Source organism: Antechinus flavipes, chromosome 6 (genome assembly GCF_016432865.1).
Source record: "Antechinus flavipes isolate AdamAnt ecotype Samford, QLD, Australia chromosome 6, AdamAnt_v2, whole genome shotgun sequence".
NCBI classification, from domain to species: domain Eukaryota; kingdom Metazoa; phylum Chordata; class Mammalia; order Dasyuromorphia; family Dasyuridae; genus Antechinus; species Antechinus flavipes.
In genome coordinates this window covers 224500914-224573002 of record NC_067403.1, presented here as the reverse complement: position 1 = coordinate 224573002, position 72089 = coordinate 224500914, and the positions used below count along the sequence as shown (strand labels likewise).

Genomic DNA, 72089 nt, shown 5'->3' with positions numbered 1-72089 from the left:
TCCGGCCCCATCTCTACTATTACTGACTTTCCATATATGACTATGAGCTTTTTTTTTTTTTTTAACATTTCTTCTCATCTGTAAAATGGGAATATCATCAGCTTAAGCTTCTGAGTATGAGGGAAACTAATCACAGAGGTGCAGGTTAAACAAGTGCTTTTGAGCTCAAAAGGCACTGAGGATAGACAAGCTATTACTATTCTTCTATTTTTAAAAAGGGAGAAGATAATTACTATGTGGTACTTTTTCAAAAGGATAATTAGTCAACAAACATTTATTTTTACTTAGCGCCCACGGTGGTGTGTGCACACCACTATAGGGTGAGTCAGGCCATGTTCAAGTGTAATGTCTTTCTCACAGGGAAACTTTTAATTGGGATAGCAGCACAAAGGGATGCCATTCTTGAGATGAAAATAATCCCAGATGTAGTGGAAATATCCCTGAGCTTCAACTAGAAAATGAGAAAATATAGGTTTGAATCTGATCATTTCTGTTCAGACACTTACTAGCTATGTTGTTCAGTTGTGTCTGACTTTTTTGTGACTTCATTTGAGGTTTTTTCATCAAAGGTACCAGAGTGATTTGCCATTTTTGTCTCATTTTACAGATAAAGAAACCAAGAAAAACAGGGTAAAATGACCTGCCAGATGTCACATATCAAGTAAGTGTATGAGGATGGATTTGAATTTAGGAAGATATCTTCCAGACTCTAGGCCCTAAACTCTAGCCATTGCTCCACCTAGCTTTCCTACAAGCTATGCTATCACAATAAAATCATTCTTCAATTTTATGAAATAAAGAGACTTGGATAAATTCTAAGATCTTTTCTAGCTACCACTCAAGGATGGACTTCCCATTAATTGATAGCACATATATTTAACCATATGTTTAGAATTTTATGTAATATATTTTTATATATGAATTTTATATATTATTTTATATCCAAATCTAAATAAATATACTTACTATGTAAAACTGATTAGAATATTAAAGTCTCTCTAGTCCATTTTTAAATTTTATATATGGAGATATATTTTATTTTATAAACATTTATGTTATATTGATAAATGGAGATCCAGAAGTCAAGTTACTTGCCCCAAACTATAGTCAGTGAGTAAGTTACTTTCATACTTTTTTTTTAGCTCATTTTAAATGTTATCTTTATTCATGAAGTTTCTCCCCATACTACAGATCCGAGCAATGGCCTTGCTTAGTCACTCAGATTTCATGAAGCACTTTGTTTCACATCTTCTTGAATGGGTTTATCATGTATACTTGCTATATATACTTGCTAGTTGTGTGATTCTGGGCAACTGTTTTCACCTTAGTTTTCTCACTTGGAAAATGGAGAAAATAATAATCCCTACTTTGCATGGTTGCTGTGAGAATCCAAAGAAATAACATGGAAAGAGTTTTGCAAACATTAAAGAGCTATATAAATGGTAGCTAGATGCCAGTTATGCATTGTGTCTTCTGTTTCCCCTACAAGCTATCATGAAGCATACTTCCTTATTTTCTGTTGATAATGGAGAGAAAATGGGAATTTCCAGGCTTTCAATTTTTCTGCTTAAGGAAAAGAACACCTTTTTTGGTTTAATTTTTCAGTTAAGACCCTGTATTATTGATGGCCAGACAATTCAGTAGTGATATCTCTTTGCTTTCTTCCCTTACACAAATACATCCCCATAGAGAAGAACATATTCTTCTCTACATGCTCAGCACAGTTTTACCCTCTATTATGTGTGGAACTCAAAGAGTACCACACACCTATTGGAGGCCAGAATCTGGCCCAGAATGTTTCTATTTCTGTTCTCCTTTGGGAAGGAACAAAGCTTAGAAGCTTCTTTTGAACTGGAACTTCTCCCATGTGACCATGGGTGGCTAACCTGAGGGGCCTTGACTGCACTGATGGGAACCTAGCAAAAAGGAAGAAATCAATCGGAATTTAAACAAACAAACATCTGTTCATAAAAGGTGATGAATAACATGTTCCTGTCATTATTGAGCCAGACTCTTAATTACAGAAATGCCATGGTGTGGGCTTTCTCTGATCTCTAGCAAAGCTTAGTAAAAAGGGTAATAAAACAGTCCTAAAATACCCAATCAAGTAAGAGGAAGGGTGTCTCTGAATATGTCTTTTGGCTTGTCCTATACAGCATTTTAAAGTCATGGAGCCTTATTGCATAGTGTCTAAGCATACTGCCCAGAGCCTTTTTTATCTGAGAAATAATAATAATTTAAGTCAACCTCTCACAATTGTCTCTTGCTTGCTTGCTTTGCTAATCAGATTTCAAAGTACTCAGATCCAGGAAAGGGAAATCACTTTATATGCTCTTTTCCTATCACTCTATCACATTTAAATGGTAGTACCAAGTATGATGGGAGTCAATCTCATTTTCAGTTTTACAGGATCATAATGTTATGGGAACTTAGAGTTGGAAGGAAAGTTAGAAGTCATTTTTTTCTAATCCCTTCATTTTACAAATTATAAAACTGAGATCTAGAGAACAGAATGGAATAAGGCTAAGGTTACATAAGTGGTTACATTGTGCTGTATAGAATGCTGGAATTAGGAAAACTCATCTTTATAAGTTCAGGTTTGTTCGCAAATACTTATTAGCTGTATGACCCTGAACAAGTCACTTAATGCTATTTGCCTCAGTTTCCTCAACTATAAAATGGACTAGAGAAGGAAATGACAAACTACTCCAGTATCTTTGCCAAGAAAACCCAGAGTTAGACTTAACTGAAATGACTGAACAAAAATATATAGGTAGTAAGTAGCAGACAAAGGATTTGAATCTTATTCCTTTAACTCCAAGTCCTTGGTTTTTTCCATTCCTTTTGGAGAAGTGCCAAATGTGGAATGGTAACTTGAAAGTGGTAGACAAGTTTACATTCACACATATTCCTTCCTTCCTTCCTTCTTTCTTTCCTTTCTTCCCTTTCTTCCCTTTTTCCTTCCTTCCTTCCTTCCTTCTTCCTTCCTTCTTTCCTTCCTTCCTTCCTTCCTTCCTTCCTTCTTTCTTCCTTCCTTTCTTTCTTTTTTTCTTTCTTTCTTTCTTTCTTTCTTTCTTTCTTTCTGTCTGTCTGTCTGTCTTTCTTTCTTTCTTTCTTTCTTTCTTTCTTTCTTTCTTTCTTTCTTTCTTTCTTTCTTTCTCTTTATCTCTCTCTTCCTTTTTTCCTTTTCTCCTTCCTTTCTTTCTCTCTTTCCTTTCATTCATATACACTATTTACATGTACTGGGTATTTCCTATATACTTGTACTTAAAAACCTCTAAGAAGTAGGGAGTGTACATGTTGTTATCCCCATTTTACAGATGAAAATTTCTACTGTGGTTCTATTCTAAAGCCTTTTCACATGCAGCTGGAAGCCAGTTTAAATTCCTGGAGACAATGCTAGAAAATTACAACAGATTCTACCTAACTGGAAAATGGACTCAGTGTTAGACTGTTTGTCTATTATCTAAGGACTTTTATAGCAATGTTAGGAGAGACTCATGACCACATTGGCAAAGGCTAATGAATTTTTCAGGCATAGCTAATCTCAGAGAGTAAAGGTATAGAGGACTTGTATTGGTGAAGGGATAGCACACTGAGAAATTTACAGAATTTAGAAATAAGTATAGCCATGTTTATAGCATGTATAAAGTAACCTTATACAATTAAGCACTTGATTGTTTTCTGGTTTGTGTTGCTCCCTGAGAAGCCAATATAGTCTAAGGAATGATGTCAGATTTAAATAGAAAGAGGGTCCCCTAAATCCTCCATGCCATCTTCATATTGATTTGGAAAATAGCACATTAACATCATATATGTTGTATAATATGTTTACTTTGTTAAGTATTTTTCTGATTGCATTTCAATCTGGTTCAATTGCATGCAATTTTTTTTCTGAGCCTATATTTTATATGATCATAATCAGAAATCCAGGACCTTCGAGGCCTTCCATCTAGTCAAACCTCTTCGTTATATAGATGAGGGCATTAAGCGTCAGACTTTTAAAAATACTTCATCAAGACATGTTTCTGGGCAGGCATGTATTTAGCATCTCTGGTCTAGGGATTATGAGCTAAGATAAGTGTCAGGGAGATGTGGGTTCAAATCCAGCCTCTGACACTATCATTGTGATCTTGATTGTAAAGGTCTGAAACTCTTAAGTTCATGCACTGAGGTTGGACAACAGAGCATTTAAGGCTAACTACCAATTGGACAATATTAGCATGTGCTTGGAAAATGGCCCTTCCCACTATTCTGTGCTGGCTCGATAATTGGTGTATACAGAGAATTGTAGGAGGGATTAGGGGTTGGAGTAAGACTAGCCAGAGTCACTTTTGGGCAGGAAATGAAGAGCAGAGGTTGTGGAAATTCTGCTTCCATGCAATTCACTTCTACCTCTAAAGACCAAGAATAAAAACCCAAGGACTTTTGCTTATCCTGACTCAGGCTGATTCTAAGGTATCCAGGGTGTTAACACAGTCATCACACTTGGTGAAGGCTCAGACTGCTGAAGTGACTTCTTTAGTTCACAGAGTTAGTCTCAGAACATCCAAGTTGTCTGAGTTGGAGTTTCACAAAAAGATATCCTGTCTGTTGAAGAGGATCCTCTTGATAGCTTGATATAGCTGTCGAATATTACAGGGATCATGTTTCATTTAAATTTTTGTGGGATATTAATTACAGGGGTGATATTTCCTGAGGAATAGCAAGGTTTTGTTTGTTATTGTCTATCAGAACCTCACAAAAATGCAGATCATCTATAGGAATCATTAAGACTTATCTTAGTATAGTCTCATTAGCTTCTTTTGTGGAGAAGAACAATTTACTTCAGTAAGCTCTTCTCTTAAAGGGCCAACCATGTAGAAAATATAATCTTCAATAGTAGGAAAAATACAAAATAAAATAGTTCCTGTTCTTATGGAACTTGCATTTTAGTATATAGATAACTATGATACACAATAAAGCAGGATAATGACATGAGGGCTATGAGGTATAGTTGATAAAGTATTCATGTTCAGTTAAATCTGGCTTACAGTCATGCTTCTGACATATTCAGAATATATTACCCTAAGCAAGGCCTTGAACCTCCCAGAGACCCAGGTGACTCTTAGTGACTATCAGCTACAAGTGCAGGTGCTCTGGTAGAGGATGATTTCTCATGAAATTTTCTACACCAATGAGATCACAGATCCAATAAAACACACATGCACACAATTAATGGGAAATAAGTAAAACAAAAGTCTGTACATGGTCCAATGGTGGTGAAACATCAGTATAGTTATGGTGGCAGTGTCATGATGTGGTATGAAGGTAATCATAGGGATTTAACAAAGAGGAGAGCATTTTAACTTAATTTTGAATACTGGGGAGTATTTAAACAGGCAGAAATGGAAAATAGAAAGTGTGGAGAACAACTGCCAGTCACGTGTATCCTTCAAAAGGCTGAGTCTTTTGGTGACTGTTACCGATTGAGCAAAGGGGGAAGGGAACAAGCAATCTGTAAGCGTATACTTTGTGGCTCTGTGCTAAGAGCTTTACAATTGTTATTTCATTTGATACTTACAATAATTTTGGAAAGCAGGTGCTATTATTATTTCCACTTTACAGATGAGGTACAAGGCAAATAGAAGTAAAGGGACTTTCACTGTCTCACTCAGCTAGTTAGTCTGAGGCTGGACTTGAATTTAGACCTTCTTGACTCCAGGTTCAGGACTTTACTGTGCTACTGCTGCTGCCCAGTGAAGTTCAAATTTCTTAGCCTGATATTTTAGAATGTCCATTGTTTCACTGCATCGAACCTTTCTAGCTTTTCTGTATTTTACTTCCCTCTATTTTGTGGTCAAATTGACCCTGAGCATGGTTTTATCTCTCAGCTCCATGTCTCTACTCAATACTATTGCAATGCCCCAAGAATCCCAGCTCTGTTTTTGATTTTCTGAATTTCTATCAATCTTTTCAACCACCTTTTCCATCAAGGAGAGTGAATTGAATGTTCATAGGATCTGAGTTCAAATCCCATTTCATTCATCGATACCTGGGGCAATCATTCAATTGTTCTGGATCTCAGTTTATCAACTGTAAAATTTGGGAGTTGAACCAAATGACCTCTGAAGTCTGAGCAATGGGCGATACATTAGGATTGAAGTTGAGAAAATCTGACTTCAAATCCTTTCTCAAAATTTTATTGGTTGTTACCTGGGCAAAATATTTAAATTCCATTTCAGTTTTCTCATCTGTAAAATGGCGATGATAATAATAACACATACTTCCCTGTGTTGTTGTAAGGATAAAATGAGATAATATTCGCAAATTTACAAATTTATTATTATTATTTTGAAGATCTTATGAAACTGTCTTTTATCCTCCCATCAGTAATATCCTTTATAACTAGACAAACATTTTGTTTTGTAATTCTATAATGATCAGATCATGTATTATTTTGTATTAGGATTATTTTCTATGTATTAGGATATTTTCTATGTATTTTCCATACTCCTGTCTTAGACTATAAATTCTTTCAATTTACCTTATACAATTTGTATCTTTTTTCAGTGTTGACCATACTACTTTGTACACTGGAGGTACCTAATATGTGTGTATGTGTGTAGGGGGGTTGAATTGTTAAATTCTCCCTTTATCCCAAGAGGAGCAGGATGAAAAGGGACTCTGGTCAGGTTGGCTTTCTAATTTCAGGGTGATGTCTAGCCAACACTTAACTAATTCATCTATTTCTGTAACTGCTGCAAAATCCTGAACTCACCTTCCAAATGAATGTGAAATAAATAGTCCTGGTGAATGCATGACTTCATTTAAAAATCCAAATGGATACCAGTGGTTGGAGTGAGGTTAACAACTTAAAACCCAGGGCCTCTTTATTTTGAAAAACATCAAACCTTCCTTGAAGTTTGCTAACGTTTTCCTTTTCTGTGACCCCCATGGCTAGCAGCCGAGATGGTATCTGAAATTAGACCTATACAGTTCCCAGAAATGAGGCCTTCTATGTTTTCCCTGGCAAGCAGAGGTTATGGCTCACTTGGCCAAATGCTGGGAAGTGTCTCAAGATTGATTGACTCAAAACATTTTCTTGGTTTCATAAAATGCAAATCAGGTCGGTCAGTGAAAGTAAGGATTCCTGGGCCTGTGTTTAACTCTCCAGTTTAGGAAAGCATTGGAGAAAAAAAAAAGCCAAAGTGAACAAAATAAGAACAATATTTAATTACTACCAAATTAGACCTAGTTCAGCTGTGATGATAAAAGTTTGGTGTTAAAAGTAGGTCACATTTATGAAGAGTTGGCAGAACATCGTAGTCAATGAGAAAGCCAGGAGACCAAATTGGGCGAATGGAAAGAGCCCTGGTCTGGGAATGAAGGGACCTAGTTTTGAGTCCAGACTCTGTCCCCTACTAGCTAAGTATCATTGTTCAGATGATTTGGTGACTGTGGTCTAGGAAATGCACTTTGAGAATTCCTCCATTATTCTCTGCTTCTCTAGTTTCACTCACTCATGCCCTCCAGCCTGCACCCCAGAGTCATCAATGTCACTGTCACTGTTGCAATATTTAGATGCCCATGGCTCCTTGCTGCATCTGGATCTCTGAACAATATAGGAAATAATGCTGACTTTCTTTTATGTACTCATTCTGAATGACTAGTTCCTTAGTCTTTTTTCTTAAGTGAATCTGTTATTCGTTACTTATGTGACTTTAGAAAAATAATACGCTCTCTGGGCTTGTTTTTTCTTAAAAAATGAAAAAGTGAGCCTGATGTTTCCTAAGGACCAATCTAGCTTTAAATGTATGACCCAATGGCAAAACAAGACATATACATGGAAAATATTTAGATTAGAATTTAGTATAGAACTAATTAATTGGAGAATATTTATTAAGTGCTTATTATATACCAGGCAGTGTGCTAAGTTTGGGAGAGAGAGAGTTATGTAGTCACTCCCTGACCTCAAGGAACTTATAATCTAATAAGAAAGATGATATGTACAAGATATAGACAGAGATGGCACAGTGGATAGAACATCAGGCCTGGAGTCAGGAAGACCTGAGTTCAAATGTGATTTAAGACACTCACTAAAAATGTGAACTTGTGCAAGCCATTTGTCCCTATTTGCCTCAGTTTCCTCATCTGTAAAATAATCTGGAGAAAGAAATGACAAACTTTCACAATATTTTTGCCAAGAAAGTCCCAACCAGGGTCACAAAGAGTAGGACACAACTGAAAAGTGACTGAGTAGTACATACATAAGTAAATACCAAATCTATATAGAGTACCTGAAAGATAATTTTAGAAAGAAAGTGAGGGTGAGGAAATCTTCCTGCAAAAGCTGGTGTCTAAGCTGTATTACCTGAAGGAATACAGAGAAATAAAGAAATAGAAGTGAGGAGAAGCAATAAGTTTTACCCATGAGGTTCAGTGAGTCCAAGGAATGTGGTATGGGACGTACAATAAAGAGCCCAATATAGTATGATCATAGTATTTGGAGGGCAGTAAAGTGAAAGAAGAATGGAACAGTTGGAAGGGGCCAGGTTGTAAAGAACTTTAAATGCCAAAGAACTCTATAATTGATCCTGGAAGTAAAAGGGAACCAGTAGAGTTTATTGAGTGGGTGTGGTGTGTTGGGAAGTCATGATCAGAATTGCACTTCAGGAAAATTACTTTGGTGACTAGCTGAAACAATACTCAGAGTGAGGAAAGACTTAAGGCACAGCAAGGATCCAGGAGGTTGTTGCCACAATCTCAGAGCCACTGCTCCTAAGGAGATTTGAATTTATGGTTCAGGAAAAGAAAAACTTCATCAAAATGAGACCAGGTTCAGTGTACCCTGGCTTACCTTAAGGAAAAAGATCATCCTTCTTACTAGATTTCTTCAAGAAGAGGCAAAATCATTCCATGTTGGGGCTGCTGGACAGGCTTGAGATGGGAAGCTCTAAGTTCAAACACAGCTTCAGGCATTTATTATCTATGTGATCTTGGGTGTCACTTCACCACAGTATGCCTCAATTTCCTCTTCTGTAAAAACAGGATGATAATAGCAAGTATCTTACAGATTATTGTGAGATATTAAAGGACTTATCTGTCACACAATAGGTGCTAAATAAATGCTACCTATTCTTCTTCCCCAATATCTAAGTGGCTAACAAGTAAAAGACTGAACAATTATCTCTGTGGTGTCTATATACTTTAGGTCTTTATTTGTCTGGACTTGTGATTTCATCTCTGTAGGAAATTCCAAATGTGGAAACTCCCTCCATCAAATCAAATGGTTATTATTTGGCAACTTAGAGTCTTAGAAATGTGCCTCAAGCACGGATTTTCCTAGGGTACTGAGAATTTGAATATCTTGCTCAGCTTCACACAGAGGTGTGACTTGAACTCAGAATGTATTGCCTCCCAGGAAAATTTTGGCCAGATATGGTCATGCTATCATTTGTCTCTCAACAACCCAGATGACAATGGAGATCAAATTGCTCACTCCTTTTCCTTTAACTCAAACTTCAAGGTCTTACTTAGGTCTGAAGGTCTGGCTGTATGCAGGTGACATCTATACACTCTTCTTGATGGGCTTTATAATCATATCATGGCTGTTCTGCTGCCCCCAGAGATAGCTGGGCTTCCAAATCTAATATTCCCTATGAGGGAAATAGTGCAAATATTTGTAATGTGTTGTATATTCATTTTGAATATTTTTTATTTTATATAATAAAATAAAGTGTTCAAGTTTATATACTTAATAATAAAAAGGAACTATTAAAAGAATTCCCCAGAACAAAGCTCCTGAAATTATAATCCAACCAGGAAAGGAAATGGTGTTATTATATTTAGTGGAATCTTAAAATGCGTTATAAGAAAAAAAATTATCCTTGATCTGAATCATGGAAAGTAATCTCATTAAGATTCTGATGATGAGACCACTCTGATGGAGTATTGTGTTCAGTTCTAAGTATCTTATTTTTAGGAGGGACATTGATGAACTAGTGAAAAGTTAGGGGAGGGCAATCTAGGTGACAAAGGGTGTGAAAATCATGTTATGAAATTGATGGGAGCAGGAAGAAGAAATATTTAGCCTAAAAATATCAAGAGAAGTGTTGGAACCTAACAACGGTCTTCAAGTATTTTAAAAGGCTATTAAATTAGAAGATGGAAAAAAAAATGTTCTGCAAGGCCCCACAGGGCAGAACAGTGATGTCATGAATGGAAGTTTCCAATAGTGAAATCTCAGCTTGATACAAGGAAATACTTGCTAACAAGCACAACTATCTAAAAGTAGAATGGACGCCCCTGGGTTGGATCTCAATATGGGGAGGTCTTCAAGCCAAAAGCTGGGTAGTCATTTGTCAAGGACCTTGAAGATAGCATTCAAATTCAGGTAAGATTGGTTGAAATATCTTTTGAGGCCATTTCCAATCACTGATTTTCATCATGCATCATTTTTGTCTTTAAATATCTTATATTTAAATTATTAATTAAAATATTAAATATTATATATAAATAATAGAAGGTAGAAGTGAGACCAATGAGTTAAATTTACAAGGAAGCAAATTTGGGCCGAGCATCAGGAAATTCTTTCCATCCATCAGAGATATTCAACAACGTATGTTCTTTCATATAAAATAATGACCTCCCTGCCATTGAAGTATTCAAAGAAAAACTGGCCATGTTTGGCTTTTGAAGAAAAAACTTCTTTAGTGAGAATTTGGGTTTAATCCCTCCAAGATTTTAGGGGCTTCAGGTTATAATTCTGACATTATAAATTTTTAACTATTATCATTTTACAGTAGACTCACACATTTCCGAGTTGGAAGGGACCTGGAATGGCCCCTTCTAACTAGTAACTATATGTATCAACCCATACCCAGAAAAGATTTTCTACAAAATACAAAGTTATCCAGATTGAAGACCTCCAGAAAGAATAACCTGGTGAATCTGAGGTAATCCATTCTATTTTCAGATAGCTTAAATCATTAGGAGGTTTTTCTCTGGTGTCAAGTATTAATTTGACTGTTGACAACTTCTAAGCATCTCCCATAGTTCTGCCTTTTGGAATTTAATACCCCATCCACATAACAACTCTGCAGATACTAAAGAACAGCTAGCCATGTCTTCAATTATACTTTACAGAATAAACATTTCCAGTTCCTTTCCTTTCCTTTCCTTTTCATCCATTTTCATGTCATGGACTTGAGGCCCTTCATTATGCTGGTTGAATTTCTCTGGAATTTCACTAATTTATTAATGTCCTTGCTAAACTATGGCATCCACAACTGAACACATATGTGACAACTCCTGATTTCTACCATAGCCACGAGTTTTACTTAGTTGGCTAGTTGTCATTTGCCAACCAAATGAAAAAAGTCATGATACTAATGCCAATTTTTTTTGCCCTTTTCAAATGCCAGCTTCAAAAGTTTAATCCAATAATGGTCCAACTACTTTCAGTGAAAGAGTTCTTTTCCAACTTCTACTGTTCAGGGAGGACTAGCACCTCCAATGTGAAGGCTTGTCAAGAACTTTTCAGGACTGCTTTTCTACTTTAGTTGTGCACTTGTCACCCAACTATCACCTAAAGATCATTTAGTGACTATTCCTGGAAAAAAACTTGATGGTAAGTTATACAGAATCAAGGAAATTTTGAAAGTTAAAGCTGAAAATCTTCATTAAAGATATAACCCTTTTGTAGAGATTAGTGAGTATTTCCTTATTGGAGATCCTCAGGTCCCAATTGGAGTCTTTTTAGCCTCCAGATTCTAGCCATTTCCTGTGCCCTTAATATGATGTGGGTGTTGTATTGTAGGGGAACCCACTGATAAAAACAAATGAAAATAAACAAAAGAAAACACCTGCATATGTTCCAGATTTCCTAGCCAAGGAATGCATCTTTCATAGCAGTTGGCATAAAACATGGGTCACACATCTCAGAAATGTCAGTTTATTTATAGAAGTTAAGATTTGTGCTTTCTCCTTTGACAGCAAAAGTATGAATTTAAATAGAAAGAAGGTGTATTTATAAGTAACCCTTTCGAATCTCAGAAACAAAATTTTCAAAGCATAGAGGAGAATTACATGAGACTCTTTTGAAGGTTCTTTGAAGTACAAATCCGTTGATCAACACAAACCTTCTAAAGATGAATCACCCTTCTCTTCCCCAGGGCGCCATCTCCAAGTTTTCTTGATTTGTAAAAACAACCAATATCTGTCTTTTGAGAGGAATAATGGCATGAGGAAGATGAGGGAGGAAGGGATGGAGAGGAAGAATGGTGCTTTATTCTTTTGCTATTCTGTGAATTGGGCTATACTATGGCATGACATTATTTCCATGAAGAAGACTGAAAATTAGCCACGATGATTTTTAGATGTTAATAGCTGTATGTATATCAGTTTACATTTGTAACGAGAAGATAATCTTGTCAGTGAGACCTGCCACATTAAGTCACGGAAAGTTACATAACAGTACAATAAGCTGGGGTGATGAGAGGCTGCAGATGGAAAATGGTAGACGCTCCTGAGCCTTGCACCTGTGAGAGAAGCATTCAGTTTATTTCTCTATCTTTCTAGCTGAAGCAATGTCATAAGTCTATATATTCCAAGTGCACATGATAGTTATATTCCTCCATTCTCTAGGTTAGTGGGATAGCTGCCTTTACACTTTTTTTTTTTTGAGGGACTACATTGACAGGTCATTACTTTTTCAAGAGTTGGAGAGCTAATAAAGTTAAGCTCATGAACTCCCTCAGTGCTGATGCTCTTTTAAAGATACTGATGAGTCAGAAGGGGGCCTGCTTAGGTGAAACAACACATTATTCTTTAATATCTCATGTACTTAATTCTTGGGGGGGCGAGGAGGGTTGGGAGAGGTGATTGATGGATAGGAGTTTTACAGAGGAGCTGGAAAGCTGTGTAAAAATCTGAGGCAAAATCACAGCATGCTAGATATCTTAAGATGGTTGAGATCACCCAGCCCCAATCTTTTGGTGTGGTTGAGATGGGGGAAGAAGTGTCAATCAACAAATAAGTACCAACTATGTGTTAGGGATAGAAAATAAAAAAAAAAAACAAACAAATTGAAATAGTCCCTTCCCTTAAGGAGTTATAGGGGGCAATTATACACACACACACACACACACACACACACACACACACGTATATCTACATAAGACTAGACATTAATTAGTAGGGGAGAACAACTAGTAGCTGGGAGAGAGTGGCACAAAAGTCTCATGCCTGAGCTAAGTGATTCTAAAAGGCAGATTTGAGGATGGAGATGGATTCTAGAAAGGGACAATGACCAATAAAAATGCACAAAAACAAGACATAGAATGCCACTTGCGGGGAACAGAAAGAAGGCCAGATTGGCTGGGCCATCAAATGGCTGAAGGGGGAAATTATATAGAACAGCTAGAAGGTTCAATTAGAGGTATGTTGGGAAGTTTTTTGGATACCAAACAGGATTTTGTATTTGATTGTAGAAATAACAGGGAACAACTAAAGTATAATGAATAGAAGAGTGATATGGTCAGACGTACAATTTATAAAAAAAATATCCAACACTTAGACAGCTTTGTAGAAGATAAATTGGTAAGAGAGTAAGATATGAGACAGGTAGACCAAGGAGGCAGCTACTACAATTATCCGGGGAAGAATTGGTAAGAGACTGAACTAATATAATAGGTCTAAATAGAGAATAGGGGATGGTTGGGAGAGAGCCATACTCCAAAACCTTGGGATACATCCATCATCCAAATCATCACACTTCTAGCCATCCATGCACACTGAGAAATGTATTTTACTACATTGTGAAAAATCTCAAGGTACATACTATTTACAGAGAGGAAAATCACTTTTCTGTAGCTGCCTATCACCCTGAATTATTTGCTTGTTTGCTTCTTTGTATTCTGATCTACAAAATTTTTGAACAGACTTATTCACTTGGATACTTCCTCCATCTCCCTACTCTTCCCTAACTTGTTAATTTTCATAAGTTTTTTTTCTTTTTTTTTCTTCTTTGCTTCTTTTCTTCCTCCTCCTTCCCTCCCTCCTTCTTTCCCTCCTTCTCTCCCTCCCTCCTTCCCTCCCTTCCTTCCTTCCTCCCTTTCTTTCTCTTCTTCTGTTACTTTTCTTCTTTTCTTCCTTTCTTCTTTTTTTCCTCCTTCTCTATCTCACTTCCCCCTCCCTTCTTCCTTTTCTCCTTTCTTTCTCAAACATATATAAGCAGCTAGGTGGAATAGCAAATATAATACTGAACTTTGACTTAGGAAAATCTTAATCCTGTCTCAGATAACTTTCTAGTTGTGTGATCCTGGGTCAGTCATTTAACTTCTCTCATTTTCTTTGGACATCTATAAAATGGGAACAATAACTCCTGCCTTACAGGGAAGTTGAAGGAGTTGAATGAAATCATACATGTAAAGCACTTTTCAAACTTTGAAGCATTATAAAAATGTTGGTTATTATTATTACAGATCATTGCCAGGTATACCAGAAGGGTGAAGACAGATTTCCCTTCAATGACCTTAAAATCTGGCTGCTCTTTCTTAGTTAGCTCATATACTCCTACTTCTTCAATGATCAGTTCTTCACAGACAACACTCTAGTCTGTGTATAAGCCCAATCAGGGATTTGCACAAAACTGAATTTGAACCCAAATTCAGCTACTTAATAAAAAGTGTTCTTGGTTAATTTTTTCCTTCTCCAGAGTTCAGCTCCTTCATCTTTAAAATAGAGGATTGTTCTTTAAGCTAATTTTGAGAGGCCTCTTCTTTACAATAATTTTTAAGTACTAGACTATAGATAATATTTATGAAAAATAGAGCATTTTCACCACTTCCCAATATTTAAGTGAAATTTCTTTACCTTGTGATTCATTAGTTTGTCATCAAGATTTTTTTCCCTCTCTTCAACTTTCCTGGTGCAAATTCATCTTTTTCATAGTTGTTGAAACCCTATCAATTGACTTCTGGCTCAATTTAGCTAGGCAATGCAGAGGATTTGGGAATGGGATTTAGAAGACAAGAACCTGGATTCAAAAATCTGGTTTTGCTACTTCCTTCCCTGTGTGGCAGGTTTCAGTTTTCTCATCTATAAAGGGAGGGAATTTGCACTCAATGACTTTGAGATCCCTTCTTTTTAGAAAGCTATGATTCGAATATTCTTCAAATTCACAATTGCATCTCTATGGTATATTTTTCCAACAGAAAGTGTTAAAAATTCTAATAATAGTGGGAAGGGCAGAGATTTTATCCTTAGAAGACAAATTGAGGACTTAACTTACCTCTGAAACTTCCTGAATAAATGACTTTAGGTAAGTTATAGGACAGGGATTTTAGAAAATGTTGGTGATGTGTGAGAAGAGAAAGAGAGGCTGGGCTAGAAAGATACACAGAGAGAGACTAGGGGAGGGGGAGAGAGAGAGAGAAAAAGAAAGAGAGAGAGAGAGAGGGAGGGAGGGAGGGAGAGGGAAAGGCAGAGGGAGAGGGAGAGGAAGAGGGAGGGAGAAAGAAGGAGAGAGAGGGAGAGTTTGAGTACCTCAATTTCCTAATCTATAAAATGAGGGATTGGGTCACATGAACTCTGAGTTTGCTTTGAGTCCTAAATTTATGATTCTATACTTAGGGAGAAGGTTATTTATCATAAGGAATAAATATATCATATATATGTATGTATGCATGTATAAATATATTTGTATTTTGAGAGAAAATGAATTTTCTTCAATTTAATTCTCTTTCCCTTCCACCACCATCCCCATTTTTGAATCCCAGGGAACATTCCTTTCCCTGCATATGTCTCATTCCATGATAGGATGCCATAAGCATCATAAACAGAGACCACAAAAATACCAGGAAAACACAGGATTGTGAAATTTTATTGAGTTCAGCATTCAGATTTAATGAGAATCTTTCTATCTTTCCCTTTGTAAATCCCATATTGAAACCAGTACTGAGGCTGAGGGACCAAGAAGACTCAGTACTTTGCTCATCTAAGTTTTGGTTGCATCTGCTCTTGGATTGAGTCTCACTGCCGTTCTTAAGTCATACTTAATTCATACATTCTTCCTATGCACATGTTAACAATTGAGGGGTCCCTCTGCTTGTCATGTGTCTCTCATTAGCTATCCAACTCACCCTGAGCTTGTAAAACAAAACAAAACAAAATTAGCAAGGATCAGTCAGAAACATGACTTTTGATTTTTTCTCCCCTAGCAGTAATCTGATTCCAAAGGAGTACCTAGATCCTCCTTCCCTATGTCTGAGATGCAACCAGGAGGGTGTAAGGGCAATCACAGATAGTAACTGCCAGCCTAGACCGAGAGACAGAGTGATTAAAGGATGTTCTGAGGAGAGAAATGGAAGGTTTGTTGGTAGAGACAGAAAGCAGGCAAAAGTAAATTTGGATAGTGGAAAAGCTAAGCAATTAATCAAGTATTTATTAAGTATCTATTATGTGCTATGCAGTGGGGGTTCAAGAACAATTAATGAAGCAGTTCCTACCCAGAAAGAACTTAACTTTCTGATAAAAGAAGCCAAAATGACAAAACAAAGTCTAGCCAGAATAAATATAAAGTGAATAAATACAAAGCAATTGAGGTAGTTTGAGATATGGGGAACCAGTACTTGAAGTGGTCAGGAAGGTTTTTTATAGAAGGTTTTTTAGTTATGAAAAAGTTGGTGGAAATGTGATTTCATTGACTCGACAACATACTCCATCTGCCCGGGCACCTGGTTCCATGTGACTCTAGGTCCTACTGGGAAAAGAGATCCAAGAGGTTACCCGAGAGTTTAGCTGACTTTTCCTTGTAAGAAGGCTAATAACTTGAGAATCTGTTTGTTTCTAATGGAATCGTTTGCTTAAGAGTCCCTTTTTCTCTTTCCCTTTCACTTAGGTGGAAAATGTGATTCTAATGAGCTCTGTAAAGAAGGCAGTGCAAATGTCAGGAATAGGTCATGTTAATAATGCTGGTGTCCAGATGAGCCTGAACTATTTTCATAGGTGTGTTCTAGAGCTCCAGCTCAGCTGGTTTTTTTTTTTTTTTTTCCTGAAAGGTACTTAGCTTGAACAGGAGCAGGATACTCTGTTGGTAACTGCCTGATACAAGATTTTAAGTGTGTCTTCTCACTAAATATGGGACCATTGCAATATAGATTTAAAATTAGAAAAGAACAGAGAGGTTATCTCTTCCATAACCTCATTTTACAGATGAGGAAACTGAGGTTCAGAAAGTTTAAGAAGCCTATCAATGGTCATACATAATGACTAAGAATCAGAAGCAGGATTTATTCATGGTAGGATCTTAAGATTATCATGTGGCCCTCTAGGTAATGCCTCAGGACAGTCATGTCCAAAGAGAAGCTGGGCCTACAAGAGCAAAGTGAAGGATATGGGGAGGTGGATGACAAGGGAGGGAACTGTCTGGTGAGATAGGCAGTACAGCCTTTGGGAGGAGGCAGGGAAGAAATAGATGTTATAAATAAAGCAAAGACTCAAGTGCCTTGTGCTAGGTCTTACTTAAGGGTGGTAATCCCCACATTACCTACCTACCTTTGGGGGGTTCAGTGTGAACAATAAATGACAAAATATGTGTAAATCTGCTTATCAAAGGTCAAAAGCTAGATGAACATCAGTTATTTGCATGATTTCTTATATTTTGATGTTCTAGTTACACTAAGAGGAAAAAACACCCTCTAGAAATGTGAGTAAAAAGATTATCCTTTGTAACTTAATGATAGATTTCATGGAGATGATAGTACAATATGATTAAGGGGGGGGAGTTAATAGTATTCTAAGCAATGCACCCTCTCCTCAATTTGCAATTTATCAGCTTTTTTCCTCAAAAAAAACCCCAGTGCTTTTTAGATTTTCTTCCTTCAGTTTCTACCTTCCAAGACATGCCCTTTATAGACAAAAATTTCCTTTTTTTTCCCCTAAAGGAAACTTTGGAAATAACTCTCCATGGTGAGAAGAGAGAGTACTCTTAGTGAACTGTCACAACTCCATATTTTAAAAGGATAAAATTTTCTGAACCTCTCAGTGTGCTATTCCTGGATAGAGTGATATGATACAATCATTTTTCTTAAACATTTGAGTTCCAGGAAGATCTCACATTCTCTGTTGCAGATACTATGTAATACAGATAACGTATTTTATATTTAGTGAGGTATGCAAAATAGTGAGTATTTTTTGTTGTTTGTTTTATCTAGTGCTAATTTTCACTAGGTAATGGAGTATCGTGGATTGAGAGTTAGGCAGCTTCAGAGCCAGAAAGATGTGGGTTCAGGTCATGACTAGGACACATATTGACTGTGTTACTGTGAATAAATCACTTAACCTCTCAGTGTTCCAGACTAACTCTAGAAGACTAAAAATCACAGATCTATATTGGTAGATGGGGTTTCCTTACTGAGAGATCTCTGTATCATTGAAATCACAGCTGTAGTATCCCTCCCACCTCCAAAAGGTCATCTTGTTGTAGCTTCCCCATGGCATGGAGATAATTCTGAGTTATTTTTAAAAATTCCTTAATAATTGATTACTTGATTTATTTTTAACACTCATTTAAAAAATTGAATTCCAAAATCTTTGCTTCCCTCTCATCCTTTTCCTATTCATTGAGAAGGCAAGCAATATGATATCAATTTTACATGTGAAATCATACAAAACCTATTTCCATATGAGCCATATTACAAACACAAAAAAAACCCCAACAAGCCAAACAACAACAACAACAAAAGCAAGAAACATAAAGAAAATGAAAAGAAAGTGCTTCAATCTGTACTCAAAGTTCATCAGCTCTCTTTCTGGAACTAAATAGCATTTTTGATCATTTGACCCTAAGTTCTCGAAGATTATATGACTAGAATACAAACTGACAATTCCAATTAAGCAAGGAACACTTCTAAAATGGACCCCAAAGATGGACTGTGTGACATCTATCTAGGAAGTATCCCAGTGAAAATCAGATCGACACTAAGTAATGATTTGTTCATTCATTTGTCTAGTGGTTGCTTGTAATAACTCACAATGTCCATATATGAAGTCATGTGATTTACAAGTGGCATAGCATTGGTTGCTGTTGTTCAGTCATTCAGTCCCATCTGAATTTATGTGACACCCTTGGGCTTTGTCCATGGGATTTTCTTGTCAAAGACAACTAATAGATAATATTAATAATAATATTTGTATAGCACTTTAAGTTTTGCAAAGTACTTTGCAAATATCATCTCATTTTATCCTCACAATAATCCTGGGATGGAAAAGCAGTCATTATTCTCACTTTATAAAAGAGTAAACTCAGCAGAAGTTGAGTGATTTTCTAGTCACATAGCTAATAAATATCTGATACTGGATTTGAACTAAAGTTTTAGGTTCAACATTTTATCTACCGAGCCACGTAACTGATTCTTGACTTAAAGTCAAGAATTTTCTCTGACATTCACTAACTGTGTTGGCAAAAGTAGGTCACTTAACCTTTAGAACCTTTGGTAGACTTATCTACCAAATTGTAGGTTGTAATTTACCTTTACTGGGTGACTCCTAATAATGATCTACTAAGTCCCATGGCCCCTTTGTTACCTCCAATTAGCTACCAAAATTAAAGATTCTCCACAGTTTGATTCCATCCTACCTACGCTTATTTTTGACTCTTCCTCACTGGGAGCCAGAATTCTAATTAGAGTAGTGTCCTTAATAATAACATGACCATTCCATGCCCACGAAAGGATATGGGAGCTTTCAGTTACATTGTTGTACTCATCTGGAATATCCTCCTTTCCCCCTTCTTCCTTCAAAAATTCTATTTATCCTTCTAGCCCCATGGGATTTACCAGACTTTGAAGTGACCTATAATGCATCATTACAAATGTAAAAACAACAATAACAACAACAACAACAACAACAACAACAAAACCTCGTAATTTTTTTTTTAATCATCTGTTCTCTCTTCACAGATTGTGACCAATGGAATTAGCTGGACTTAGAGACTCATTATGAAGGAATACCTCATTTTATTGTGCTTTGCTTTATTATTCTTTGCAAATATTACATTATTTATTTATTTGTTTTTTGCAAATTGAAGGGATGTGACAAGTCTGCATGAACAATGTTCCATTTTTCCCAACACATGCTTACATCATGTCTGTCACATTTTATTAGTTCTCAACAACATTTCAAACTTTTTCATTATTATTTTATATACAGTGGTGATCTGTGACAAGTGATCAGTTAGCCTTGATATAACTATTGTAATTGTTTAGAAAAACCGCAAACTGGGCCTGTGTGAGATGGCACACCAATTTAATACATATTATGTATATTTTGACTGTTCCTCTGACTGGCCATTCCCCCATCTCTCTCCCTCTTTTTGGGCTTCCATATTTTCCTGAGAAATAACAATATTGAAATGTTGTTGCTTTCAGTCAGCCCAATTGTCTCTGAGTCTTTGTGACTCCATTTGGGATTTTCTTGGCAAAGATACTGCAGTAGTTTGCCATGTCCTTTTTTTCTAGCTCATTTTACAGATGAAGAAACTGAGACCTGCTCAGAATCACACAGGCTAATAAATGTCTGTGGCAAAATTTGAATGCAGGTATTCCTGAGTCTAGACCCAGTGCTCTATCTGCTACACCACTCTGCAGTTCCTAATATTGAAATTAGGCTAATTACTAGCCCTACAATGGCTTTGTAGTGTTAATTGATGAAGTAAAGTCTGATTTCAGAAATGCTCCAGGCACCCTAACCTTCAGGAAACATCACCCTGAGTCCATCAGCCATCGACATTAAGGTAAAACCTTCTACCAGCAAAAATATAATTATTCATTGAAAGCTCAGGCAATGTTTAGCATTTTTTTCCAATAATATATTTTTTATTAAGGTACATACATTTTTCTTTTTCTTTTTCTTTTTCTTTTTTTTTATTTAGATAACTTTTTATTGACAGAACCCATGCCAGGGTAATTTTTTACAACATTATCCCTTGCACTCACTTCTGTTCCGATTTTTCCCCTCCCTCCCTTCACCCCCTTCCCCCAGATGGCAAGCAGTCCTATACATGTTAAATAGGTTACAGTATATCCTAGATACAATATATGTGTGCAGAATCGAACAGTTCTCTTATTGCACAGGGAGAATTGGATTCAGAAGGTAGAAATAACCCGGGAAGAAAAACAAAAATACAAGCAGTTTATATTCATTTCCCTGTGTCCTTTCTTTGGGTGTAGTTGCTTCTGCCCATCTTTGATCAATTGAAACTGAATTAGCTCTCTTCATCGAAGAGATCCACTTCCATCAGAATACATCCTCAAACAGTATCATTGTTGAGGTATATAATGATCTCCTGGTTCTGCTCATTTCACTCAGCATCAGTTCATGTAAGTCTCACCAGTCCTCTCTGTATTCATCCTGCTGGTCATTCCTTACAGAACAATAATATTCCATAAGGTTCATATACCACAATTTACTCAACCATTCTCCAATTGATGGGCATCCATTCATTTTCCAGCTTCTAGCCACTACAAACAGGGCTGCCACAAACATTTTGGCCCTTTCCCTTCTTTAGTATCTCTTTGGGGTATAAGCCCAGTAGAAACACTGCTGGATCAAAGGGTATACACAGTTTGATAACTTTTTGAGCATAGTTCTAAATTGCTCTCCAGAATGGCTGGATGTGTTCACAATTCCACCAACAATGTATCAGTGTCCCTGTTTTCCCACATCCCCTCCAACATTCTGCATTATCTTTCCCTGTCATTCTAGCCAATCTGACAGGTGTATAGTGGTATCTCAGAATTGTCTTAATTTGCATTTCTCTGATTAATAATGATTTGGAGCATATTTTCATATATCTATAAATAGTTTTAATTTCTTCATCTGAAAATTGTCTGTTCATATCCTTTGACCATTTATCAATTGGAGAATGGCTTGATTTCTTATAAATTAGAGTCAATTCTCTATATATTTTGGAAATGAGGGCTTTATCAGAACCTTTGACTATAAAAATGTTTTCCCAGCTTATTATTTCCCTTCTAATCTTGTCTGCATTAGTTTTGTTTGGTACATACATTTTTAAAGACAAAATAATATTGCACACTTAGTAGACTAAGAGTGTAAACATAACTTTTATATACACTGGAAAACCAAAAAAAAAAAAAAAAACCAAAACCAAAAACAAAAACAAACCATGACTCACTTTATTATGATGCTGGCTTTCTTATGTTTGTCTGGAACCAAACCCACAATATCTCTAAGGTATGCCTTTGAAATTTTTGCTCTTCTTAATGATGCAAAGAAGACCAATAATGAGGGTCTCTTCCTAGCATCTATTAGAAACTGAGGACTGTTTTCAGATCTATGATCTCTGCAGCCAAGCAAAGGTCTTGGAGTAACTGAGCATTGTAACAGGCTGGCTCTCCCTTTTATGGATATTCTATCAGCAATTTAGAAAATTGGAAACAGCAGCTTGAAGGAACATTTCTTTGATATTCCTACGCAAAGTTGAACTGGCCTGGAAAAGATTTATTTTTGATTTGAAGCAATAGACCAGGGAGATTTGGAATCATTGATTTAGAGGTGGAAGTGAATTCAGAAGACATGCAGCCCAACCTTTCTGTCCCTCATTTTTAATACTCGAGGAAACTGAAGCTCCAATAATTTAAATGACTTATCTATTTGACTCACCTAAGCAAAAGGGGACCTGGCTTCCAACTCCAAGTATTTAAAATGAGAATGTTAGATTAGAGACCTTCCCAAATCTTTTCCATTTTTTGCCTTTATAAGCTGATGATTTCTTTGCTAAAGACATGGGGGAGTATGGGTACAGAATGTAGTATATACCTGAAGACTTTTCTCTAGGTTTGTCATTTTACTCAACTATATTTCTTTGTGAGATAGAAGAGTTCTGTGGAAAATCTAGCTGAAAACAAACATGGCATAAAAATAAAAGGCATCAATAAAAATGTGAACATATCTATGTTTATACATGCATATTAGCACACACACATATATACAGACATGCTAACACACACACCTATATATTCATACTAGAACTGGATGTATATGAATGCAAGTGCTATTAATATCTTGTTGATTTCTTTTAAAATGTATTTGTTTCCTGATATATCTCTCCTTACCTATAAAACTTTCTCTTCTAACAAGGACAGTTAAGAAAAATTGAGACAAGGGAGAGGGAGAAAGAGAGAGAAAAAAAAAAAAACAGACAGACCAAGACACATACAGAGACAGACAGAAAGAGGAAGAGAGTCACAGAGACAAAGAAAGGCAGATAGAAATAGACAGAGAGGCTTAGTTTCTTGTGTGACCCTAGGCAAATTGCTTAATTTTTTAGTAACCTTTCTCTAAGACCAAGTCTCTAAGGTGCAGAGCAAGCACTTATTTGTATTGGTAGATTTATGATAGGAGTTTCTTATGTAAGTCAAAAAAACTTGGTCTGCTTCTTTCTGTCTCTGTCATCTCTGTCTGTTTCTCTGTTCTTTTCTGTCTGACTCTGTCTCTCTGTCTCTTTCTGTCTCGGTGTGTTGTTTCTATCTCTCTATCTCTTTCTCTGCCTCCCTCTGCTTCTGTCTCTGTGTCTCTCTTTGTCTCTGTCTCTCTCTGTTGCTGTGTGTGTTGTCTCTGTCTCCCTCTGCTGTCTCTGTCTCTCTCCCTTTTGTCTTGTCTGTGTCTGTTTCTGTGTTACCATCTGTCTCTATATCTGTCTCTTTCTGACTCTTTGTCTCTATCTGTCCATCTCTCTGTCTCTGTGTTTCTCTGTTTCTGTGTCACCATCTCTGTCTCTCTGTGTCTGTCTCTGTCTGTCTGTCTGTCTGTCTCTATTTCCAGTTTCCCCTCTCCTATCCCCACATTGCTTTAACCTTTTCAGGCAACCTGATCATTATATCTGAAAATTTAGAAAATAAATTTTCTAATTTATTTAGCTATTTTTTTTTGCATCAAATAATTTCTACCAAACTCTGCTAAGTTTGATTCTGTTCTATAGCCACTTTTGGTACATTTAGACCAAGATAAGAATATGGGCATAGAGATAGCCATTGTACCTCATTGAGTAATTGTGATTGCTATGAAAAGTCAATATGATTTCCTTCCATTATTCCAAAGCAGCACAAAAATTGATAGCCACACATGGTGAAGAATTCATAAAAGCCTCTAGCAAAACTCCAACCCCCCTCTATAATCTGCCAAGTTAGAAACTCTCTTTGTACTTTGTAAAGTGCAAAATAATTTCTCCACTTTCATTTTTTTTGGAATACAATATTTACCAATCCTAATATTGCATTTATTCCCCTCTAAAGATGTGTTTAATTAGAGCCTATCATTATTGCCTGAAATAATCACATTCCATTTATTTAAGAATAAAATATTCAGAGTCTCTTGCAATGATAGGGGACAGAGTTTCTAATTTTCCTGCTTGAGCCCCAGGCCAGATTCCATCCATTGCTAGACAGAAGCAACACTTCCTTCAGTCTGGCAATTAAGTATTATTATGAATCACAGCATCTCAGTTAGAGGTAGTTTTGTGAACAGAGGATGTCAGGAGGACTTGGAGTTAAGAAGACCTTGCATTCTATGGAGGAAAGAACAAAGCATTATGAGTCAGATGGTTCCTCATCCACTTCTGATCCATTTCATAGATGTGATCTTGAACAACTTTCATCTTCCTGAGTTTCTGGGATCTCTTGCTGTTTTAGATTCACCATACTGTCCTGCCTTCTCCCACCCTATTTAGTTACAACTGTTATTTCACCTTCCTGAGTATTTCTAATTCTCCTTTCGAGTTTGGAGGAGTGGGGAATAGGGGTTGGGGAATCATCTTTCCTTGTTAACATTCTGACTCATAAACCAACATGCTTGTGTAACAACAATAACAAAAAAAAAAAAGAAATAAAGAAACTTTGTGAACTTTTCAAAGCAAACAATTTATTTGGAAACAGTTTGTTCTACAACCTGGATAAATAATGCATCAATTCATTAAGAATGAATAAAGTTTTCATTTGAAACAATATCCTTGGCATGTTAATTCAAAAAATGTTCTTCAAAAATATATTGGTGGGATAGTTCTAATGGACAAAAAGAATCCACTTAGAGTTTGTCCCTGAGTTTGTTCTAAAACCAAACCAGTGGCTCCATTCTGACTTTAAAAGAAATTCATCCTGGGTTGGCCTATTTAATATATTTCTTGTTCAAATGATCTACCTTTTAGCTGCATTATGGGCATCTCTTGGCAAATCTTAAAACATCCTATCACATCTTGAGGGGAAACCTGCTGTTGTTTAGAAGATGGTAGGAACAATTCCCATCTGCAAATAGTTATTTATGACTTGGTTATTTTTAGATCTATTGGATGCATCTCTCCCAGTAGCCTCTGGGCACATTTGCGGGAGTTTAATAATTAGCATTCCCATTATAGCTTACAAACAACACAGAAGACAACATAAACACAGGATCCATTCACATGCATCTGTACATAACCAGAAACAGACAAATAAAGAGATGAGCTATTATACCTTCTGCCTAGAGGTGCTCATCAATCAAGGGAATGATTAATTAAAAGTTAAAGTTGTTGCCAGACCAGTACAAGTAGTTCTGACCTAGAGAGATACAATTTATGAATGATTTAGGAAACCCACAAATTCAGGAAAGGTAGACCAGAGTGGAGAATGCTTTTCCCAATATGGAGAACCTCTTTTTTATTTCCCAAATCCGAATATAAGGTAGGGACAGAGAGGGAAAGATGAATGATCAGAGAGTTTAACAAAAGTGCTCTTTATACAGATGTAGAGTTAATGAATTATTAGTGCCAAGATATCTCTTTTGATATTTTGACTTTTCAAAGGAGCCCCTGTGCTTCAGCAAATTTCTTCACCTGCTTTTTTGGGAGAGCCAAGAATGGGGGAGGGGGGAGGAGTTTCATATAATGCAGGGATTGTTAATCTTGAACCTTTGAACTTGTGTTAAAATATTTTTATAACTATATTTCAGTATATTTGTTTTGTTTTGTATTCTTGCCCTTTTTATTTTATGCATCTGAAAATATTATTCTCAGAAGAGGTCCCTAATCTTTCAGATGGGTTCATGTCAAAAAAAAAAAGGTTAAAACCGCCTGGTTAGCAGAAAACACTTCCTATTTGGCATCTGAGATATGGGAAAGAACTCTGGTTTTATCACTTATTTCTGGATTTCAGGTGGATTTTAGTTTCTTTGTGTGCAAAAAAAAAAAAATGGTGGTGGGGTAGGGTTGCTAGTTCAGAGTTACCAAAGAGCAGGTCCCATTTAAGTTGGCAATACTCCCCAAAGCTCCCAGAAACACATTAAAATATTATTGGGAAATATTTAACAAAATAAATAAAAATACAATATACCAAATATTGCTAATGTGTGGTTTCCCATGTGGCCATCAGGGATACTTATATATGATTTAATTTAGCGATCCCATTCCTGTTTGAATTTGATACTACTGGACCAAATTACCTCCAAAGATTCTTTCTATTCTAAAATATATATATATTTAATCTTACATTAAATCTTACATTAATCTTACAATTAAATTAATTAATTTAAATCTTACAATTATATATATTATATTACACTCATACATACATATATGTATATGTATGTGTGCATATAAATATTAAATTGTGCTTGCAAAGCACATTACCCAAGGTATCTCAGTTGATTCATAACAGTCCTGGTAAGTAGGTGCTATTATTATCCCTATTTCACAGATGATAAAATTGAAGCACAGAATGGTGAAGTTACACAACTAATAAGTATGAAAAACCTAATTGAATTCTGATCTTCCTAACTCCAAGTCCAGTACACTAAGAACAGGGCCACTTAGTGTCCACTTTACTCATAATTAAATGTTCATCATGTTTCAGGGGTTAGGGTACAAAGACAAAAATAAAATGGCCTGAGAGCTCTGGAATCCTGAAGTCTTATCAGTCTATAAGCACTTATCAACCACCCTACTCTGTGCCTGGCACTATGACAAATGCTAAGAAATATAAAGAAAGCAAAAACATTGTATTGCCCTTTCACTCAAAGAATCCTTCTAACTAAAGAAACCTATGTTCTGCTGCAATAGCCTCAATTTAACCAACCAATAACCATTTTTTTAAGCATCAGTCTTATATATGGCACTGGACTAGGTTCTTCAAGACAAGAAATAGTAGTCCGTGCTTTCAAAGAGCTTATATTTTATAAGATGGAACAATACATATGGTACATTATTTATAAGGAAATAAAAATAGAGAGAAAAGATACATATGAAGTAATTTCAGGGAGAGGTACTTGCCACTAGAAAGTCTCAAGTAGGAAGTGATATCTGCTGAGCTTTCAAAGTTATTCCTAACATCTTAAATTGGAGATCAACCAGTTTTTCCTCACAGTTGCCTTCTTATGGCTATTGATTAGGTGTAGTTGAAATGGCAAGAAGACAGATATAGTTAAAATGGTTTATAGGTTAAAAAGACTTTGGTAGCTCAGTCTTCGAATTCAGTTCAAGGCTTCTTGATCTAGTTTTAATTCTGCTTCTCCTATTTAATGGCTTGGGTAGCCTTGGAAAGTCACCATGATGATGGATGATAATTATCATTTATATAGCACTAGCTATAGAACTAGCTCTTTTACCTCTTTGGTCCTCTATTGCTTCATTTGTAGAGTCAAGAGATTGGAGTAAATGGTCTAAATATAGGCTCTTTTCAGGTTTAAATTCTTTAATCCAATTTCTATAAGGAAAAAACCAGGGATTTGCAAACTTTCTTTTAGATTTTCTGGCTTCCTTTGGCTGGGTCTTATCTACAAAATACTTTCAAGATTGAAGTAAGAATTGTCATTGATATCTGCTAAGGTTGTCATCAGTCTTAAGGAATTAATGAACCCAATTAACAGATGTTTACTAGGTGTGTATCATGTGCCAGACACTGTGCTAGGAACCAGACATACAACTAAATTAATGAAGTGTTGCGTGAGAATTCATGAGCCTCTACTTAAAATGTTAAGTCTTCTTAGGAGGGATTTTAAATAATAAAAATCTATTCAGAATCTTCTATATCAACTGGTTTACAGATTCACAGAATAATAGGATTTAGAGCTAGAAGAGATTTTAGAGATTATCTAGTCTGATCTTCTCATTCTATAAATAAAAAAAGAATTTGAGATTCATGGAAATTAAATGACTTGCTCAAAGTGCTCTGTGAAAAGAGTGATTCTACTAGACTTAGATCACTTGGATCCAAATCTGATCCAATTCTGATTCTTTCTCTTTCTATGAACTTGGTAGATCACTTTTTTGCCTCAGTTTCCTCTTCTGTAAAATGAGGGAGCTGGACTGTTGGACTAATTGACCTGTAAGGTCCATTGAAATCTGTGATTCTTGAGTCCTTTGGTTTTTGTTACTATTGCTATTAGTTTTGAGTAAGACTTGAAACATAGTAAGTAGTATAGTAATTATAGTTACATAGTAACTAGATAGTAACAAGAAGCGACAGGAAACTTCCAATTTCTGTTCTTTCTGCTTTATCATTCATTCTCCATTTTTTTCCCCTTCTAATGCTCCCCTGTGATATAGAGGTGAGTTTGGGATCTTAAAGGCTCTTTCATTTGGTGACAGTCAGTCAACAAGCTTATTATTATTATATATAATAATTATTAATATATTATATGCAACTAATCTAATATATTGATTAAATAATCACTGATATGTTATATAATATTATATATTAACAACAATATTATTATTAAAGAGTGGCTACATGTCAGGCACTTTTCTAAGAATTAGAAATATAAATACAGACAGAAATACAGTCTTTGCCCTCAAGAAGCTTACATTGGGGGAAAGGCAATACATAGAAGCATTTTGTAATGCTTAATAAAAATTTCCCCTTAATAAAGGGGAAAAAACACTAATAATCTAGAGATGAACTGTATGTCTTTTGTCTGAGGATAAAGTCGGAAATGCTGATCATCTGAGCATTATTGTTATTTGGGTTTTTAGTATTAAATTTTATTTTAATTTATGGAATAAAACAAACATTTCCATAATGTAATACAATAAAAGGATGATTGCACATGGAACTACAAATCTATGTACAGCTTATTATTCCTTGTAATTTTCTGGCAAGACAGAGGCATTAAAGAACATCTATTAAGTCATAAGGGGGCTGCATATGGAATATACAATTCAAAATGAATCTTATGTATTTATTAAAGTAACTCTAATAACTCCTCCTAGGCAATACTTTATTTACCAAATTCCCCATTTTTTGGCCTATAATCATGGAAGGTTACCTGGGAAACACTGAGAGGTGGCTTTTAACAGAAATAATGAAGGGGTAAAAATTCATGTTAGCCAAGACTATATTTTTTCCTTCTATGTTTATAATGGCAGCTCATCTTTCTCTAAAACTTTGCAGTTCTATAGTTGCACTGTAGAAAAAGGTGACCTGCAAGCATGGCAGAAGGAAATCCTTAGCTAACATGAATTTTTTTAACCTCTTATCTATGGTGCTGGGTAATGACAATGAGACTGACACGTAAGAGATTAGAAGTCCATTTATCAAGTAATAAGATTCATGGTGTGGTTGGTCTATCAATCACCCAAGTTTGAGAAATTTCATTGCCACATGGTTTGTCAAAGGATGATAGTTATTTTTTTTAAAGCTTGAAATCATGAAACAATTGACTGAGGCATGAAGTGGTTATAGTCCACATTAGGGAAAGGTTTATTCATCTCTCCCCAAATCAGAATAGTACTTGAGTTCATCAAGTTTCCAAACTTAGATTGATATATTTCTAGATGAAGAAACTGAGGCACAAAATCATTATATGACTTGTTTAGGGTCACACAATTAATAAATATCAGAGTTTGAATTAGAATGTAGAATTGTTCCACATGAAATTCTTTTATTCCTACGTATATTACTAGATATACAGCTATTCCTACATATATTCCCAGATATGTTCCTAGATGTGTAAGAAGAAAATTTAAAAAGTCAAAAGGGGAAAAGAATTTTCCTGGATATCCCTTTCTTAAATAAAAACAACACTCTTTCTCCCCCCAATTTTTCTCTATTCACAAGGACCTCTCAGTGTACTGGAGGAAAACATATGCACAGATAAGCCAATATGATAATATACAAAATAAATACAATTTCTCCCTTGGGAGTGGAAAACACCAACATCTGAAATGATAAGGAAAGGCCTTATGTAGGAGGTAGCTCATGACCCCTTGTAGAAGAGAAAGGATTTCTGAGAGGCAAAGGGGATGATGGAGAATATCCCAGATGTAAAAGGCAAGTTGTGAAGAGAGAATGATCAAAGGAGATAGCCATGGGGGTAGTGTTGTTTTTGGAGAACAAAAAGCCATCTGTTTGATTGTAACAAAAAACAGGTGAGAGGGATAAAGATCTAACTAGTTAGGAAAAGGAAATAACTGAGAAGAACTGAATGCCTAATGAATGAGTTTATAGTTTATTTAAAAGGTAATAGGGAGACAAGAAAGCTACTTGAGCAGTGGAGTAATGTCAGGTGTATGACTTAAGTCAATTTGTCACTTGCATATAGGATGTATTGGAGAGGGAATGAGGTTAGACCCAAGGAGGCCGATTAGGAAACTATGATGAGAGTTCAGTTGAGAAGTGTGTGAATTAGGGGTGTGCTCATGGAGGGAAGGGATGGTGTAAGATGAAAGCTCACTCAGGAGCTAATGCTTCTGGGGCAGACTTTTTCTTACGTGCCAGAGGAAACACTGTGAGCAATGACAGGGCTTTCGTTGAAAGACTTATTTTTTTTTTAAATTTCTGACAGAGAAGATTTTTCCTCTGCCCTAAGATCTGAACATTGTCTATCTGGATAAGATAGGAGTGGGTAGTGGTAGGGAACAAGCCTTACAAATCATACCTCCAAGAAAATAATAGAGGAATGATTCACATTTTACAAGGGATTGTGGGATGCTCAGCCCACCTGCAACAAAGAAAACAGGAATGAAAAGCATGGGATGAAAAGCTTTCAGGAGTTTTCTCACACCCACTCTGGTCCAAAACTCTCAAAAACCAAAGGTTAATGCGGAGGACCAATATGGGTGCCATGATTGGGGGTCTCGATGATAATAAGAAACTGTGTGGGCATAGAAAAAAAATCTGGAGAAAAAGCAGAAGAAAGGGGATGAAAGTTGTGTATACTTTTCTCATCTTTCCCTGAGAAATTTGGTGGTTAGCAAATGACTCTTTTATGTTCCCAATTGACTTTAGTAAAATTTGAAATGATAAAAATAATAACAATAATAATAACTACCACAAGAACAAGAACAATGGTAATAGTAATTATCAGAGTCTTTGTGAGCACTTAACTATCAGCCTGTATTCATTTGATATATTTTCAGTCCTGCTTTCTCTAGATGTACGTCTCCAGCTCCCCCACAGGACAATTCCATCTGGACATCCCATTAGCACCTCGAATAATAATATTAACATTAATAATAGCTTACATTTTTAGAGTGCTTTAAGGTTTACAAAGCAAGCTTGATCAAAACAGACACAGTTCTTTTTTTTTTTTTTAACTCTTCTGCTTTTGAGTCTCCCCCCTTTTTGTTTGTGGCAGAATTCCTCACCTTCTCATTTAGGTGTAGGATCTTGAGATTCCCTTTATTGGTTTCCTTCACCTTTTATATCTAATCAATCTTGTTTCCACATTTCTCACATTTTACAAATCATTCCTCTCCATTCTGGTTCATCTCTAGTGCAGGGCCCTCTTTATTATCATCATCTTATCTATTTTAGACTAGTAGACAGTAAATAGTAGATAGAATTCTGCACTTGGTGTCAAGAAGTACCAAGATACCTGCTTGTGATTCTGGACAAATCATTTCACCTGCTCAGTCTTCTTATTTGTAAAATACTGATAACAACAGTATCTACCTCTCATAATTACTGTGAGAATTAAATATGATGACATGTGTGACGTTCTTTGTAAACCTTCATCTATAAATGTCAACTATTAACATTAATACTGTTGTAGACTTTCCCACTTCCAGCCATCTTCCCTCCAAACTACCATTACACTACTAGTAGTAGTAGTCTAGCTCACATTAATATAGTTTTTACTGTATTCCAGGCTCTGGGCTCAGATCTTTATAATTATTATCTTATATGATCCTTCCAGCAATCCTGTGGAAGTGGATGGTATTATTGTATTATACTCATTTTTAAACAGATGAGAAAATTGAGGCAAACTGAGGTTATATGACTTGTCCAGGATCACACGACTACTAAGTGTCTGAGATTGGATTTGAACTCACCGTCTCCAGGACCTCGGTTCTATATATGCTTTGTCACCTGACTTCCTGTGCTATTTTTTGAATAATCTTTCTTGGGTTTAGATTATAGATTCTGAAAATCATAGATTTAGAGTTCCTTTAGGGGATATTGAGTCCAATTCTCTCATTCTATAGATGAGAAAATTAGAGCACAAAGAAGAAAAAAAATAGATTTTGTTCAAGGTTAACAAATGGTAGAAATAGCATTTGGACCCAATTTTTATAATTCTAAATTCATAGCTTATGCTACTAAACATAAAATATTCAATGGGTCCTTAAACATTATATATTAAAATGCAATCTCTCTTCCTCCCTCCCCCTTTCTCTCTGTCTCTTTCTGCCTGTCTCTCTGTCTACCTCTCTGCCTGTCTGCCTCTGTCTCTGTTTTTCTAATTCAAGGCTCTCTACTAGTAATTTGCAGTTGGCTGACACTTCCCTTCATGAACTTTCTCATGCTGCCATATTGGACCACTCTACCTGACTAATTCACTTTTTGCTTTTAGGCTTCTTTGCCTTGGTTCAGACTGCCCCTGGTGCCTTAAAGTTCCACTAAATCTACCTGTTACATTTTCTCCCTACCCTTTAGAGCCAACTCAGTGAGAATGCCACATCCAACAAGCACTGGGAGCAATTCCTAAAAAGGTACAAAGAGGTGAATTCATGCAGACTGTCAGGGACAATGTCCCACCCACTGGGACTTTCCAAAACTGGAATAGGCTGCCTCGGGTGGCTCGCCCAGGAGGGACACTGGATGCTATGTGTGAGATATTTTGTTGTTGGAATCCTTACAAACTGCTAACTAATTAGAGTTGATCTAATCTTACAAGAAGATGTTTTGGGCAGAACCTGAAACAAGGTACTAAGTAGAACTAATTAGTACAATGCTTGTGTTTGCAGTTTTACTCATTGGAGTTCACAAGTATGCCAGCTTCACAAAGTAAACTTTGTAACTTTGGGAATTCACACCTCCCTTGAAGCTCTTTGGGCCAGAGAGCACTATGGGAGAAAACCCATAATCCCTCTCTCTCGTATCCCACAATTCCTCCCTCTTGTATAAAAGAAACAGACAGAGGCTCTCAGTCAGATTTCAGCAGAATTACGCCAGAAGCCCTCTCTCCGAGGCAAGGCAAGAAAGAATATATTCCACTTGGCTGGCTGGTCGCAGAAGAGAGTTCAGCTAGATTGGAGAGGAGCACTCTGGTGCAGACACAGAGCACTTTGGGGGATTTCACTGGAATGACATGAAGAGTGGAGCTGGCTGGAGGCTGAAGAAAGCAGAGGCAGAGGCTAAAGGACAAAACCTTTGGATCTGGCAACATTCGGAGGGAGCTCTTGGAACCAAGCAGAGAGATAGACCTCTAAGCTAACCGGGCTATATTGGAGATAATAAAAGATCTGAACTTTTATCACCTGGCTGTGTTTTGAGAAGAAAAAACTCACTACATTTTGGTGCCTGAACAGGGACCGACAAAATCCTGATTCCAGGGAAGGCACCCAGAGAGAACTTTTATAATATTTTATAGAAGAACAAGAACCCCACATTTGAACTCACCACATTTTGTGATTGGGATTTTGGTCCTGGTAAAGAGTTAGATTGGATGGCCACTGAGTTTCCTTTCATCTCTTTTGTGGTCCTCTGGAAATCATTTGATTAATTTACTTGGTTATCATTTCCCTTGTCAGACCTCATATATTTTCTTAGTCAAAAGCCCTTAACATGTTAGATTGAGTATAATCTGTTTTAAGTATGTCAATGATTTATAATCCCTATTAGGTTATAAACTCCCCTAGAGACTATCTTTTCTTTTCTGTTCTCTTTTTTCTTCTCTTTCCCTTTCCCTTTCCCTTTCCCTTTCCCTTTCCCTTTCCCTTTCCCTTTCCCTTTCCCTTTCCCTTTCCCTTTCCCTTTCCCTTTCCCTTTCCCTTTCCCTTTCCTATCCTATCTTTCTTTTTTGAATTGCATATTTTAATACTGGAGGTAATTATCAGTATACTGCATGATTAACAGAGTGTATGAGTTACTTTTTGGAGTCTGTAAGTGTTGGCAGTGTCTGTTTGTATGCACAAATATAAATCTACAAAGTATTCTTTACAAAAATGGCTCAGACTCAGCTTAGGGACCACTGACCCAGAAACTGTTGGCATTGGATTTTTTTCTTCTTTTTAAAATTGTAATGACATATTATTTTTTCAGTTATGAGTAAAGTATGGTTTTCAACCTTTTTGTCAGATTTCGAATTCCATTTTTTAAATACTTCCTTGTCTCCCTTATTTCCCCCTTCCCCAATACTAGAAGCAAATTGACATAGCTTATGCAAGTACAATAAAAAGCAAAACAAAAGAGAAAAACACACACACAACAACAACAACAACAGTAGCAGCAGCAGGTAATCATAGTATTCTTCAATCCACAGTCAGTCTCCATCATCCTTTTCCTGGACGCAGACGGCATTTTCCATCCAAAATCTTTTGGAATTGTCTTGGACACTGTATTGCTAAGATGAGTTAAGACTGTTATATTTGATCATCAAACAATCTTGCTGTTACTGTGTACAGTATTTTCCTAGTTCTACACACTTCACTCAGCATCAGTTTGTATAAATTTTTCAAGGCTTTCTAAAATCAGCTTGAAATATAGTCTTTTCTGAAATCAGCATTTCTTATAGAACAATAGTATTATATTCAGATACAAAATGTATTCAGTCATTTCCCAAATTTTGGGTATCCCTTTAATTTCCAATTCTTTGCCCCTACAAAAAGAGTTGCTACAAACATTTTCATACGGGGAGGTCCTTTTCCCTCTTTTATGATCTTTTGGGATTACAGACCTACTTGTGGCACTGCTAGATCAAAGAATATGCACAGTTTTATAGTCCCATCAGCATAGTTCTAAATCGTTTTCCAGAATAGCCGGACCAGTTCATAACCTTAAGCAACAATACATTATTGTCTCCATTTTCCCATGTGTCATCCAACATTTAGTGTTACTTTTTTTCTGTCCTCCTAGCCAATCTGATATATGTGAGGTGGTACCTCAGAGTTGTTTTAATTTGCATTTGTCTAATCAATAATGATTTATAGCATTTTTCATATGACTATAGATGGCTTTAATGACTTCATCTGAAAATTGCCTACTCATATCCTTTGATTGTTTATAAATTAGGGAATGACTTATATTCTTATAAATTTGGCTCAGTGTTTATACGTTTTAGAAATGAAGCCTATATCTCTCTATATTTTACAAATGGCTGTAAAATATTTCCCCTGAGGTTTCAGCTTCCCTTCTAATCTGGATAGAACTGGTTTTGTTTAAATAAAATAGTTTTTAATTTTAATGTAATCAAAATTATCCATTTTATATTTTATAATGTTCTATAGTTCTTCTTGGGCTATAAATTCCTCTCTTCTCAAAAGAACTGACAGGTAAACTATCACTTGCTGTCCTAATTTGCTTATAGTATCATCCTTTATGTCTAAATCATGGACCCATTTCAATTGTATTTTGGTATAAGGTATGACATGTTGGTCTATGTCTAGTTTCTGTCCTAATTTTTTCCATTTTTCCCAACAGTTTTAGTTAAATAATGAATTCTTATTCCAGAAGCTGAAGTCATTGGTTTATCAAATGGTAGACTACTATAGTCATTGATTTTTGTGTCTTGTGTAACTAGGTTAGCTAACCTAATCACAGATTTAGAGTTATAAAGAATAAGACTTTGTCCAACCCTTTCATTTTATTGATGATGAAAAATGGGACCAAAGAAATTCAATTGGCTTGCCTGAGTTCTTGCAGAGAATGAATTTAAATTTAATTCCTCTAATGCTGCAGTGGATAGACTGTTGGAACTTGAAGTTTGGAAGACTCTTCTTTTTGACCACAAACATTTATTAGCTATGTAATCCTGGTCAAGTCACTGAACCCTATTTTCCTCAGTTCCCTCATTTGTAAAATGAGCTAGAGAAGGAAATGACTATCACTTCAGTATCTTTGCCAAGAAAACCTGCCAAGAAAATGGAGTCATGAAGAATCAGACATGGCTAAAATGACCAAAAAACAAAATAAATCTCGAATATCATATTCAGCCCTATTTCATCCAGAACCATCTCCAGTGGTCTTGATTTACATCTTGCCACTGAACTCATATGGCTCTGGAGGGGAAAATGACACAGGTGACCTTGCACAGCTCTTCCTTATTTAAAATTCAATTCATTTCCATGTCATGTTATCATCTTCCTGATGTCATGGACCTTTTCAAAAGTCAAGTGTAAAGGACAAACAACAACCTCTGGGATGTATTGCATCATCTCAAGAAAGGGTACAAAGGAAGCAGGGATAGACAGAGCTGATGTTTCTAGAAAAGATAAAAATCTTTTTTTTTTTTAAAATAATTTTTTATTGATAGAACGCATGCCAGGGTAATTTTTTACAGCATTATCCCTTGCATTCATTTCTGTTCCGATTTTTCCCCTCCCTCCCTCCACCCCTTCCCCCAGATGGCAAGAGTCCTTTACATGTTGAATGGGTTGCAGTATATCTTAGATACAATATATGTGTGCAGAACCGAACAATTTTCTTGTTGCACAGGGAGAATTGAATTCAGAAGGTATAAATAACCCGGGAGGAAAAACATAAATGCAAGCAGTTTATATTCATTTCCAGTGTTCTTTCTCTGGATGTAGCTGCTTCTGTCCATCTTTGATCAATTAAGGCTCTCTTTATCAAAGAGGTCCACTTCCAAAAGATAAAAATCTAATTGGAGAATCAAGGACTTCTATGGAATAGTTAGTGAGTATATTGAAGACAATGTGTAGTTTTGATATAAAGATATAAATTATTTATTTAAATGTGAATGGAATTCAAAATAAGAAAATAATGGGAGGAGGGAGTATTTACCAGGGAAGTATTTTTTGTGGCTGATGACATCTTGTAGGAGGTTGAGAAAGACATGTAGAATTTAAGAATGAAGGAGAAAATTCAGTTTGAGAAGACTGGCTTGAAATCAGGATGCAAATCATTGAACCCCTCATAGCTCTCTAAAGTGATTCTCCAAACATGTACAATATGGTGATTTGAATAGGGAATCCCTTCCCTGGGAGTTCCCAATATTAATGTGATCATCTAGCTTCATCCTTCTTTGTGCCATCTGAATTAATGTTCAGAAGGTGGACCTTAAGGTCAGACTTTAAGGTCACATCCTGCCTCTAACAAAAAGCAGTGTAATAGAGGGCAGGGCATAAAAATTGCTTGTGCCCCTGCTGAATCGCTAAGACTGTGAATGGCATGGAGAGTTCCCCAGTTTGATGAGATATCAAATCTGGACCAAAAATGCTCCCACAAAATATCATTTTCTGGGGGGGAGGTAATGGGGGTTAACTAACTTGCCCGAGATCATGTTACAAGTCTGAGGTAATGATGAACTCAGGTCTTCCTGACTCCAGGGCTGGTATTCTATCCACAATACTACCTAGCTATCCCAAAATATCATTTTTTGATAATTATTTTTTAATAGTATTTTATTTTCTAAATACATGCAAAGATAGTTTTCAACATTCACCTTTGCAATCCTTGTGTTCCAAAATTTTCTTTCTCTCTCTTCCCATTCCTCCTCTTCAAGACAGCAAGCAATCCGATATAGGTTAAACATGTGCAATTCTTTTAAACATATTTCCATATTTGTCATGCTCTGCAAGAAAAATCAGATCAAAAGGGAAAAAAGAGAAAGAAAAAAACAAGTAAATAAACAACAACAACAAAAAAAACAAAAGAAAACAACAATAGTAAAAATATTATGGCTTTGATCTACATTCAGTCTCCATAGTTCTCTTTCTGGATGTAAATGACACTTTCTATCACAAGTCTATTAGAATTGCCTTGAATAATTTCATTGTTGAAAAGAACCAAGTCCTTCACAGTTGATCATCACATAATTTACTGTGTACAATATTCTCCTGGTTTTGCTCACTTCACTCAACATTAGTTCATTTTCAGGTTTTTCTGAAATCAGCCTACTCATCATTTCTTATAGAGCAATAATCCATCACATTCATATATCATAACTTATTCATCTTTTCCCCAACTTATGGGCATCCACTCAACAACATATCAGTTTTAAACAACCTCCTTGGGACACCAAATTATTATTTTAGAGATGGAAAGGAACTGTGAGGTCTAGTGTAGTGGTTCTCAAATTATGTTCTGGAGTGTCTGAGGATACTGGAACAAGGTCATAACTGTATTCAGAACTAGACCATTTAAATTTCTAGGAGAGTGAATTTAAATAAATATAACACTTAGAAACAAAAACTTTAAAACAACATTTCTAAAGCATTTTGCAAATATTAAAACACCATTTAATGCTATTATTAGCATTGGGGAGGTCCGCAATGATTTAAAGAAGGGGTCCTCAAACTATGGCCCATGGGCCAAATGCAGCAGCTGAGGATGTTTATCCTCCTCACCCAGGGCTATGAAGTTTCTTTATTTAAAGGCCCACAAAACACAGTTTTTTTTTTTACTACAGTCTGGCCCTCCAACAGTCTGAGGGACAGTGAACTTGCCCCCTATTTAAAAAGTTTGAGGACCCCTGATAAAGGATCCTGAGATCAAAAAGTTTGAGAACCACTGATCTAATCCAATCCCCTCATTTAACAGAGGAGGAAACCCCTTTGGGGTTAAGTGAGTTGGTCCAAGGTCACACAACTAGTAAGTGGAAGATTTGAACATGGGATTTTAATAAATGAATTAAATTTCAAAAAATTAATAAAAATTTCAATAAAATTCTAAGATATCCTTTTACAGTTCCTTCCTTGTAAGTAATCCAGATTTTTGTTGCATCAGAAATATGCTGTATATTTATAAGTCCTGCTGCATCTTTAAATTATTTAAAAAGCAACAACCTGAGGCTGTGTACATGGTAGAAGCAAAGGAGGCATACTCAGAAACTTACTTAATGCAATCTTAACAAGGTGGAATGAAAATGTCTTGCTTTTGATAAAGCTGCCATCTTGGGGACATCATTCAATCCTATTTTCCAAGCCATTGACAGCACTGGGCTTCTGATTAATTTCATAAATTGCTTTGGAGCCAAGGACTCTGAATCCCTGTGGCCTTCTCTCCTCCTTCCTCCACATTCTAAGACATTTTCATTTTGATGAGACAACAGTTCTGTATTATGTTTGCTCCTATTCATAAGGAGAGTTGAAACAAGTGGCATTTATGTAGTTCTTTCAGGTTTGCAAAGAGTTTTATAGGTGATCCTATCTGAACATTACAACAACCCTGTGTTCCCACTTTATAGCCCGGGAAACTGAGGCACTTCAAGATTAAGTGCTTTGATTGGGATTCATGGCTAATAAGTAGCAAGCAGGAGTCAAACTCAGGAATTACTGATTCTTGAGTAAAATTCAGTCTTTCCACTTAGATAGCAAGTTGCCCTAGAAAAAGTCCTTTATTTATTTATTTTTAATCTGAGCAAGTTTTGCCAACCTTCCTCAGCTCTCCAATCCCTATTTCCTATGCAGTGGAGACTCTGAGGAATCACTTGATTTATTGTGAAATAAGAACCTACCTTCCAGAGTCATTGTGAGGATGAAATGCAACATTTCTAAAGCGCTTTGCAAATAAGAAAACATCAGGTAAATACTATTATTAGGCTGCAGTGTGGAATTTTCTGTTGTTAAAATATGTGTATTCATAAAAAAGCAGCATTAAAAAACGTGGCTGAGACGTCCCCAGATTGGCCCAATGCAAGCATTCCTAAATAACTTACTTTAAGAGAAAAAAAAAAAAAAAACAACCTTCACAACATCAATTCCTGTAATTTACTGAATGAGCTGGTGAGGGAGACATAAGGAGAGCCTGAGGTTATAACACACACATAAAGGAAAAGGTATATTTCTCTGCTTCTCTACTTCTTGACCAGAAACTTGACCTAGAGACCATAAGTGAAAACTTTCAGGTTTGGGATCCAGGTGTAGTGACCTTTGCTGCTGAAGTTCCAAGTCATAATTTTTAGCATCCTTATTTAATACAAAAAGCCAAAAATACAAAGCAAGTTCATTGTTATTATTTTTTAAAGTACTTTCATCAGGCCTCTTTCCACCTGTCTGGAATGGCAAGGTGTGCAGAGGTATATCTATAATTCAACTCGTGAATATTTCTCTCAATAATTAATGCATTGCCACAAAGGGAGAATGCCAGCACAGTCTGTGAACAAAGCCATCCTTTGGGGTTGGCCGGAGCCTCTGGGGACAAGGCAAGCCTTGGATTGGTCAGGTTTGTCCTCCCTCTGGCCAGATGGGGAGGGTTCCGAAAAGGGGAAGGTGGTTGAGCCAAAGATCTCAGGTGCTGGCTGGGGCAGTTCTGGCTGCAGAGGAAGGGGACAAAAGCCTAGTTGTGAACAGTCTCTCTTCCCTCCTCTCTCCCTTTCCCTCCTCTTATAAAAGGTGAAAAATTCAAGAGACAAACAGACCAAAAAACCTCTTGGCTCTTTTTCTCCTCCCTCCCTCCCCTCTCCTCCCTCTTTTCTTCCTTTCTTCCCTCCTTCTCTCCTTCCCTTCCTCTCCCCCATCCTTCCCTCCATTCTTTCCCTCCTTTCCTTCTTTCTTTTCCTTTTTTTTTTCTTTCCAACCTCAGACGACATCCATTGAGAGGGGGCATATTAATAGCCAAGAGTGTTGACATTGAAGCTGCCAAGTAGTTCCAAGAGGAACCTGCTGCCTCGATGTCCTGTTTCCCCTGAGTCTGGGTGTGAGGCCTCTGGATAGGTGGAGAGATGAAGGGGTCACAGTCGCCCTAGAACTTCCCGGATGAGAAGACTTCCCCGAATTTTGAAAAAAAATGGTCCAGTATTGTAATGTCTTTGTGGAGGTGGGCCTCCATCCCTACCCTAGCAAATGCCCACTAAGAAAGTCCAGGTCCAGCAGGGTGGGATAGCGGAAGCCCAGTTCGGGCGAAGTATTTGGGAACTGTTGCATTCCTCCTCCAAGACTTCCTACTCCGGGAGAGGAGGTGGAGGTGGAGGGGAGGGACGGCTCCATCCTTTTACCCCTTTCCAGACGAGTCCCGGAATCCTCTAGGGGTAGGAGAAAAAGGGGAAGGAGAAGGAAAGGTGAGGTGGAAGAAGAGCATCCTCGCTCCGAGGGGAGCAAAAAGCAGGGGGTGGAAAAACTCACTCCCCACGCAGCTCCGGGACCAATGAAGCTCGGTGCCAGAGGGGCGCTTAGAGCTTAGAGGGGAAGGGAGGATTGGAGGGAGGAGGCCACGAGAGAAACAAAGGGAATGCTAGGAGAGATGAATGCACACTGGTACACACACACAGACACACACAGACACACACACACACACACACACACGGGCCAAAAGGGGGGGGGGAAAAAGTCGGGGTGATGAGATTCTAGCCGGGGAAGCCAGGATACTGGGGTTTCCGCAGCTCCAGGCCTCTTGCCTGTGAGGTCCCCGTAGGGTCCCCCTAGCCCTGGTCCCTCGTTTTAGCTCACGGGCTCTTGCTCTGGCCGTCGGGTTCTCTACCCTCCCACTTCCCAGGACTCCGCCTCCTCCTCTCTCTCTTCTCGCTCTTTATCTCGCCCCCCCCACCTTCTCAGGGGTGGTGGTGGTGATGATGGTGATGGGGTGCGCCAGACAAGACCCTATGGAAAGGCCTCCAGAATAGCCGAGCAAGAAGCCTCATCCCAGACAGTCAGCCCTTCCCAGGGGGTGGGGGGCCGCAGGGTCCCAGGGGAGGGGGTGGGGCGGGGGAGGGAATTGCGGCGTCGTGACTGTGCCCGCCCCCCTGCACCCTCCGGGGTGGGCGCCCCTGGCGACAGCCGCGATCGCCACACCCTCGGCCCGGCCCTGGCCCCGCCCCCGCCCGGGGAGGCGTGTGCTGCTGCTGCTGCTTCGAGAGAGAAGGAGGAGAGAGAGAGAAAGAGAAAAAGAGAGAGCGAGAAAGAGAGGGAGAGGGAGAGAGAAAGAGAGAAAGAGAAGAGAGAGAGAGAGAAAGAGAGAAAGAGAGAGAGAGAAAGAGAGAGAGAGAGAGAAAGAGAAAGATTGAGATTTTAGGGAAGAAATTCGGACTTAACAAGTGAGCGCTGCTGTCTAGGATTTTCTTCCTTTCCCTTGACTCCCTCCCCCTCTTTTTGCCCCTCTCCCTATGTGTGGCTCTCCAGTTTCCTCCCAGGCGTCTCTGGGAACGCAGATCTCTGGAGGCACCTGGACTCCTGGGTCCTTCCAGGGTCTCATCATCCTCTCCCTCAGCCGTGAAGATTCCCGGGCTCCTTAGCCTCTTCCCTCAGTCCCTTCCACCCCCGTCGATCTGAGAAGGTGCTCGCTGGATCTGTTTTGGCCCCTCCACCTCCTCCCCCCCCCCCCACCTGAGCGCTCCTCCCTTTTCTCCTGGATTTCTCTCTACCATCCATCCTTGTTGGCTTTTGGCTTGGCAAACTAGGGAGACCCTTTCCCTCCTCATCCTCGGCTTGGGAACGGTGAGTATCCTTGCATTCTTTTTCCCTCCTCTCTTTCCCTTCCTTCCCCTCGGGGGAGAGGGGAGGAGAACAGAGTTTCTGTTTAAAAACAAGACATGGATGCAGGGCGGGGGAGGGGGCTACCAGGAGCTGCCAGAAGGGCATGAATGGAAGGCGGTTAAAAATAACCCTGGGAGGTGGGAGAAGGGAGGTGCAGAGGATGCTGTTTGCTCCCTTGCCAACAGTTGTTATTTTCCCGATCGCGGGGAAGGGGCTTCTCGTCCCGGGTTCCTGGGCTTAGGCATAAACCTGTATCCGGAGGCGACTGTTCCATTAAAGATGTCGTTTCCCCAGCGGAGGGGTAGGGGGGGGCGGGGGTTCGCTTTAGCAGAGGCTGCCTGCCTCATCCCCGAGTCTGGTCTGCTGTTCCTTTGGGGAACAGCTGGTGAGCGGGTTTCGTTTGCTTGCTTGCTTCTCCCAGCTCTGAATTTGCATGTATTTTTATCAGCATATGATGAGCACACACTTAGGGACTATATAAATGGCGCGTGTGTGTTGGGGTGCTTATTTTTCACTGTGTGTTGGCTTTCGGATGTGCACACATCTCACACACACACACACACACACACACACACACACACACACACACACCATCAGAGGGAGTGGGTCCGGGTACCATCCCGGACCTTGGGGGGCAAATTAGAAATAAGACAAATTATATCCCTGGAGGCGGTGATGGGGGTGGGAGGATAGAGAAATAGGAGGAGTCTAAAGGGTGTATGTGGTGATGGGGGGAGAAGAAATTGAGCATAATTCTATTAGTCTTATGACCTTATGTCAATAAATCAGCCAACAAACATTTATTAAACACCTACTGTGCACTCTCAGTATCTATGGGAATTCAGAGATAAAAAGGGATAGCAAAGAGCTTCCTTAGGTAGGTCCCTACTGAGAAGCCCTGGGGAGTAAATTTGAATCAGCCTAGAGCACCCTGGGGAAGGGTTGACCTAGTCAGGCTGGTTAGGTGGGAGGGAACTCTTTAAAGAAAAGGGACAGTGAGGTAACTGGAGACCAATGACAGGGAAGGGAGATGTTTGAACAGAGGGAGAGGGGATTGAAAGTGACTCCCACTCTCCTATCCCCCCACACCTCCTAAATCAGTTCAGAGAGTGGGAGTAGGGGACAAGTGGATGTAAAGGAGATGGCCTAGCCTGTTACTGAGAGTCCTGCCTCCCGAATGGCTAAAGGTCAGGAGAAATAAGAGATTACACGGAGAAAGTTGTGGTTATATACTTTATCTCTATACACAGGGGTTCAATTTACTGATATATTTGACTAAGCATTGGGAAGTGGGGATAGAGAGATCTGAAATCCCACAGACACCCACAAATCAGCAACAAGAAACTAAAACAAAAAACAAACAAACTACCTTGTGCAGATTTGACCTGAACTGATCATAAGGAGTCTTCTTTTATAAATTTTCTATTGTGAAAATAAACCCAGAGATGTATTGCATTTGGACATTTGGACTTCCTCTAGCATGCACAAATAATTTCTTGAGGACATAGAAAAAGATAATGTAAGACACTTTGAGAGATGTAGTCTCTCAGTTCTGTTGCCTGGGAAACCTCCAAATGGGGACTTCCTCGTCTTCCCAAGAAAAGCTTCCTTATTTGGGGAGAGGTATATGGTCCCCAGTTTCCACCCTGGGCTTCCATGTCCTTAATGCTTTCTAGGGCCTTCAGGGCTGACACACTTCAGGAAGGAGCAGCAGGTGGTCAAGAGATAGATTCTCTCAAGGATTCCTGAAAAACCTTTTTTCTTTTGGTCTCATGGATCTGGACGCATCTAGTAACAACAGAAGTGGAAAATGATATAAAAAACGGTCCGTGAATTATCTCTTTAATCATCCCCCAATTCCAAAGTCACTTCTTGAATTCTATTGCATCATAAAGAGAAAATAGGGAGGGAAATAGGAGGTTTGGTGCTTTATTTGGTGAATACATGGATTTGAGGAGCCAGGAGGGGGGGACACAAGATAAAGACTTTTTGGAAGTCCAGAGGGAAACTCAGTGACAGTGGAATGCAGACTGGATCTTGGAGAAAGGTGTATTCTTTGGTAAAGAGAAGGTTGGAATGAAATGTAGATGCTGAGAAAAGCAAAGAAAGAAGATTTGTGGGGATGGGGAGATGAGGGACATGAGTGGGAGAATAACTAGGGAAGGCTAAAAAGGGATAGACAAGAATCAAGAGACTATATTGTGGAGTGGTTAGAATGCTGGATCTAGAATCGACTTTCATCTCAGAAGCAATCATTGTCACCCAGTAAAATACCTTAACCTCTCTGGAACTAAATTTTCTCATCTGTAAAATGAGGGGGTTAGCGTTGATAACTCCAAAGTCTCTTCCAGTTCTAAATCTGTGATTCTCTAAGCTCCTATGTAGGAATTGTGCCAGGAATCGTAAAAACAAACTTGGAGAAAAAGGAAAGGAAAGAGCTGGATTATTAGGAACTGTGATTTTCAAGTATGCCTAGAGACCAATGGAGAGCAGAAGCATAATCAGGCTACTCCTGTGTTGGGATATCTCTAAATCTTTAAATTATGGAAGGATGGGAAATGGGTGAGGATGAAGCTTATTTAAGATCTGTAAGACTGTAACGGTGTTATATTTTTAAAAAGGCAAAAGAAATGGGGAGCAGCAAAAAACAAATCCTCAAGAAATAAAGGATCAATAATAATGAGAATTTAGAATCAGGGCTGTTGGATCATCAGAAGACCTGAGTTCTCCTCCTACCCAGGCAACTGACCTTGAACCCAGAGTCTTTCCCTCTGAGTCTCAGTTTCCTCATCTGTAAATAAAACCTGGAAGATCTCCAAGGACCTTCCTAGTTCTCACAGCCTACGGTTCTGTGGTTCTCTTATTTGGAATAGGTGAAAGCAAAGACTTGGGTTGAGAATCATGTGGGTATAGAGTAGAGGAAAGAACAGACTAAAAGGTGCAAAGAAAACAGACTGAGTAATGGGGTAATTGGGTCAGAAAACAGACTAAAGTGGGATCAAGAAAGAAAAAAAACAAGTGAGAAAAGAATAAGGGAACAGATTATAATACACTTTTAGCAAATGCATGGCTTTTGACTGTTCTTTCCAGCCTCTTTTCTTTCACTTAGGCCACTTAGGATGAGAGCTTGGAATCCTGGAGATCCAGTGAGCCTCCAGTAGAAACTCATTTAGATATTCACATGGAGATCCAAGAAGAGTTGGTGGCTGATATTTTTATTAGGAAAATGACAGTTTTTTCCTCTTCTCCCCCTCCCTTCCCCCATCCCATTTGTTTCTTCTCTTCAGGTCAAGTGCAACTTCTACATGGTCTTAGCCAAAGAGTGACTCATCTCCACCTCCCTGTCTTCTATGGAGACCTCAGAGTTGAGTCTGACATTGCAGTGGCCTCTTGTACCCTCTGTTGCTCCTAAAGCCTTTGCCTCTGCCCATCCTTTGCCCCTGGGCTTGAGACTTTGTTGACGGACTGATGTGTGGGGGACTTCAAAGTCCTGAGTTTAAGAAAATTGCTGAGCTTGAGAAGCAATGGCAGGACCTACATCACCACACCTGATGTGGGTTAAGCCCTCACCTGAAGGCAGATGTTAAAATTAGAGACATCTTGTTTTTTTATTTGAGTTTGATAGACCAAGTGCTGGACAATTTCCATGGCAGGAGAAGAGAAGGCATTTTCCTGGCGCCATTGCTGGCTGACTGATGCTTGCTCCTTCTGAACCTCAAGACTTCCTCATAGACTGGCTCCCAAACCTTTTCTGTGTTTGGAGTTCCCAGGAATAAAGAGATGCTTGGGAAACCCCAGCTTTTCTGACTTAGACTGGAAAGTGCTGCGGTTGGATTCTCCCCGACCAAGGTCAGTGGCCAACGTGGAAACCATGCGAGGCAAGAAATTAGGGAGCAGATAGGGTGGAAAATGAAAAGTTGGACTGGAGTTATCATTGTTCTTTCAAGAAATCCATCTAAGCAACCAGACCTTCCCTGATCTGGTGAAGGGACAGGAACAATCCATTTTCTTAGCACCCTTCTTCTCCTAGGTTCGGCCCTCACATCCACCCGGCACCATGGAGGTTGCAATGGTAAGTGCCGAGAGCTCGGGGTGCAACAGTCACATGCCTTATGGATACGCCGCTCAGGCCCGGGCCAGGGAGAGGGAGCGCCTAGCGCATTCTAGGGCCGCTGCTGCCGCGGCAGTGGCCGCGGCCACAGCCGCAGTGGAAGGCAGCGGGGGCTCAGGAGGAGGTAGCGGCTCTCATCACCACCATCAGAATCGGGGGGCCTGCTCTTCCCATGACCCACAGAGCAGCCGGAGCAGCAGAAGGCGGCGGCGGCAGCAGCGGGCTTCGGAGAAGAAGAAAATCCATCATCGCCAAAGCAGCTTTCCTCATTGCTCGGACCTCATGCCTAGTGGTTCGGAAGAAAAAATCCTGAGGGAGCTGAGTGAGGAAGAGGAGGAGGAGGAAGAGGAGGAGGAAGAGGAAGAAGATGGGAGGTTTTATTATAGCGAGGATGACCATGGGGATGAATGTTCCTACACAGACCTGCTGCCTCAGGATGATGGGGGTGGGGGTGGCTACAGTTCTGTTCGCTATAGTGACTGCTGCGAGAGGGTGGTCATCAACGTATCGGGCCTACGCTTCGAGACCCAAATGAAAACCCTAGCCCAGTTTCCAGAGACCCTACTGGGAGATCCTGAGAAAAGGACTCAGTATTTTGACCCTTTACGTAATGAGTATTTTTTTGACCGGAATCGGCCCAGTTTCGATGCCATCTTGTATTACTACCAGTCAGGGGGGCGTCTGAAGAGACCAGTCAACGTTCCTTTTGACATCTTCACGGAAGAAGTGAAGTTCTACCAGCTGGGAGAGGAGGCCCTCCTCAAATTTCGGGAAGACGAGGGCTTTGTAAGGGAGGAGGAAGACAAGGCTTTGCCTGAAAATGAGTTCAAGAAACAGATCTGGCTGCTCTTCGAATACCCGGAAAGTTCCAGTCCGGCAAGGGGCATCGCCATAGTCTCGGTCCTGGTCATCTTGATCTCCATCGTCATCTTTTGCCTGGAGACTCTGCCAGAGTTCCGGGACGACAAGGAGCTCATCATGGCCATGAGTGCTGGGGGGCGGGGCCTGTTGCCCAATGACACCATGTCTTCACACCTGGAGAACTCCGGACACACGATCTTCAATGATCCCTTTTTCATAGTGGAGACGGTCTGCATCATCTGGTTCTCCTTCGAGTTTGTGGTCCGCTGCTTTGCCTGCCCGAGCCAAGCCCTGTTCTTCAAGAACATCATGAACATCATTGACATTGTTTCCATTTTGCCTTACTTCATCACCCTGGGCACCGATCTGGCCCAGCAACAAGGGGGTGGCAATGGTCAACAGCAGCAGGCCATGTCCTTTGCCATCCTGAGGATCATTCGCCTGGTCCGGGTGTTCCGGATCTTCAAGCTCTCCAGACACTCCAAGGGCCTTCAGATCCTGGGCCACACCCTCAGGGCCAGCATGCGGGAACTGGGCCTTCTGATCTTTTTCCTCTTCATCGGGGTCATCCTGTTTTCCAGTGCTGTGTACTTTGCCGAAGCAGATGAGCCTACTACGCATTTCCAAAGCATCCCGGATGCCTTTTGGTGGGCTGTGGTGACCATGACAACTGTGGGCTATGGGGACATGAAGCCCATCACAGTGGGGGGCAAGATAGTGGGGTCCCTGTGTGCCATTGCAGGTGTGTTAACCATTGCTTTGCCAGTGCCAGTGATTGTTTCCAACTTTAACTATTTCTACCACAGAGAGACTGAAAACGAAGAGCAGACGCAGATGACCCAGAACGCGGTCAGCTGCCCGTATCTCCCCTCTAACTTGCTGAAGAAATTCCGGAGTTCAACTTCTTCTTCCTTCGGAGACAAGTCTGAGTATCTGGAGATGGAAGAAGGAGTGAAGGAGTCTCTTTGTGCAAAAGAGGAAAAATGTCAGGGGAAGGGGGACGACAGTGAAACAGAAAAAAAAAACTGCACCAATGCCAAGACTGTGGAGACTGACGTGTGATGCTTACCCCCTTCCCAAGTTTCCAAATCTATTTATGCATAGAGAGTGCAGTGAAGAAGTTGAAATATGCAAACGAGTCTAATGCATACAGTAGTACACCATTTATTGGTTAAATGAGACCTACTTATAACTAAACTTGTATCACATATCAAGCAGATGATATACCTTGTAGAAGGGGTTGGGGGCTAAACGAAAGCAAATTAATCTTTATATTTTTATTAGAATGCAAGAGTTTTGCACATCGGTTGGAAGAAATGATTAAAAAAAAAGCCAAGATCATTTGACAGGAAGTGTGTGTATGTATGTGTGTATGTGTGAGTGTGTGTGTATGTGCATGTGTGCCTGTGATGTCAACATTGCTAGTAATTACTTAATGATAGCAGAAAAAAAAGTTGGCATTGGAAGTATTTACTATGTAAGAATGAATACAGTCAAATGGTCATTTACCAATGCTTTCATAGAATCTCTCAGAAATCATTGGATTCCATAGTGGTTGTTTTTCCAAAAATTTATATGAATTGCTGTGTAGACTTAAAGAAGTAAATTGTCTAACAGAATAGAGGCCATGGTTTTATCCTGGATTTATCAGAGTTTATTTTTAACTGGAAATTAACTTAAAAAAAAAACAGGCTGTATGTGCCCACAGAAATCAATTATTTTTATTATTAATTTTGGAAAAGCATCGGTGGCAGGTGTTGATAATGATCCTGAAGGACATGAAGTTGGAGGAAATGTACCGAGGTTGGGACCATAAAATAAAGGAACTGGAATGTTTTTTTTGCACTACTTTTATGCTGGAGATCGATCGAATGAGATTTCAAACTGTGAATGTTTACTAATGTTACAGTTCAATGACAATCATTGGAAGAATGATTTCTGGGTCTTATTTGATTGTTCTCCGTTTTTCTTTGTGTGAGACTGTTAGCCACACAGATAACAGCGTATTGATTCCATCCTCTTTTAAAAGTATAAATAACTGTGATCTGGAAAAAGAATTGTGAAGTAAAAACTCGCAATCAAGCCTTTTGAAATTGGTCTGTTACAGTGATCTTCTGAAAACTAGACTATTTTGAACATACTTCTTTAAAAATATTAAGCTTAGGATAATCTAACTGAAGTTAAAAATGCCCTGTTAAAATTCTTCAACAAATGAAAAGCCCAGCAACTGCAGCCGATGGTTCTTAAGACATGACTAGTAAACAGGCTGCATAAATATTACATTTTCCCATAAGTACAGAGAAAAGACAATATAATTCAGGGGAAAGATTGTGGGATTTAGTGTTGGGGGAGCTCGATTTGAAGCTATCACTTCTCTGTATGACCCAAATCTCTTGTGTCTCTAAGCCTTAGTTTTGTAAAATTTGTAAAATAAGGGGGTTGGACAAGAAAATCAAATCTCTATTTTCTTCTCTAGCCATGTGTCTATGAGTGCAGGCCACACTGATATTCCTTTTGTTCATCCATTAAGGAATTTATGGACCTAGAGTTTATTTTCACCAGTCATCTGAAAGCCCCTCACCTTCTTTTTCTATCCCAAGGGAAGCCCCTTTTACATTACATTCAGAATCTCACATCGAAGTAAAACTAAAATGAAGAGGCCACCCTGTGTTGTGATATTTCCAGCATGAGAATTAATTAATCAGTGCCTATCTGTACTTGTCTAGGTGTCATTGAGACAGAGTCAGCAAAGTATAATGGATAGATAGAGTAGCTGGAGCCAGGGAGATCGGAGTTTGAATCTTGCTTCAGATATTCACCAGCTTTTTTTTTTTTTTTTCATCCTCAGTTTCCTCATCTGTGAAATGGAGATAATAATAACACCTACCTCACAGGTTGTTGTGAGGATCAAATGAAATAATGTCAGCTAAGTACCTGAAAACCTTAAAGTGTTATAGAAATGTTAATTATTGTTGTCTTTAATAATAATAATTAAGAGTGAGCTGATCAGTACTATCCTACCTTGCAGCTTAAAGGATTATTGAAGTATAAATTAGAAAACTTAGTGGGAAAAATAAGAGACACAAAGAATTCTTTATTCTCCTTTAACCCTTTAACCTTGTTTTGGTTTATAGAGATACTCAGCCTTGAATAGGATCCACGTAGACTATGTTTGCATAGGGTCATCTTCTACCAAAAATGAACTTTAAGAATATGGGTAATTTGGAAGGCAGTCAGATTGAATTCATTTTTAAATGCTGTTGGACACTGTTAAAATTGGCTTCCAAAGTTCTAGCTAGACAGTAATCCATCATCAGTGAAGAAGTCTAAAAATGCTAGACCAAGGGACTAAAACTCCATTGCTCCTTCTTGTTATGTTGCTGAGTAGTGTTAGACAAATGGTGAAAAGGCAAGGAAGCAGGAAAACTAATCTGACAATAGGCAGCTGGGTGACTTTGGGCAAATCACTAAATCCTGTTTTTAGTTCATTTGTCATTAAAATAAGATGATCTGCTATAGTTGCCTCCCTGGGTCTATGTGAGGATCTTGTGAGAAAATGCTTTGGAAAGCATTGAATGCTCCCCAAACCTAGGTATTATCCTGCTTAGTCTTTCTCATCCCTGGCAATTCAAAGTGACCATGGGGATTAATAATTCCTGGACCTTATGTCACTTTGTGATGCCCAGGTGATTTCTTCAGACGTTCTATGCTCCTTAACAAAAGCTGATTGTATGTGAACACAAGATAGTTTTATTGGTGATTTGTCCCTGGGATTTCTCCTGGGGAGAATTCCAAGAGTGATACAGAGTATGAAAAGAGGGCCCTGAAGAAATGTCTTTGGTTAGGGAAAGTACTTCTAAGTGAACACCAGGCTGGGTCAGATCATCTCCAGATACTTTCCTGGTTTTTCCACAAAAGATACTTCCTTAGCATTCTTTTCTCCCAGTGACTCATCTACTCAGTTTGGAATGGCAAACAATAACTCAGAATTACTGGTGTTTCTTTCTAGAGGGCAGAAAAGTCTATCCTGGATCTCTGAGTTGACTGTCATTAGGGGATTGCTAAATTAAAAATAATCTGGCTTCCTCTTGAATTTTATACTTGACATAGCCTAGGTTTTTGATGAATACATGCTGTTAGATTGGTTCCAAAGTGGGCAAGAGAATTTTGGCATCAATAAACAGCATTTTAGGGCAGCCCTCACTGATCACCTTTCAGGCTGACATTGTTCAGAAAGTATTTGGCTTGCAGTCCAAAGATCCAGGTTTGAGGTATGACCTCAATGCTTACTAACTATATAATTGCGCTTCTCTAAGCTTCAGTTTCCTTATTTGTAAAATGGGAATAAAGGAGATAAATGCGAACTTGTAGTGAGCAAAGTCCTAGGTAATAAATAATATTACAGGTATATGTGGCTTCAAGATTTGTAAAACATTTAATTCAATAACAGGTAACTGACTAAGCATTTTACATTTATGATCTCTTTTATTCCTTACCACAACTCTTTTTGAGGTGGGTTCTATTATGACCATATTCTCTAAATAAGAAAACTGAGGCTCGGAGAAGTTCTATGATTTCCCAAAATCAAATGCCAAGAAGCACAAATCCAGTGTTCCACCCACAGCATTACACTCCATTGTGTTTACCTATGTAGATATGTGTACATACTACCCAAGTATAATATATACACATATATGCATTCTATGTATATGTGACCCAGTCCTGAACGTTGCAATTCACTTGTTGTACATACTACCTCTGTGTAATATGTACACAAATACGTATTGTATGTGTGCGTTTGTGTATGTGACCCACTATTATGGAACATTGTAATTCACTTGGCCTGATCGATTTAGCTTCAAGGGATTTGTTGAATCTCAGAGCTAGGAGGGAGAAACCTCAGAGGTCATTTGGTTTAAAGCTTTCCTAGAACATAATTCCATGATGACAAGATGCACTTCTGTTATCTGTTATTAGGCTAGGACAATATGGAGCATCTCATGACTTTCCTAGAAAGATGACAGGGAAACAAATCCATTTTCACAAATTTGGACTTTGGTATTTTGCTATTCTTTCAGTTAATTTCAAAACTATAACATATTTTGTTAATGAGTAGAGTTATAGTCTGGATTGCTCTATAGAAAGAGATTGGACTTATGATTTTACTTGTAAAGTGAACTTCCAAATGAGGAAATCCCTCCACCAGTGCAGGTGGTTTTCTTTCTCTATAATGTGTAATTTTAAACATTTGCCAGAGGAGACATTGAATGATCTCTCAAGGGTCATTCAGGCTATATATATAGCTTGGGTGGGGCTTGAACCTTAGTTTTCTTGGCTCTAAGGTTATCTCTTTATCCACTGTGCCACTCAAACTCTCATTCCCTTGAAGGTCACCACAATCATAATAGCCAGTGTTTATATAAGATTCTGAAGTTTGCAAAGTACTCTGTATGTTGTCTTTTTTGATCATCACATTAACCATATGTGGTACTATTATCTCATTTTACAGATGAGGATGTTGAGAGCTTGAGTGATTGACCCAGGGTCATACACATATATACTTGGGGACATCCCGTGGCTGACATATTGTCCTCTCTTATCACTAAAAAAAGGAAACAGCCATACTTAGTAATTGGGTCAGGGGAGACAGGGATTAAAACATTCCTCTAGGTCTTTAAAATCACTATGAAAGAAAAACATTATTGTGTAGTGAAAAAAATCTTTATACTGGGGAGTCAGGAGACCAATTCTAGCTTAGGCTAAATCATTTACTAGCTGGGTGACCTTGGACAAATCACATGCCTCTTTTGGGGCTTATGGGTAAGTTGACAGAATTAGATTAGAAGATCTCTAAAATTCCTTATAGTCTAGCATATTGTACAAATCGGCGGCTTAGCAAATGAATGTTTGCTAGTAAATTTTTTTTTTTTTTATTTGAGCCTTATTCCCCTAATACACATGAAATCATGCATGAAGTTTCACAGAAAAAACAGAACAAAAACCCAGCTGCCATGTGGCAAATCAGAACTCAAGGAGAGGTCTTCTCACCTCTGAAACCTTAGCATCTTGCCAATGATCAATAATCATTCATTCCAGTCAAGTCACATAAGCTAGTCATGGAAAAGGAATAGAGCTCTGGATCTGGAAGAAATCTCACTAATTAGTTAATTTGACTCCTTCATTTTACAGATGAAGAAATGGGGTCAGGGGAAGTGAAATGACTTGCCCAACTAGGAAGTATTGGGATGTTTTCAAAATTCCCCAAAGTTGGAATATTGGATTGATTTTTGTAGTTGGAAAATTACAGTATCACCAACAAGAACTTTTTATGGTAATAACATGATTCATTTCTATACTTTAAGGTTTTCTAAGCACTTTCTTCACAATAATCCTGGGGTAGGAAGTACAGATATCCTTGTCCTAGTAGAGTGTAAGCTTCCTGAGGGATGTGACATTTTGGGGAATAACATTTGTCTTTATATCTTCTTAAGTAGAACCTTGTATAAGGAGATCTCTTTGATTGGATTGAATTTGAACTCCATTTTTTGAAATGAGGAAACTAAGTTTGAATTGGTTATGATTTAACTAGCTGATAGTCTCACAGTTAATGAATGTTTCATATGGGATTTAAGTGGAGTTTCAGTAATTTCCCAGTCATCTTTTTTTCTTCTACCAGACCACAGTGACCCTGTATATCTTACTATTATTCTAGGAACATAGATGGAGGGCTGAAAGAGAAGGCCATCAAGACCTACTCATTTTATAGACAAAGATGAGAAAAGAAACCAAAGTCCAGGGAAAGAAAGTCAATTTAGCACAGTCCTTCAGGTAATAAATATTTGAGGCAGAATTTGAACCTGGGTCTTCTGATCCCAATACCAGTCCTCTTTGTCTATTCACTTGCTCACTATTGCCCTAGAATCAGGGAGTGAAGGAAGCAAGGGGTTCCTTCAATTGTTAGTTCATACAATAAAGAAATGGATTTTGGTCTAGAAGATATGAGGATATCTTTATGGCCAGTAAACTATTGGCAGGTCTTTTGAGAAGAGAATGCAATTAATACAATTGCATGTTTTATTTTTGTTTTATAGAAATGGTGATAGTTGGTTAAGGGAGCCTGAGGATAACTTTTATTGATGTGGTAAGGTCTAGTCTGGAAACATCATGTTCTCAACTCTCTTTAATGTCTAGATACTAGCATTGTTTTGGCAAAATATGTCCAACCTTCTCATTGAGGTCTTTTAAACATGGAAATGCCAATTTCCACGCCCAACATTTTTCTTTAAACTTATATTGGTAGAGAAAACAGAGTTGGATAAAAGAATGGATGAGAAAAATAGATGCCACAGGATTTCCTTTTGGTTGGAGGCAACTTTTTAGGTTGGGGGAGTTCTTTTAAAAAATTATTATCCTAGATTCATCAATAGCAGCTCATTGTCCAGAAGAATCTGAAATATCTATATAGGAGTTTTGTTTTTCTAGAGTCTGGAGATTGGTCCTTTCCTCAGTGAAGTGAGAGTTGTCTTTCTTGATTCCATGTACGTGTGTGTGTGTGTGCACGCGTGTTCTGTGGCCATTGCAGAGTGTAATCTCCTTTTTAAATATTTTTTATATCAATACAGTTTGTAATGAATACAGGAGGTCATTCGGGACCAGAAGGCCTGCAACAGGGGATTTGCTAGACATAAATGTCATTCAGAGTAAAAAATACATCAAGAGACACTTGGTGGAAACAAAAAGTACCTCTTGGTTTTTCTGCCAAAAAAGAAACACCTGCTTACTGTAGAAGGGAGGTTTTGTTTCTGGACCCCCTTAACCTTGGCCCGTTAAATGACAAATCGTGTCTTCCGGTTCAGGGTCTGTTGAAAATGAGAGTGAGTCAGTTGGATAGAGACTGCACTGTGCTGGAGATGAAAGAAAACCTTCCGAGAAGTGGGAATACTTATATCTAATTGTGAACTGAGAATAAGGACAGTGAATGATATTCCCTTAAAAGCAATGACTGTGTTTCTAAATAAATATACCAGGCCCTCTGGGCAAGACAGTGTGTTGCATTTAAAATTGCATTTAATCTCTCCTGAATCTTTGTTTCCTCATCTGTGAAATGAGGGGATTGGGCTCAAAGATCTAAAAAAGGTCTCTTTCATCTCTTAATCTATTGTCCTAAATCTCTCCAGATTTGTTTGGGTACCACAGAGAAGTTGAGCTAGGACATGGGATAGTTTAGGACTATAGACTCAAAGAAAGCAAAATTTTTCCAAAAATTGCAGTCTTAATACTCATAATGTGAAATTTGACCAAAAGTATTTAAATATTCACAGTAACATCAAGCTTTTGCATCTTCTTGGAAAGATCTGGGTATGACTTTACCATGAACTTTAATTAAACAGATCTGAGTTTCTGCTTTCCTAAGCTTATTTCAGAGGAGCTATTGGAACCCAGATAAAATGACCCTATCCCTTTGAAGATTTTAGCACAAGCAAACTACAAGTAGAGTCAATTCTCACTTATAAATTTACTCATGTTGTGTGAATTTATGGTCAGATTTTAATTCTAATTTTAATTCTTTCCTTTCTTGTGCCTCTCTCACCCTCCATCAACTCTCCCTCTCTCTATCCCACTTCTGAGTCTTCTCTTTCCATTGTCTAGGCAGTTCAGATAATAAAAATTAATTTAAAACTAGCCAACCTCCATGGCCCCTGCCCCTCAAGAAATCATCTAAAGCAAAATGAATGCCTTTTCTGTATTAGATCCATAGAGAGTATGTGGTAGTCATTGATGTCATGGTATCTTTCCATAAGCTTGGATGGTTAAGAGTTGAAGATCAAAAGGAGAAGGGGCAAGGGAAACATTTCAAAAAGAAAATAAAAAATTATCATTTTCTGTGAAAATGTTTGTAATGGTACACCATTTGGGAAAGTAGTTTTAATAGGAATTACATGGATGCCTGATAAAGATTAAAATTTATTATTGCTAATGGAATTTTTAAAAATTTTGTTTTTTAGTGTCTGAAATCTGGTGGACACACAGCTCACAATATCTGCCTATTCTGAAATCATAGTGCATTTATTCTGCATTTATATTTACAGACAGCTCACCTGAATTGAATAGAATGAATGATCTATATTAATAAATGGCAGTGTAGTGTGCTTGAAGGGAGACAGAGTTTGGATCAGAAAGTCTTTGTTTGAATCCAGATCTGCTAGTTGGTAGCTAAGATTTAATTTTCCCTGCACTTTCTTCCAAATTCCTTTTTGGTTCTAATTTTTAATACTCAGAGGCCACTTGTGGTGACAATTTTTCATGTTCTAAAGTCCTTTCCAGTTTTGACATTCTATGTTCTCAATTTCTTTTGAACTTTAAAATTCAGTGCTCTGAGCTCCCTTCCCTCTCCAGCATTCTTTCTGTGATCCTTTTCTGCTCTATCATTGTGCTATAGAGTCTAAGATTCCTTCCAGTTTTAGTATTCTAAAATATCAGGTTCTTTTCTAATTTGACATTTTAATTCTAATTCCCATCTAGGTCTAACATGGTTCCTATGTTCTATATTTCTATAAGGTCCATTTCAGCCCTTGTATTCTATGTTCCTAGGTCCTTTTCAGCTTTAATATTCTGTATTACAAGGTCCAAGATCTCTTCTAACTCTAACATTTGTAATTTTAGGTGACTGTTCAACTGTGTTTAAATGGTAAAATTAATTTTATGCATAGACAGCTACAAAATATTGGTTATTTTATTGAATCATGCCCTTTTGTCTTCTTCTTACTCCAATCTCCTTTCCTATGTACTACAAGATAGCACTTGCTCATAAACTTAATCTGCCAATAGATTTGTCATGTATAGAATATATATCTCGATCTTGAATGTTTCCCTTCTTGTTCTCATAGCAACTCAGTTTTTTCTTTTTAAATTTTGTTCTATTAATGAACAAAACCTATTTTATCTCCCCATTTCCCCCTTCCCCCACAAGAAAAAAAAAAAACAAACCTCATTACAAATATACATAGTTAAGCAAAACAAATTCTTGCATTGCTCTTGTCTAAAAACATCTTTCCACCCAAATCTTGAGTACGAAGCTTTTCTGTAAGAAGGTGCTCAGGTAGCATGTTTCATTATCAGTCCTCTGGAATTATGGTCATTGGTTATATTGTTCAGAGTGCTTAAATCTCTGGTCTTATACAGTGTTGTTATTGTATAAATTGTTCTGGTATTTTTCATTTCCCTATGCATCAATTCATACCACCTTCTCAGGTTTCTCTGAACCCTTACCTTTTATGATTTTTCTTATAATATAATAGTATTCTATTCAATTCATTTCCATCTTTTGCTCAGATTATTTGAAAATCTTTAACATTTAAATTTATTATTTATTGATTTTAAACCTTTTTTCTTTTAAAATTTTGAGTTTCACATTATCTCCTTTCCTCAGAAAGCAACCAATATGTCAATTTTATAAAATAATGCAAAACATATTTCCATATTAAACATATTTTTTAAAAGCAAGAAAATTAAAGAAAGAGGAAATTATATTTCAATTTGCATTCAGAGTTCACCAGTTCTCTTTCTGGAGGTGCATAATGTATTTTTTCCATCATGACTCCTCTGGATTTTTCTTAGATCATTTTATTACTCAGAGTAACTAAATCCTTCACAGCTGATCATCATTAAAACATTGTTTTTATTGTGCACAATGATCTCTCAATTCTCACTTCACTTTGCATCAATTCACATTGATCTTGCCATGTTTTTTTTTTCCTGAAACCTACCCTCCTCATAATTTCTTAGCACAATAATACCCAAATACCACAAGTTATCCAACATTTGCCAATTGATGAACATCCCCTTGATTTCCAATTCTTTCCACCACAAAAAGAGATGGTATAAATATTTTAGGTCCTTTTCCTTTTTATTTGATCTCCTTGGATACAGACCTAGTAATAGTACTGCTGAATCAAAGGATATACACAGTTTTATAACCCTTTGGGCATACTTCCAGCTTGTTCTCCAGAGTAGTTGGACCAGTTTACTACTCTACATAGAACATCAATATATATGTTTTCTTCTCATCCCCTATAGCATTTGTTGTTTTTGCTAGTGGTACCTCAAAGTGATTTAATTTGCTTTTCTCTACTCACTAGTGATCTAGAGCTTTTTTCATATAACAATAAATAGCTTTTATTTCTTCTAAAAATTGCCTATTTATATCTTTTAACCATTTATCAGTTGGGGAATGTCTCTTATTTTTATAAATTTGACTCAGTTCTATCATCAGTATATAGTTAGGAAATGAAGCCTTTTTCAGAGAAACTTGCTTCAACTTTTTCATAGCATTTCATATCTATGGTACATTTTAATATTAGGTAATTTCCTTGATCATCTCTTTTAATTAGATCTATTTTTGCTTTTGCTTTGTCTGAGATCATGATTGCTACCCCTGCCTTTTTTACTTCAGCTGAAACATAAGATTCTGTTCTAGCCCTTTATTTTAACTCTGTGTATATCTTTCTGTTTTAACTGTGTCTCTTGTAAATGAGATATTATTGAATTATGATTTCTAATGTATTCTACTCTCTGCTTTTGTTTTATGGGTGAGCTCATCCCATTAACATTCACAGTTATGATTACTATCTACTTTCCTCCATCTCATTTTCTCTTGTTCTTCCTGTTTCTCTCTCTTTGTCCTATCCCTCCTCAATTTAGTTATTAATATTTAGTTATTTATTTTATATTAATTTTTTATTTAGTTATTAATAACTGCCTCCATTTATTCTCTTTCCCTTTTATTAACCCCCTCTTCTCTATCCCCTTTCCCTCTTATTTCCCTATTAAATAAATTACATTTCTTTTATATTGAACTGAGTATAAGAAAGTAGTTGAGCACAGTACAAATGTGTGGGTGCTGAAACATTTGAGACACTATCAACCCTGGGGGTGAAATTTCATTTATGGTTTTTTTACATGGGGGGGTAAAAAAATCAATTGTTTTTTTCATTTATTCTGGCCCAAGCACCTTTGTTAAGGTTTGTGTTCAGCTCTTTATAATTCATCTAGAATTGCTATATAAAAAGCCATGTTATCAAGGTGAGTTGACTTTTATGCCAGATAGGAAGGAATGAATGTTAATTGCATTTACTTAAATGCCATACATGTATTCCTTCTCTGATGCAAAGATGAGATAATTATATAATGTTATCTGGGTTGCTAAATCTTTTTTAAACTTTTTTTCAAATTGGATCAGACTGATTGTATAATTTGCTTAGATATAATATAGGATGAGTAATATAGTGACTAGGTCATAGAGGCCAAACTATCTAGTTTATAATTACTAGGAATAGATTTGCCTGAAAATAACTATTCTATTCCTGCATGGCAATAATTCTGTTGGCTTTTTGCTATTCCTCATTGTTTTAGATTTTCTTGTGGCATGCATAAGCTCTTCTGTTATGACTATTTTTGATCTGTCTGATATCGCTTATATTTTTGAGTCAATTTGGAGCTTAAATAGCAATAGGATTGTTGGACTATCCCAATTATCTTCCCGTCCTCATCCAGTCTCATTTCAGGGCTTCAATGTAGAAAACTGCTCAAGTTATCATTCATCTTCTTCCCTTTCTCTTCTCTTGCTCAGACTTGCCCATCCTGATGATTTTTTATGCCAGTTAAATTTTTGTTTTCTCTCTTTGTATTACTGGTTGTGTTGACAACACAAAGAACAACTCTATTCTCTCTTCTGTCAGGTGGTGGGTATTGTGATCCAAAAGAGAATGTCATTTGCTACCAGGAAGAGTGGGAAATAATTAATGGTTCTCCCATTGGACTGAAATCTCTAAATGGGGAGGAGGGGTGACATCTCCCAGGAATTTAGTAGGCTTTACTAATTGGTGTCATTCCTGAGAGTGCTGTTGAAGGCAGTATTGCTGGTGAGCATGGTATAGTCAGCTATGCTGATGATGGGAAATTAATGAATCAACTACAAGTTATAAGCTCTCTTGTGAGCTGTAGGGTTTCATCCACTTGTTCATTCATTTCCTAAAGAGGAAAAATAGTTTCTTGAGAAATCATGGTAATGTCAATGACAAGAACATTAAAGTTAGAGGCAAATGAGCTGGGTTCAAATCTGAATTCTGCTAGTTATTATCTGTATGATTTGGAGTGAGTTATTTCATTTTTTTTTCCTGTGCCTCATTTTCTTTATAGAAAATCTGAGAGGAATGAACTAGATGACCTCAGAGATTCCTTCTAGCCTAAATCTATGATTGAAATATGAAAGTGAAGGTATTTGACTGTATTGTTTCTCTCTCTCTCTTTCTCTCTCTTTTTCTCTTCTCTTTTTCTTTATTTCTTTCTCTCTCTCTTTCCTTCCTTTTTGTTTCTTTCTTATTGCCTAGGGTCACACAGCTAGGAAATGGTAAATGTCTGAGACCATTTGACCTCAGGTCCTTCTGGCTCCAGGAACTCATGCTTCATCCACTTCACCATCTAGTTGCCCTGAGTGGCATAAATAGTTATCAAGGTCTTCAAGTTTCATAAAGGAGAAATGGTACTATTTCTTTCTCTTTGACTTTTGGAACTGTAAACTTTCATTTCTAAAAACTCGAGCAAGATGCTCAGTGAATAAACAGTCTGTCTTTGCCAGTGGGTAATAGCCAAGGTTGCTCTATTGAGGAGAAGTAACTGTGGAATATAGATTAGTTTTAAGATTAACCAAGAGGAATATATAGCTTCTCTTTTGTCAGTCTTTGACATGGAATAGGGCTGTTACCAATTAGGGTCTTTCTCTGGGCTTCCAAAGGTGCTGTGGTATAACTAGGTCTGGTTAATCTTCCTAGAGCTATTTTCCCCAGTGAGGGGTAACTCACTCACTTTCTAATGAGCTGCTCAGACCCTACTAGGTTTAGAAGGTGCCATTAATTCCATCAGTCAATAAATGTGTAAAGCCTTTCTATGTCCTAGATAGGGCAGTGTAGTGGTGTGGTGGATAGAGTATAGGTTCTAGAATTAGAAAGACTCATCTTTGTGAATTCAAATCTGGTCTCAGGCACTTGTTAGCTATGTGATCCTGAGAGAGTCAGTTTCCTTATCTGTAAAATGAGCTGGAGAAGGAAATGGCAAACCACTTCACCATCTTTGCCAAGAAGCCCCAAATGGGGACACAAAGAGTCAGACATGACTGAACAACAACAACAACAACAGTCCTGGGCACTGTGCCAAGCACTATGTATATACAAAGATCTTGAGGTCTGATAAAGGAAGAATTTAGGAATTTCCATTTTCTAATTTAACTTCTTCCAGAAAGGGACTGTGTCTGTGCAAAGAGATCTAATGGATGATTTTTATTGAAATTGCCAAGCTAGTTCATAGTTGATTTTTCTTCAGAGAATTGATCAGTTCTTGGTCTGAAAATGAATCATAGGATCAAGAAATTGAAATTGAATTGTATTGGAAAGGGACCGTTAATATCACTGAATTCAAGATACTTATTTTACACATGAGGAAAGTGAGGCACAGAGACACTAGGGGCTTTTACCTTGCAAGTTCTTGTTTCCAAATATCAGAAACTTGAACTTTTACTAAAATGTTTAGCTCCCTAGGTGATGCAGGGGATAAGAAGTACTTTTTGCTGCAAATAAGGGAATTCTTTTAACCTGTAGGATTTTTCTTCAGAGGACTGACCACTTCTGCTTAGTGTAATACCGTACTTTCCAGCTTTGAATATGAAAAAGAGAAGAGAGAATTTGCAAACTCCAGGGAAGGCCTGGAAGTGAGTACCCTAAACAACAGTGCTGAATGATGTGTTTCTCCTCAATAACAGTAGCATGCAATTCTTAGAGGAACAGAATGGAACAAAATCCCAGAAACATAATTAGAATAGTGTGTTGATGTCATCTGCTCCTTGCTGATTTGGCTGAAGCTTGGGCTGCTCCTCTCCCTTGCTGAGAAGAGGTGTCATTACAGTAGAGCATCTCTATATTTTAGCAGGTTTCAAGGCAGTGTGAAATACAGCTGAGAAGGGATCAGATTGGATTGATAAGAATGAAGCAATACAATCTGAGGTGTGAAGCACCTTTTGACACTGGGCTATTTTTACACATTCAGAAAATTGTATGTAAACCTTTATGTGGAAGACAATCTCTTCAGGAATTACCATTTTCTAAATGAGTCCTTTTTTCCCCTTAAGAGGGATTTTTTTTTCTATTAATAGAACTAGGGATTGATCTAGCATTGGGATAGTAAAATTCTCTATCAAGCTGCTATGTTGAGAGTATATTTAGTTATTCCTGTTCATCTTGTAACCTCCCTATCTATCTCATGGACTCAAATTTGACATCCTTAAGGACAGGCACAATCCATTTCTTGTCTGTATGTTCCCCAGTGCTTAGCACAGTGCGTGGACTAAAGAAGGTACATAATGAATACTTCTTGAATTGATTGGATGGAAAGGCAGACAGCAAGTAGAAAATGACCTATTGTGAGTAATTTCTCCTCTATTTTAGTTACAAAATAGTGTAGTTTGGATGAGCTATTTGCCAGATGGGGATTTGAAAGGCTTTTGTATAAAAAGAACAAAAAAATAATTTTACCTCTAGTAAGGTTTTGGGTAGAAAAACCAGAAGTGATGAATTCTAGCATTATTCTAGATCCAACATGAGGAGTTATAGGATTGATGCTTCAGTGTTAATGTCTCCTCTCCCTTTATAATGGAAAGTATGGCCGATGAAATTCTCTCCTCTGGGGTTCTAATGTATTCTGGGAGTTGGTAAGTGGCCTTTGAGGGAATCCTACAACTTTTTCATTATTCTTCCCTGTGTCTCAGGAAGTCTAGGAAAAGGATGCATTTTTCTTCTTCTTTTCCCTTCAAGATACAATATTTATCATCTCATAATTTGTCATCTATTGCTTTATAGATATTCCTGAAGTAGATATTCATCTTTAAAATATACTTGAAACCCATATTTTTATTAAAAAATTCCATTATGTACTTTTAATCCTTATGCAAAGCTTAATTAGAAGACACTATATCATTCCCTCATACTTATAATTCCCAGAGGGAGAAAACAAATTAACATATACTTTTCATTTCATATTTCCTTTCTAAACTGCACAAAGAGAGATGAAGCTCACATTCCCATTTAAACTTTGCATTTCCCATATGTCCTATTATAAACATGCCATTTTTATCACAAAGCAACAGTACAATGAGGTCATATCATTTTAGGAAAGGAGACTAATAGTTGAGGCCAAAGGCCAGAGGAGGGAAGCTGACTCACAGTGTTTGAAATCACTTAAGAATGGCACATAAACTTGGAGACTCACTTCAATCAGGAAGAACATGTGCAGTATTTTTTTTTAATTTTAAATTACATTTTATCGATAACATTTTTACATTGCTTATCTTTCTCTCTGTATACTTTTCCTTATAGCCATGCCTTCTTATTCTTTCTTTGTTTTTATAAGAATGTGAATTTATTATTTTTGTTGTTTTTACAGTAGAATCATACCTGATAACAAAGTTTGTGTTTTAAAAGAGGGAGAAGTGAAAAAAAAATCATTCAATGTATCAACAAATTTGGAGGTTATATGCAATATTCCATGCCCGTGGACCATCCTACCCAGCATGTTTTTCACAGAAAATTATCAGTATTGCTTGATGAACTGGTTTTATTTCATGATCATACTGTAGAAAATCAAGGTAAGGAAAAATCCCCTAAATTTTTTACCTTGGGTTCTGTCATCTATGGATTAGGGAAGTTTCTGTCTCATCTGAGCAAATCTTAAATATGTTAAACAAATATTCACCCAGTATATCAGCTGCTTCATGGAGAACTCTTGTTTTCCATTGGTGGCTACAGAGTTGGGGAGATTTTAGCGAGCTGAAGAGTGGCTAGTGTGGGAAGAAGCAAAGCCAGGGAATTAACAGCATCCTGGAACGCTGCTATAGACCTGGCAGAAGTACCAGCAATCCTCATTATTACCCATGCTATTTTTGTTTCATTTCCCCATTATCCATGGAAGTGTTGATGAGAAGAGAAATATATGTCTTATAATCTTGCCTCTCCTTTAAAATTAATGACATAGCATCTCAAGGTTGCAATAGACCGTGGAGTCCAATGATCCAAGTCTTCCTTACTTATGAATCCTCTCAGGAACAATCTATGATAATTGGTGTCATGCCTGAGATGGCTTGTAAGGTTTCATCATGTATACTCTTGATGGGAAATTATGTATCAACTACAAATTCTAAACAAGTGATTCTTAAATCTTTTTTGTCACATGGATTCCTTGGTTAGTCTGGTAAATCCTATGGATGCCTTTCTAGAATAATGGTTTTAGATGTAGAAAATAAAATATATAGGATTATAAAAGTTAGTGAAAATCAAGAAGTAATTTACTTTTTTATATCCATTATCAAAAACACATGAAATCTATAGATAAACTACTTCTTTGGAAGTTAGGGTAAGGATTTCTATTCTAACTTTCCTTGTGAACTGTAAGATTCTATGTACTCCTATGCTTTCATGGTAGAAGATGACTTTGGAAGAAGGCAACATGATAAATTAATTGCAAGGGCATTGGAGGTGGAGTCAAAGAAAATGAATCGGAGTCTCAGCCCCTTAACAACTTTGGGCAAGTTAATTTTTTCTGGGCCTTAGTTTTCTCATCTGTAAAATAAGAAGATTAGATGGTCTTTTCTAGCTGTGGTGTTATACTATTGTCTTTACTTGGTCAAACAGCTGTTGTTCTGAATTAGACTTTGGGAGTCCAAGATCAATCTTTTTGGATCATGAGGGTGGGTAGGAACAGGAGTTGAAAGCATACCTTCCATTTCCATAAATTTAAAGTTCACCCTTCAGTCTTTAAAATATGATTGAGATAATTTATAGAAGCATTCATATATTTAGTTTGAACCTAATTTTTCACTCTCATTTCACTGTATAGGGAGTGGATTCAGAAATCTCTCTCCCTTGTTTGTTTCAGGTTTATATTTTATTTTTTTGCTGGTCTTATTGCTTCTGTTCCACACCTTGGAAAAATTTAGTTCTTATCAGTTTATAAAGCAAATCAGATCAACTAAAGAATCATCTACAATGAAAGGACAAGAATTTGTTCTGCTCCATTGTCTTATTCATATTTGGTCAGTATCATCTGGTCATTTGGAAATATCTGTATGATTGGGCCAGACTTTCCAGTTTTCATTTTTTTTTCCAATTGTATCAATGTAATTTCAATGTGGAACAAGATGGAATGGGTAGAAGTTTGGAATGGTTGCAAACAACATGACAGATGCTAAAATGTTCTTTTACAATGAAATATTAAGGATATTCATTGAGTGCCATACTAATTTCTTTTTTAGAAGCAGGAAGAATATATAGTTTTTTGGATATCAAATCAGCAACTGTCAGATTGAAATTGTACAACAAACATTAAATAATACAGATCTTGGGAAAATAACCTAACCCCTCTAAACCTAAATTTTTTCATCTATAAGATAATGACAATATAAAATGTAGATACTCAATTCACAATGTTGTTGTTGAAGTGATATTGAATGGCAGTTTTATGTATAACATAAAAAGAAATGACTTTGAAGATAGAGAAGCTGAGGTCAAATACTGGCATTGCCATTTAATACCTACATAATTTTGGGGAAGTCACCTAATATCTCTGGGCCTCAGTTTCCACATCTGTAAAATGAGAGGATTGGACTAGATGACCTCAAAGGTCCATGCCAGCTCTAAATTTGATAAATTTTAAATTGAAATACCATATTTAAAGATTTATAAAAGACTTCACAATGTTTAAAGTTCTAGATAAAGGTCAGTTATTATGATTATGATGCATGTAATCTTCTTTATGAGCCTTAAAGTACTACATAAATGTCACTTATTATTATGCAATGTGATGCAACATGACAACACCTGAGCTTTCCTTCCATTTACTGCTAGCCAAAGAGAGTGATAACACTATAGTCTTTTCACTCAACAAAAAAAATCTATATTTAGTTTTGTCCTTTTGTAATTTAAACCCTGCATATAAGAGGGTTGAAATTCAAGGTCAGTAAGGTTTTTTTTAATGGTGATTTATAGTTTTTATAGCTGTTGTAAAATTTAGGATCCAATTCCATTTGGGTTCTACTTATATGTAACAAACTTAAGATCAATGTCAAAATAAAATGGTTGGATGGGGTCTTTGTGCCACTTGTACTTTACAAGTCTTTATTTAGCATTTGCCATGTGGTCATCATAGGAAACCTGGTGTATTACTGAATATTTATAAGAGTATAGACAAAAATGAAAGAAGCCTTGCCCTCATGAAACTTAAATTCTACTGGGAGGCAACATATTCACAGATAAGTAAATATAATCTACATTGTAACTTGAAACTATATTCATATAATTTGTCTTTCTTTTTTTTTCTTCTTTTCTCTTCTCTGTTTTTATCTCTTCTTCCAAATTCATGCTCAGAAACTTCCCATACACACATCCATGTAAGACAGGTATGTGTGTATATGTATACATACATATAATATAAATTTTTATGCTCAAACCCTCCTCAACATAGGATATATGAATATATACATACATATCATATTTATATGCTCAAAAGCTTCTCCATATAGGAGTGTGTGTGTGTGTGTGTGTGTGTGTGTGTGTGTGTATGTGTGTTCTGTATGGAAAGGCTTTGAGCATAGAAATTATGACTGCAAGAATATCATCAATTATTCTTATTTTTGAAATGTCATGCTGGAAAATATCTGTGTGATTTCAATTACTATTTGGAGAGATCAAATGCTATCTTACTAACATTTTTAGTAATATCTTTCACCAATTCAGATGGCATGAGCATGTATATGACACAAAAGATAAATCCTTGGCAGTTTCCTGAGGCATGCAGAGGTTAATAGATGATTAATCAATGTTTAATCAGTAAATCAGTAAGTATTAAATGCCTACTGTGCATAGAATGTCATTTGACTTTGGGAGCAATTATGCTCCCAATAATGGAATTGAAGCCCTCCCTACTCTCTTATATTTATGTTGAAAGTCATAGATTTAGTAAGTACCAGATGCAGAATTAGAACTCAAATCTTTATTACTTTGAGTTTTGGATTCTATCCATCATGCCATGCTGCCTCTTTCTTACTGACACAGAATTTTTGTAAATTCTATCTTATGATCCATAATGTGCTCCATTCTGTTTCATGGATTTTGTGCAAACTCTGTGGTAAGTGGGACCAAATTGCCAGATTGTTTGTGAACCCTGAATATGAAATAATAATTACAAAAATAACCAGGGCCTCATCGACCCCAGAGTTGATTTAGAATGACATTTGTTTTAAAACATATACATACACACAAACAGTGTGCTATTTATGTTTCTACAGTTTTATGGTGTGCTGGCGAATTATAATGGATGATATATAAATATAGAGATGAAACAGATTGCTTTTTAGTTAGACACATCTTGCTATTTGGATTTGTAGTAATAATTAAACACTAGCCCTGTTAAAGCTGATGTCTAGTGAATTTGCTTTAGTGAAGTTAAAAGGACGACAACTACTCCGACTCCACAAATTCAGATGAATTTCATCTGTGAAGGAATAATTTAAGGAAATATTTATATTGTATTACCAACCTGAATACATCTTGTATGAAAGTTCCTTAGGATCATGACATTTTAATGATACTTTTTCTTCTTTTTTAAATTTACTTTTTCCTCTCTTGAATAGAAGTGAAATTATTATTAATGATAGAGTTTGGAGTCCAATATTTAGGAAAGTTTTCTTGGACATGTTATTTTAGAAAATTGGGGTTTAGCATTGGAAGGGAATTTTAAGATCATCTAATCTGATAATGATTTCAAGTTTTGGGTGAGAAAAAGAAATAAAATTACTTTTCCAAGGTCACACAAAATAAATAAGTTATACAGCTATAATTTCAATTCAGACTCTGATTCCAAATCAAGAGATCTTTTTATTATATCACATGTCTTCTTATTTGGGATAACAACTTATGGGAAGATCCCTCTAATATTAAGATGACATACAGTGTGGTCTAATACCTGATATGCCGGACTTCCTGTTAAAAAAACTTACCTTTGGATCTTGCTTCTTATATTTAGCAATTTGATGACTCTGGACAAATAATTTCATATCTTTAGTTCTTAATTTCCTCATCTGCAAAATAGATATAATGGCAAAATCTCCCTTATAAGTTTGCTATAAGAATAAGATGAGATTAATGTATGTAAAGCTATTTACAAAACCTTAAAACTCAATATAAATGTTGATAATAACAACAATGATGATTATGATGATGACACATACTACTGGAAACATTTTCATTTATTCCATCCTTTGGGCTAAATTGTTATATTGCCATCATGTCAAAACAACTGGCTAATCCAGTGAGGACATCTGTCAGGCTTATTTCTTAGCATCATGCAGAGTAAAGACTGAATGGATGGCTGACTGAAGTATTTTTCACCTTCCAAAAATACTTTTTGGATGGCCATAGGTAACCTTCCTCACTTTAGTGGGTCCAACGTTAATGATATGTTAGGAGTCTAATTTGCATTTGTTATTAGATTGATTAAATGAGAGGGGAGACTATTCTTTCTGTGTTAATAAGATTGTTTTGGGAAATTACAAATATGCCCTAACTTTATCCTAGAAGCATTCACCCTTGGCAGAGTATCACTGGGGCTTCAATATGTTCCATCTATATTACACAATTACTGATGTCCTGGAACATTGTTTGACCACAGTATGATTTGGAATATACACAGAATTAAAATGGAGATACAATCTCAATATAGTCACATGGTTATGTAGCAGTCTAACTGATTGATACATTCATATAAAGCTATGTATGTTTATATATTTGTGTTTTGACTATTTTCACTAAACTCTTGAAGAAGGTAGAGTTATTCAATGGAAAGACTTTCAAGAACTGAGTTTGAATCCCAGCTCTGCCACTTACTAAATTTGTGAGTTTGAGCAAGCCATTTTCTCATCTGCTAAATTATTGAATTAGGAAAAAAGGGCCCTTCCAGGTCTAGATTTTATCCTATAAATCTTTGTGTTAATGAATCCCTTGTTGAGTTCTAAGGTTCCTTCTTGTTCTAGTTTTATTGTCTGGTGAATATTTTTCCTGTTCTGCATCATACTAAGGTCTTTTCAGTCTGTAGCTCTATTTTCTTGTAAATATTTGCTTCTGTTAATGAATCATACATTGAATTTTGAGGTCTTTTCTTGTTTTGGGTCTAGCTCTCTTGTCTGATGAACTTTTGTTTTTATTAATGAATCACACGTTGAATTCAAATATATTTGGGAAATGATTTGGTTTCACTTTAAAAAATCTTCCTTGATTCTTAAAGATTAAAGAATCTAATTGAGACAGAGTGCTGGATAGATACCACTTTCAAATGATTAGGTTTATTCTTTTGTTCAAGGAAACATGTAAGTTTCCTTCTAGAAGATGGTAATCTACAGATTTAACGAAAGTGTGATATTTCTGTGACCATCTATAAGCTGGCAAAGTCAAAAGAAAGTGGGGTAATTATATAGATAATTATGATGATGCAAAAAAATTGAGGAAAAATTTAGGTAATAGAGATTAAAAATATAAGGGATTAAATCAAGATGGGCCCTTTTGAGTTGGTCCAATTAAATAGAAGCTTTTGCAGAAATGCCTCAATTTTTCTCTGCAAAGAGGAGGTATTTCATATTTGAAATACAGGATGAGTGTTTGTAAAGCTTTGTGCTATCTTTTATTGAACTCATCTTCTCTAACTTTGTTGGGGGTGGAGGAACAGCTAGAACAGAGAGGAACTAGGACATCTTTTAAAGAAAGTTAAATGTTTGCCTTTTTACCTTTTATATTCCATCTTGTATAGTTCAACCTCAACCTTTCAGCTCTCTTAGAAGCCATCCTCCTAATATCTCTATGAGGCTATGTCTACAAAGAGACAAGATCACTAGTGGGTTCTGTGGAGGAGAAAAGCACAACAAAACTTGTCAGATTGACTGCTGGGCACCATGAAGCCCTTACTCAAATTTTGCCTCTATGAGTACTCTACGATGAAATCCTTCCTGAGTCATATCCTTAATGTTTTGGGTTTCTGATTGCTTTGTAGCATCTTAGGAAAATGCCCTTAATTGTTAGATCATTATTTCATCAGATTTTCAATTTTCATCTTCAGCCACCTGGAACTATTTATTATGTCTATGAAATATGACATTTTGTCCATTCCATGCAGAGGAAACCATTATTTATCTGATTTGTAAACTCAAGACATCTTTTTCTTCTATATAATTTTTCAGGAAAGTTATTTGCAAACTTTCAAGATGTATAATTTAGCCTAAATTTAACTGGAATTACATTGCTACTACCTAGTTAAAAATTGACTTTAGGTAAAACACTGAATCATTCATTATCACAGTATGGAAGAGGGAAGGACTTAGAATGAATGCTCCAGCTTTTTATCGTGAGTGCAAATTAGTGATGAAAGAAAGGACAAGTAGTTATTTACCATCAGTTTTGAAAGATATTGAAGGGGTTCTGTGTCAGTAACATTCAACTGTACCATTCAGGAGTCTCAGTTAATGGAAACCAAGTACATTTTTTACTCTAATAGAATTTACTCTATAGCTAACAAAAGAAGTATAATGTCAAAAGTAGAAAATTGCATTGCATAGGTCTAGTTTCCTTGATTGTTAACAATTTCAAGTTGTATAAATTATTTTCCCTGTCTTGGTTACTATATCATATGATAGAACTGAGAATGCCATGGGTCTATTTCCCCAGAATAGAGTCTAACATTTTCAGTTTATCTAAATGACATAGAATTGCGTGTAAATGGTAATACAGTAATAGGTCCTTTTCACTTGAATAAATTTCATTTGACCTCAATATAATTTGGCTTTGATATTTAGCCAAATTGATGGTTTTTCTGGCAATGAACAATAATTAATTGCTTCAATTAATGACATTATGTGTAGTTGATTAATTTCTTACATTGAAAGTAAGGTTTTTTTTTGATAAAGGGTTCTGCAGCTTATGATTTCATTGGTGCAGTGAACTTTCACATTTATAAATTCCCTCCATTCAATGTAGATTGATAGTTCATCTGTTACTTACCATTATAGTGAGAAGGTGACAATGTACAGTGAAGAGAACTAAATAACAGTTTCAGTATCCAAATCCTGGCATTTATACCTACTACTGTTGTGATATTGGACAGATCAATTTAATCTTTTGGAACCAAATTTCTTAT

General features: G+C 37.2%; 1 protein-coding gene across 1 annotated transcript; it reads left to right on the top strand.

Annotated features, from left to right (window-relative positions):
• The first annotated feature begins 42341 nt into the window (after positions 1-42341).
• On the top strand, positions 42342-49906 carry KCNA4 (potassium voltage-gated channel subfamily A member 4). The gene is made up of 2 exons (XM_051964919.1): positions 42342-42802; positions 46129-49906. The coding sequence occupies exon 2, from the start codon at positions 46899-46901 to the stop codon at positions 48873-48875; it is 1977 nt and encodes a 658-aa protein (XP_051820879.1). The 5' UTR covers positions 42342-42802; positions 46129-46898; the 3' UTR covers positions 48876-49906.
• Positions 49907-72089: the final 22183 nt, after the last annotated feature.

Coding starts and splice junctions, on each gene's coding strand:
- KCNA4 (XM_051964919.1), top strand. CDS start 46,899: ATGGAGGTTGCAATGGTAAGTGCCGAGAGCTCGGGGTGCAACAGTCAC.